We start from the raw sequence: 71,916 nt of genomic DNA, 5'->3' as shown, positions 1-71,916 counted from the left end.
CCGTGTAGCTGTGCCCTCAGTAGTTGTGCCCCCAATACTGTGCCACCCCGTGTAGCTGTGCCCTCAGTAGTTGTGCCCCCAGTACTGTGCCACCCGTGTAGCTGTGCCCTCAGTACAGGGCCGGACTGGCCATCTGGCCCTTCTGGCAAATGCCAGAAGGGCCGATGGCCACGTGGGCCGGTCCAGCGCTCACTGATGTCTCAGCTGTCAGCGGAGGAGAGCGCGCCAGCGCCGCTATGTCTGGCGGCGTATAGTGGACTTCAAACCAGCCGCCGGTTCGTGAGCCAATCAGGGCTCGCGGACCGGCATCCAATCAGAAGCCGCCGGTCCACGAGCTCTAATTGGCTCACAAACCGGCGGCTGGTTTGAACGAAGTCCGCTATACGCCGCCGCGCCAGACACAGCCGCGCTGGCGGGCGCTCTCCTCTCCTGACTCACCCGTCCCTCACAGCCGGAGCCCGGAGGAGGAGGAGCAGCAGCAGTGCAGCAGCGGTAAGTAGCTGCAGCACTGGCTGCTGTGGGGGCAATTGTATACCTGGCACTGTGGGGGCAATTGGCTGGCACTGTGGGGCATTTGTATACCTGGCACTATGGGGGCAATTGTTTACCTGGCACTGTGGGGCATTTGTATACCTGGCACTGTGGGGGCAATTGTTTACCTGGCACTGTGGGGGCATTTGTATACCTGTCAGGTATACAATTGCCCCCACAGTGTCAGATCCACAATTGCCCCCACAGTGTCAGGTATTACCTGACACTGTGGGGGCAATTGTGGATCTGGCACTGTGGGGGCATTTGTATACCTGGCACTGTGGGGGCATTTGTGGATCTGGCACTGTGGGGGCATTTGTATACCTGGCACTGTGGGGTATTTGTATACCTGGCACTGTGGGGCATTTGTATACCTGGCACTGTGGGGGCATTTGTGGATCTGGCACTGTGGGGGGCAATTGTGGATCTGGCACTGTGGGGGCATTTGTGGATCTGGCACTGTGGGGGCATTTGTATACCTGGCACTGTGGGGCATTTGTATACCTGGCACTGTGGGGCATTTGTATACCTGGCGCTGTGGGGCATTTGTGGATCTGGCACTGTGGGGGCATTTGTGGATCTGGCACTGTGGGGGCATTTGTGGATCTGGCACTGTGGGGGCATTTGTATACCTGGCACTGTGGGGGCATTTGTATACCTGGCACTGTGGGGGCAATTGTGGATCTGGCACTGCCCTATTGGGGGCATATAATGTAAATTTCGGCTCATACTGGGTGCTATAATGTGAATTTCGGCTCATACTGTGTGGTATAATGTGAAAGAGGCACCAGTACTAGATAGTATAAGGGGTCCTACTATTGTGGTGCATAATGCGTATAAGGGGTGTATGGTGTGGTAAACTACACTGAAGGTCACGCTCCTTTTGAGTAGCCACGCCCCCTTTTCCGGAGCGCGGAAACTTCACATTTACATACCCCCACTTAAACATTTCCACTTCAACCACTGGTTGTGTGTATTTTAATAGAGAATGATGTACGCTTGTACTGTATGTTGATAGAATATTAATTATATTTGTAAGAGCATAGACTAATAAGTGGGAGGAGTCAGGAATACTAAGGGGAGGAGTCAGAGGTGGGCCTGTGTGCTTCAAAAATGCCAGAGCCTATTTTTAGTCCCAGTCCGGCCCTGCCTCAGTAGTTGTGCCCCCTGTGTAGTTGTGCCCCCATTACTGTGCCCCCTGTAGCTGCGCCCTCAGTAGTTGTGCCCCCATTACTGTGCCCCTGTAGCTGTGCCCTCAGTAGTTGTGCCCTCAGTACTGTGCCACCCGTGTAGCTGTGCCCTCAGTAGTTGTGCCCCCAGTACTGTGCCCCTGTAGCTGTGCCCTCAGTAGTTGTGCCCCCAGTACTGTGCCCCTGTAGCTGTGCCCTCAGTAGCTGTGCCCCCAATACTGTGCCCCCTGTAGCTGTGCCTGCTGTAGCTGTCCCCTCAGTAGTTGTGCCCCCAGTACTGTGCCATCGGTGTAGCTGCCCCCTCAGTAGTTGTGCCCCCAGTACTGTGCCACCCCTGTAGCTGTGCCCTCAGTAGTTGTGCCCTCAGTACTGTGCCACCCGTGTAGCTGTGCCCTCAGTAGTTGTGCCGTCAGTACTGTGCCACCCGTGTAGCTGTGCCCTCAGTTGTGCCCCCTGTAGCTGTGCCCCCTGTAGCTGTCCCCTCAGTAGTTGTGCCCCCAGTACTGAGCCACCCGTGTAGCTGTGCCCTCAGTAGTTGTGCCCCCAGTAGCTGTGCCCCAGTACTGTGCCCCCTGTAGCTGTGCCCTCAGTACTGTGCCCCCTGTAGCTGTCCGCTCAGTAGTTGTGCCCCCAGTACTGTGCCCCAGTACTGTGCCCCCTGTAGCTGTGCCCTCAGTACTGTGCCACCCCTGTAGCTGTGCCCTCAGTACTGTGCCCCCTGTAGCTGTGCCCCCTGTAGCTGTGCCCTCAGTACTGTGCCACCCCTGTAGCTGTGCCCTCAGTACTGTGCCCCCTGTAGCTGTGCCCCCAGTACTGTGCCCCCTGTAGCTGTGCCCTCAGTACTGTGCCCCCTGTAGCTGTCCCCTCAGTAGTTGTGCCCCCAGTACTGTGCCACCCGTGTAGCCGTGCCCTAAGTAGTTTTGCCCCCATTACTGTGCCCCCTGTAGCTGTGCCCTCAGTAGTTGTGCCCTCACTACTGTGCCCCCTGTAGCTGTGCCCTCAGTAGTTGTGCCCTCAGTACTGTGCCACCTGTGTAGCTGTCCCCTCAGTAGTTGTGCCCTCACTACTGTGCCCCCTGTAGCTGTGCCCTCAGTAGTTGTGCCCTCAGTACTGTGCCCCCTGTAGCTGTGCCCTCAGTAGTTGTGCCCCCAGTACTGTGCCATCGGTGTAGCTGTCCCCTCAGTAGTTGTGCCCCCAGTACTGTGCCACCCCTGTAGCTGTGCCCTCAGTACTGTGCCACCCGTGTAGCTGTGCCCTCAGTAGTTGTGCCCCCTGTAGCTGTGCCCCCTGTAGCTGTCCCCTCAGTAGTTGTGCCCCCAGTACTGTGCCACCCGTGTAGCTGTGCCCTCAGTAGTTGTGCCCCCAGTACTGTGCCCCCTGTAGCTGTGCCCCAGTACTGTGCCCCCTGTAACTGTGCCCTCAGTACTGTGCCCCCTGTAGCTGTCCCCTCAGTAGTTGTGTCCCCAGTACTGTGCCCCCTGTAGCTGTGCCCTCAGTACTGTGCCCCCTGTAGCTGTCCCCTCAGTAGTTGTGCCCCCAGTACTGTGCCACCCGTGTAGCCGTGCCCTCAGTAGTTTTGCCCCCATTACTGTGCCCCCCTGTAGTTGTGCCCTCAGTAGTTGTGCCCTCAGTACTGTGCCCTCTGTAGCTGTGCCCTCAGTAGTTGTGCCCTCAGTACTGTGCCACCCGTGTAGCTGTGCCCTCAGTAGTTGTGCCCCCAGTACTGTGCCCCCTGTAGCTGTGCCCTCAGTTGTGCCCTCAGTACTGTGCCCCCTGTAGCTGTCCCCTCAGTAGTTGTGCCCCCAGTACTGTGCCACCCGTGTAGCCGTGCCCTCAGTAGTTTTGCCCCCATTACTGTGCCCCCTGTAGCTGTGCCGCTTACAAAAATAAATAAATAAATACTCACCATCTCCGCTCCTGCTTCCCAACCACTGCTGCCCTCTGTCTCCGGCCGCCGGCGCCGCTCCTCGGGTCTATGGGAGAGACGTCATGACATTTCTCCCATAGCACCTCATAGACACTAGAGGTCAATTATGGCCTCTAGCGTCTATGGCCACTCCCACAATGCCGTGCAGTGCGCGATGATGTCATCACGCACCGCACGGCACCAGTAGCTGATCTTGCGGTGGCACCCTCGGGGCAACGGCACCCTGGGCAAAAGTCCTGCTTGCCCGTGGCAAGATCCGCTACTGGACAGTATCTCACTATAGGAACATGAAGCAAAATAAACTTCTACTGTATTTATGTCCTCATTTCCCTATAGAGTGTTCTCTGCGAGCAGGGCCCTCCTACCTCTGGCTGTTATTACCCAGTTCTGTTTAACCATTGTTGTTCCAATTGTAAAGTGCAATGGAATTTGCTGCGCTGTATAAGAAAATAATAACTGATACAGATAATTGGTGACAATAATGAGCATTTATTACGTGTAACTCTGTGACATAAGAACAATGGCTGCGCCTGTCAGGGATGATGGACGTACAGACGGTGTACCGCCGCGCTGTGTATTGTATGGAATCATAGCGCTACAGAACATTATATCAGGGCTACGTATCACAGTACCTGTACAAGGTGTGGAGATTACTATAGTTACCTGCGGATATTACTGTGACGCTGCAATGTACCAACAAGAGACCACTCTGGCCGGACAATGATCTCACACAATACAAGGGACAACAAATGTGATAACCGGAGTCATTACCTTATAGCCAGTTATTACAGGGGATCCGGTCTATAGGGTTATTACAGGGGATCCGGTCTATAGGGTTATTACAGGGGATCCGGTCTATAGGGTTATTACAGGGGGATCCGGTCTATAGGGTTATTACAGGGGATCCGGTCTATAGGGTTATTACAGGGGGATCCGGTTTATAGGGCTATTACAGGGGATCCGGTTTATAGGGTAATTACAGGGGATCCGGTTTATAGGGCTATTACAGGGGATCCGGTCTATAGGGTTATTACAGGGGATCCGGTCTATAGGGTTATTACAGGGGGATCCGGTTTATAGGGCTATTACAGGGGATCCGGTTTATAGGGTAATTACAGGGGATCCGGTTTATAGGGCTATTACAGGGGATCCGGTTTATAGGGTAATTACAGGGGATCCGGTCTATAGGGCTATTACAGGGGGATCCGGTTTATAGGGCTATTACAGGGGATCCGGTTTATAGGGTAATTACAGGGGATCCGGTCTATAGGGCTATTACAGGGGGATCCGGTCTATAGGGCTATTACAGGGGGATCCGGTCTATAGGGCTATTACAGGGGATCAAGTCTATAGGGTTATTACAGGGGGGGATCCGTTCTATAGGGCTATTACAGGGGGATCCGGTCTATAGGGCTATTACAGGGGATCCGGTCTATAGGGCTATTACAGGGGGATCCGGTCTATAGGGCTATTACAGGGGATCCGGTCTATAGGGCTATTACAGGGGGATCCGGTCTATAGGGCTATTACAGGGGGATCCGGTCTATAGGGCTATTACAGGGGGATCCGGTCTATAGGGCTATTACAGGGGGATCCGGTCTATAGGGCTATTACAGGGGGATCCGGTCTATAGGGCTATTACAGGGGATCCGGGTCTATAGGGCTATTACAGGGGATCCGGTCTATAGGGCTATTACAGGGGGATCCGGTCTATAGGGCTATTACAGGGGATCCGGTCTATAGGGCTATTGCAGGGGGATCCGGTCTATAGGGCTATTACAGGGGATCCGGTCTATAGGGCTATTACAGGGGATCCGGTCTATAGGGCTATTGCAGGAGATCCGGTCTATAGGGCTATTGCAGGGGGATCCGGTCTATAGGGTTATTACAGGGGGATCCGGTCTATAGGGCTATTACAGGGGATCCGGTCTATAGGGCTAGTACAGGGGGATCCGGTCTATAGGGCTATTACAGGGGGATCCGGTCTATAGGGCTATTACAGGGGATCCGGTCTATAGGGCTATTACAGGGGGATCCGGTCAATAGGGCTATTACAGGGGATCCGGGTCTATAGGGCTATTGCAGGGGATCCGGTCTATAGGGCTATTACAGGGGGATCCGGTCTATAGGGCTATTACAGGGGATCCGGTCTATAGGGTTATTACAGGGGGATCCGGTCTATAAGGCTATTACAGGGGGATCCGGTCTATAGGGCTATTACAGGGGGATCCGGTCTATAGGGCTATTACAGGGGGATCCAGGCTATAAGGCTATTACAGGGGGATCCGGTCTATAAGGCTATTACAGGGGGATCCGATCTATAGGGCTATTACAGGGGGATCCGGTCTATAGGGTTATTACAGGGGGATCCGGTCTATAGGGCTATTACAGGGGATCCGGTCTATAGGGCGACACAAGGAAAGGCCGACATGAGTTTTGTTTTTTTAAATAATTTTTTGAACGTTTTCATACTTTACGATCCGCGTGGTCTATGCTTGGGAATAGTAACCTGTGCCGAGCGCCACGGTAGCGGAGCGTGGCACTTTACCCAATGTGAGGGGACACGGTGCACTTACTGGGGTTCCCGGTCACTTTAAGAAGAAATCGACACTGAAATAATAAAAGAAAACTAATTTCGACCTTTTCCCATGTCGACCTAATGACCGCGTTGGCCTATTTCGGGTGTCGACCTAATGACTGCCGAACCCAGCAATCCACCCCCATTACAGGTTAGGTCTGCAGACATGGGACAGAGGGGGACAGCGCCTGATGAGAGGGAGAGACGGAGGGGAGCAGAGAGAGAGAGGTAGCGGAGGAGGGGGGGAGGGCAGAGAGAGAGGTAGCGGAGGAGGGGGGGAGGGGCTAGGGCAGAGAGAGGTAGGGGAGGAGGGGGGAGGGCAGAGAGAGAGAGGTAGCGGAGGAGGGGGGAGGGGCTAGGGCAGAGAGAGAGGTAGTGGAGGAGGGGGGAGGGCAGAGAGAGAGGTAGCGGAGGAGGTGGGAGGAGCTAGGGCAGAGAGAGAGGTAGTGGAGGAGGGAGGGGAGGGCAGAGAGAGAGGTAGCGGAGGAGGTGGGAGGAGCCAGGGCAGAGAGAGAGAGGTAGTGGAGGAGGGGGGAGGGCAGAGAGAGAGGTAGGCGGAGGAGGTGGGAGGGGCTAGGGCAGAGAGAGAGAGGTAGCGGAGGAGGGGGAGGGGGCAGAGAGAGAGGTATCGGAGGAGGTGGGAGGGGCTAGGGCAGAGAGAGAGGTAGTGGAGGAGGTGGGAGGGGCAGAGAGAGAGGTAGCGGAGGAGGTGGGAGGAGCTAGGGCAGAGAGTGGAGGAGGGGGGAGGGCAGAAAGAGAGGTAGTGGAGGACGTGGGAGGGGCTAGGGCAGAGAGAGAGGTAGTGGAGGAGGGGGGAGGGCAGAGAGAGAGGTAGCGGAGGAGGGGGGAGGGGCTAGGGCAGAGAGAGAGAGAAGTAGTGGAGGGGGGGGGCAGAGAGAGAGGTAGCGGAGGAGGGGGGAGGGGCTAGGACAGAGAGAGAGGTAGTGGAGGAGGGGGGAGGGCAGAGAGAGAGGTAGCGGAGGAGGTGGGAGTAGCTAGGGCAGAGAGAGAGGTAGTGGGGGAGGGGGGAGGGCAGAGAGAGAGGTAGTGGAGGAGGTGGGAGGGGCTAGGGCAGAGAGAGAGGTAGCGGAGGAGGTGGGAGGGGCTAGGGCAGAGAGAGAGGTAGTGGAGGAGGGGGGACAGCAGAGAGAGAGGTAGCGGAGGAGGGGGGAGGGGCTAGGGCAGAGAGAGAGAGAGGTAGTGGAGGAGGAGGGAGGGCAGAGAGAATGGTAGCGGAGGAGGGGGGAGGGGCTAGGGCAGAGAGAGAGAGGTAGTGGAGGAGGGGGGGAGGGCAGAGAGAGAGGTAGCGGAGGAGGTGGGAGGGGCTAGGGCAGAGAGAGAGGTAGCGGAGGAGGTGGGAGGGGCTAGTAAGCAGGGGGGTGGGGGGACCAGATGAGGGCCCAGACATGGAAGTCAGAGTTGGTAAGATAGGATGGGGGTCAGGGATGCCATGTGTAAGGACTCTATGGCATGATACCTCCTAACTTCTGTAGGCACCTGAGCGGGACAAAACATGCAGAAGGCGTGGCCAAAAAGGGGATGGGGCCTCAGAGAAGGGGGCGGGATCTTGCGGCACGTTCCCCCATTTTCGTCATTTTGGTGGGAGTACCCAGCGCTCCCCAAGCAGCCGGGCAGCCCCCTACCCACCTCTCCTCCGCACTGTTTAGATGATGTACGCATGCACACGGCATCTATTCAGTGATCACAGGCTCCCCACCCCCACCCACGGGACACTGCGGCTCGCGGCTGGGACAGTGGGGGTGCCGCTGGAATCGGGACACTTGGGAGGTATATTATGGGGGTGTCTGGGAACATTAAACCTGATGGCAGAATAGTTGACATGAGTAAAGCATGAGATGTTGGTGGGGATATTGGAGAGTAAAGTGATATACACACATTATACAGCACGGGTATACACAGACTATTATGCTAAGGAGAAGCCCAGGCGCTAGTGTCTATATACCGCACTGCAGAGTATATTGAGGAGGGGACCCCTATGGATGAGGACACGGGCTCCCTGCAGACCCCAGTCATTGCTGAGTAATAAGTACCCCTGCCTCTTGTTGCCCCTGTGTGTGCTCTTATTAATTGTTAAAGGTGATAATTAATGTTGTTCTTTCTGAAAGGTCCCAGCTCGCCTTGTCCTGCCCCCTATAATGCCATCAGCCCTGCCTAGTAATGTCTGGCCTTGGCCTGCCCCTATAATGCCATCAGCCCTGCCTAGTAATGCCTGGCCTTGGCATGCCCCCTATAATGCCATCAGCCCTGCCTAGTAATGCCTGGCCTTGGCCTGCCCCCTATAATGCCATCAACCCTGCCTAGTAATGCCTGGCCTTGGCCTGCCCCCTATAATGCCATCAGCCCTGCCTAGTAATGCCTGGCCTTGGCCTGCCCCCTATAATGCCATCAGCCCTGCCTAGTAATGCCTGACCTTGGCCTGCCCCCTATAATGCTATCAGCCCTGCCTTGTAATGTCTGGCGATGGCCTGCCCCCTATAATGCCATCAGCCCTGCCTAGTAATGCCTGGCCTTGGCCTGCCCCCTATAATGCCATCAGCCCTGCCTAGTAATGTCTGGCCTTGGCCTGCCCCCTATAATGCCATCAGCCCTGCCTTGTAATGTCTGGCGATGGCCTGCCCCCTATAATGCCATCAGCCCTGCCTAGTAATGCCTGGCCTTGGCCTGCCCCCTATAATGCCATCAGCCCTGCCTAGTAATGTCTGGCCTTGGCCTGCCCCCTATAATGCCATCAGCCCTGCCTAGTAATGCCTGGCCTTGGCCTGCCCCCTATAATGCCATTGGCCCTGCCTAGTAATGCCTGCCGTTGGCCTGGCCCCTAAAATGCCATTGGCCCTGCCTAGTAATGCCTGGCCTTGGCCTGCCCCCTATAATGCCATCAGCCCTGCCTAGTAATGCCTGGCCTTGGCCTGCCCCCTATAATGCCACTGTCCCTGCCTAGTAATGCCTGGCGTTGGCCTGCCCCCTATAATGCCATTGGCCCTGCCTAGTAATGTCTGGCCTTGGCCTGCCCCTATAATGCCATCAGCCCTGCCTAGTAATGCCTGGCCTTGGCCTTCCCTCTATAATGCCATCAGCCCTGCCTAGTAATGTCTGGCCTTGGCCTGCCCCCTATAATGCCATCAGCCCTGCCTAGTAATGCCTGGCCTTGGCCTGCCCCCTATAATGCCATCAGCCCTGCCTAGTAATGTCTGGCCTTGGCCTGCCCTCTATAATACCATCAGCCCTGCCTAGTAATGTCTGGCCTTGGCCTGCCCCATATAATGCCATCAGCCCTGCCTAGTAATGCCTGGCCTTGGCCTGCCCCCTATAATGCCACTGGCCCTGCCTAGTAATGCCTGGCCTTGGCCTACCCTCTATAATGTCATCAGCCCTGCCTAGTAATGTCTGGCCTTGGCCTGCCCTCTATAATGCCATCAGCCCTGCCTAGTAATGTCTGGCCTTGGCCTGCCCTCTATAATGCCATCAGCCCTGCCTAGTAATGTCTGGCCTTGGCTTGCCCCCTATAATGCCATCAGCCCTGCCTAGTAATGCCTGGCGTTGGCCTGCCCCGTATAATGCCATCAGCCCTGCCTAGTAATGTCTGGCCTTGGCCTGCCCCCTATAATGCCATCAGCCCTGCCTAGTAATGTCTGGCCTTGGCCTGCCCCCTATAATGCCATCAGCCCTGCTTAGTAATGTCTGGCCTTGGCCTGCCCCCTATAATGCCATCAGCCCTGCCTAGTAATGCCTGCCGTTGGTTGATGGAGATTCAGAGACACCGCACTTTTTATCCCCCAACGTTTCCACTACCAGCCTATGGTTAAAGGCCTAGAGCTGACGCAGTTTGGCGTGGACCCAGCGCTGTTCTCTGTTCATTTGTCATTATGTAACAGAATGTCAGGGAAGTCTGCGCAGATCCTCTATATCCTTACAGTGGGTCTACAACGTCCGGGCGGTGAATGGCTGGGGGGTTGTCAATGGGAGACCGACGTTTGGGATCCAGGAGGTCACCAATACCGACCCTGAGATCCCGGTCTCCATATTGCTGGCGCGGGGAGGGGTGGGGGGGTCGAGCACAAGGAAGCCACTTGCGGGTCCGTTGCGCTCACCACAGGATCTATTCCCACTCTATGGGTGTCAGGAGTGGAAATAGTCCCTACTAGTCGCCATGCCGACTGTCAGGCTTTCCACCACACGGGATTCTGGTGTCGGTATAGTGACCATTGATTCACCCATCCGTCACAGAAGCCGTCCGTCTCTATACCGCTGCTTAGTAAATCATGCCCACAGATCTTGTCGGCAATTTTCTCTGTTATATTAATCTCATTATTTCTCAGTGACGGCCATATTAGAGGAAATGACGCCGCCGTATCTGTACAATTCTCATCAATGCCCCGCAGCCTCAGTAGGGGCAAATGGATTACAGTGTAAATGTGGGGGATCACCCTAAAACAGGCATTTTCCGGGCACCCCTAGAAACACTAAGGACCCTCAGGATGTAACACGTAGGGGCCACAGCAGATGTCTCTGATACTGTATCTGCCGCCGTCCCTCCATTTCCGGCCACGTAGTAGCCCCCATACAGTAGGTTTCTATCTGTCGGAGCTTGGCCCGGGCGCTAGCAGCGGCGGAAGAAGGTATTCACCTATAGTGACCCATGGGCTACAGCCTTGTATATTGTACCGGAGAGGGGTAACTCAGCTCCCGGCCGTGTCCCACTCACAGCTTCTTATTACATTGGGGGGAAATTTTCACTTACACTTTGCGAATGTAGAGACATTGATTAGCGCATCCGAACTTCTAATGCAGATTATGATAAATAGGCCCTGATACGGAGGATCTATGTGAAAGAGATGTTTCCCCAGATTCTACGGTCAGATATAACCGGTATTATTATTATTATTATGATCCTTTATTTGTATGGCGGCACAAGGGTTCCGCAGCGCCAATTACACAGTACATACACAAATAATCAAAACAGGAAAACAGCGACTTACAGTTGATGACAGTATAGGACAAGTACAGGGTAAATACACATAGCTACATCAGCACATGACACTGACATTACTGGGTGTAATATTGTATGCCGGCGTCCGGGCTCCCGGCGACCAGCATACCGGCGCCGTAATCCCGACCGTCGGCATACCAACAGCGTGGCGAGCGCAAATGAGCCCCCTGCGGCCACGGTGGTGCACTACGTGCGCCACGCTATTTATTCTCCCTCCAGGGGGGTTGTGGACCCCCAAGAGGGAGATAAAGTGTCGGTATGCCGGCTGTCCCGACAGCCGGCAAACTGAAGACCACCCTAAGTATCAGGTGGCAGAAGACTGCTGGATTTGGAGCATTTGTAGATTAATAAAGTAAGAGAAAGGATAAGCACATGAGGGAAGAGGGCCCTGCTCGTGAGAGCTTACATTCTAAAGAAAGGTATGATCTGCAATATATGATCTCGGCAATCTGCGCTATATGACTTATATAGGGCCGGCTTATTCTACAGCGCAATACAATGTTTCCGGCCCCAAAGCAGTCCTCTCTGATGTCTTAAGCTTCCCCCCTGTGATGGTGACGGGTACTGTATGTGGTATGTATCCGCGTGGGCAATATCGCATGTTATATGGTGCTGCCGCTGCAGGGAATTACATTTGGTGAAATGGACCCAGTGCATTATGGTGGATCACCTGCCGGACGCATTCCTCGTCCTCATTGCCATCACCTAGAGCCGCACACACCTCTGTCCTCTGTCCCATCCTCATAGCCAGCACTAGACACTGCTGCGAAGGGTTAAATCTGACTGACTGGAATTTATTTCAACAGAACAAACCAATTTCTAAAACATTCCTGAAATATATTTTCACCCTCCAGTCGTTCTGTAAATTCAGCGAATAAGAGACGGTGACGATCTGGCGCAGACAGGGAATGGATCAGAGAATGGTTCTCTCTCCTAGACTCTCTGCATGAAATGAGATCTGGAATTGCAGAGAATGGAGCCACGCGCGGGTGATCTGGCCCTTACATGGCCACACACTCACACTAAGTGCCCCATTTCTTGAGGAGAAAGTTTGGTGTTTGAGCAGAAGGGGGCGGACGGAGACCCTGATGTCACCCACCCTATTTATACATCTCCTGCTGCAAGAAATTCCACAGAACGCAGATTGTGATGTGAGGAGAGCGTCCACCATTCCCTGGGAAACCTCTGCACATAGGAAGCAGGATTCTGTGCTGACCCCAACTCTGCACCCATCTACAGACCCCCAGGAGACCCCCGCTACAATGGGCTGGGTATGGCGCACACAGAACAACTAACCTGGACTAAATCATGAACGACGTTAAGCTGGCCGTGCTGGGCAGTGAGGGGGCCGGGAAATCAGGTAACGGTCACATCTGTCAGGGTTCACGTATAGTATATGAAATGGGAAAATTGTATCTGTACAACTATCAGTAGCCGGGACACAGGCAGCTTCCCGTCTTCCATGGAAGGAATGTCTGGATGTTGGCTGTTCCCTTTATCCTCTCATGGCTCTCCGCTTTATCCTCTGCAGCTCTCATCGTTCGCTTCCTGACCAGCCGATACATCGGTGAATACGCCTCAAGCTCAGGTAAGACCCTGCAGGACAGGAATACCTTACAGGTGTCACATGAAAAGCCATGTAATAAGAGTCACATTGCTGATACTACATAACCCGTGGCCGACGCATAGATATATAGATACTGTGGCATTGTATACAGGTGAATATATCGCCCCGGTTACTGCAACCACTAATGAGACGCAACCTCAGCTAGAACACTGAGAGGATGCACATCTGTGAGGGAGAAGTCAGAGCTCTGCGTGCAGCGGCCCTGAGGTGAAGTGAGGGGGGATCTCTGCCAAGATAGTAGTTAGCGGGGGCCATTGTCTGCCCAGTCAGGAGAGCAGAGGGGGTGCAGGAGGAATGGCGGCACTGAGGTGAGGTGAGGGGGGGTCTCTGACAAGGTAGTAGTTAGCGGGGGCCATTGTCTGCCCAGTCAGGAGAGCAGAGGGGGGTGCAGGAGGAATGGCGGCACTGAGGTGAGGGGGGATCTCTGCCAAGGTAGTAGTTAGCGGGGGCCATTGTCTGCCCAGTCAGGAGAGCAGAGGGGGGTGCAGGAGGAATGGCGGCACTGAGGTGAGGTGAGGGGGGATCTCTGCCAAGGTAGTAGTTAGCGGGGGCCATTGTCTGCCCAGTCAGGAGAGCAGAGGGGGGTGCAGGAGGAATGGCGGCACTGAGGTGAGGGGAGGGGGGATCTCTGCCAAGGTAGTAGCTAGCGGGGGCCATTGTCTGCCCAGTCAGGAGAGCAGGGGGGTGCAGGAGGAATGGCGGCACTGAGGTGAGGTGAGGGTGGATCTCTGCCAAGGTAGCAGTTAGCGGGGGCCATTGTCTGCCCAGTCAGGAGAGCAGAGGGGGTGCAGGAGGAATGGCGGCACTGAGGTGAGGTGAGGGGGGGTCTCTGACAAGGTAGTAGTTAGCGGGGGCCATTGTCTGCCCAGTCAGGAGAGCAGGGGGGGTGCAGGAGGAATGGCGGCACTGAGGTGAGGTGAGGGGGGGTCTCTGACAAGGTAGTAGTTAGCGGGGGCCATTGTCTGCCCAGTCAGGAGAGCAGGGGGGGTGCAGGAGGAATGGCGGCACTGAGGTGAGGTGAGGGGGGGTCTCTGACAAGGTAGTAGTTAGCGGGGGCCATTGTCTGCCCAGTCAGTAGTGCAGAGGTGGTGCAGGAGGAATGGCGGCACTGAGGTGAGGTGAGGGGGGGTCTCTGACAAGGTAGTAGTTAGCGGGGGCCATTGTCTGCCCAGTCAGGAGAGCAGGGGGGGTGCAGGAGGATTGGCAGCACTGAGGTGAGGTGAGGGGGGGGTCTCTGACAAGGTGGTAGTTAGCGGGGGCCATTGTCTACCCAGTCAGGAGAGCAGGGGGGGTGCAGGAGGATTGGCAGCACTGAGGTGAGGTGAGGGGGGGGTCTCTGACAAGGTGGTAGTTAGCGGGGGCCATTGTCTGCCCAGTCAGGAGAGCAGGGGGGTGCAGGAGGAATGGCGGCACTGAGGTGAGGTGAGGGTGGATCTCTGCCAAGGTAGTAGTTAGCGGGGGCCATTGTCTGCCCAGTCAGGAGAGCAGAGGGGGGTGCAGGAGGAATGGCGGCACTGAGGTGAGGGGAGGGGGGATCTCTGCCAAGGTAGTAGCTAGCGGAGGCCATTGTCTGCCCAGTCAGGAGAGCAGGGGGGTGCAGGAGGAATGGCGGCACTGAGGTGAGGTGAGGGTGGATCTCTGCCAAGGTAGCAGTTAGCGGGGGCCATTGTCTGCCCAGTCAGGAGAGCAGAGGGGGTGCAGGAGGAATGGCGGCACTGAGGTGAGGTGAGGGGGGGTCTCTGACAAGGTAGTAGTTAGCGGGGGCCATTGTCTGCCCAGTCAGGAGAGCAGGGGGGGTGCAGGAGGAATGGCGGCACTGAGGTGAGGTGAGGGGGGGTCTCTGACAAGGTAGTAGTTAGCGGGGGCCATTGTCTGCCCAGTCAGTAGTGCAGAGGTGGTGCAGGAGGAATGGCGGCACTGAGGTGAGGTGAGGGGGGGTCTCTGACAAGGTAGTAGTTAGCGGGGGCCATTGTCTGCCCAGTCAGGAGAGCAGAGGGGGTGCAGGAGGAATGGCGGCACTGAGGTGAGGTGAGGTGAGGGGGGGTCTCTGCCAAGGTAGTAGTTAGCGGGGGCCATTGTCTGCCCAGTCAGTAGTGCAGAGGTGGTGCAGGAGGAATGGCGGCACTGAGGTGAGGTGAGGGGGGGTCTCTGACAAGGTAGTAGTTAGCGGGGGCCATTGTCTGCCCAGTCAGGAGAGCAGGGGGGGTGCAGGAGGATTGGCAGCACTGAGGTGAGGTGAGGGGGGGGGTCTCTGACAAGGTGGTAGTTAGCGGGGGCCATTGTCTACCCAGTCAGGAGAGCAGAGGGGGTGCAGGAGGAATGGCGGCACTGAGGTGAGGTGAGGGGGGGGTCTCTGACAAGGTAGTAGTTAGCGGGGGCCATTGTCTGCCCAGTCAGGAGAGCAGGGGGGTGCAGGAGGAATGGCGACACTGAGGTGAGGTGAGGGGGGGTCTCTGACAAGGTAGTAGTTAGCGGGGGCCATTGTCTGCCCAGTCAGGAGAGCAGGGGGGTGCAGGAGGAATGGCGGCACTGAGGTGAGGTGAGGGGGGGTCTCTGACAAGGTAGTAGTTAGCGGGGGCCATTGTCTGCCCAGTCAGGAGAGCAGAGGGGGTGCAGGAGGAATAGCGGCACTGAGGTGAGGTGAGGGGGGGTCTCTGACAAGGTAGTAGTTAGCGGGGGCTATTGTCTGCCCAGTCAGGAGAGCAGGGGGGTGCAGGAGGAATGGCGGCACTGAGGTGAGGTGAGGGGGGGTCTCTGACAAGGTGGTAGTTAGCGGGGGCCATTGTCTGCCCAGTCAGTAGTGCAGAGGGGGTGCAGGAGGAATGGCGGCACTGAGGTGAGGTGAGGGGGGATCTCTGCCAAGGTAGTAGCTAGCGGGGGCCATTGTCTGCCCAGTCAGGAGAGCAGAGGGGGTGCAGGAGGAATGGCGGCACTGAGGTGAGGTGAGGGGGGATCTCTGCCAAGGTAGCAGTTAGCGGGGGCCATTGTCTACCCAGTCAGGAGAGCAGAGGGGGTGCAGGAGGAATGGCGGCACTGAGGTGAGGTGAGGGGGGGTCTCTGACAAGGTAGTAGTTAGCCGGGGCCATTGTCTGCCCAGTCAGGAGAGCAGAGGGGATGCAGGAGGAATGGCGGCACTGAGGTGAGGTGAGGGGGGGGTCTCTGACAAGGTAGTAGCTAGCGGGGGCCATTGTCTGCCCAGTCAGGAGAGCAGAGGTGGTGCAGGAGGAACGGCGGCACTGAGGTGAGGTGAGGGGGGATCTCTGCCAAGGTAGCAGTTAGCGGGGGCCATTGTCTGCCCAGTCAGGAGAGCAGAGGTGGTGCAGGAGGAACGGCGGCACTGAGGTGAGGTGAGGGGGGATCTCTGCCAAGGTAGCAGTTAGCGGGGGCCATTGTCTGCCCAGTCAGGAGAGCAGAGGGGGTGCAGGAGGAATGGCGGCACTGAGGTGAGGTGAGTGGGGGTCTCTGACAAGGTAGCAGTTAGCGGGGGCCATTGTCTGCCCAGTCAGGAGAGCAGGGGGGTGCAGGAGGAATGGCGGCACTGAGGTGAGGTGAGGGGGGATCTCTGACAAGGTAGTAGTTAGCGGGGGCCATTGTCTGCCCAGTCAGGAGAGCAGAGGGGGTGCAGGAGGAATGGCGGCACTGAGGTGAGGTGAGGGGGGGTCTCTGACAAGGTAGCAGTTAGCGGGGGCCATTGTCTGCCCAGTCAGGAGAGCAGGGGGGTGCAGGAGGAATGGCGGCACTGAGGTGAGGTGAGGGGGGATCTCTGCCAAGGTAGCAGTTAGCGGGGGCCATTGTCTGCCCAGTCAGGAGAGCAGGGGGGGTGCAGGAGGAATGGCGGCACTGAGGTGAGGTGAGGGGGGATCTCTGCCAAGGTAGTAGCTAGCGGGGGCCATTGTCTGCCCAGTCAGGAGAGCAGAGGTGGTGCAGGAGGAACGGCGGCACTGAGGTGAGGTGAGGGGGGATCTCTGCCAAGGTAGTAGCTAGCGGGGGCCATTGTCTGCCCAGTCAGGAGAGCAGGGGGGGTGCAGGAGGAATGGCGGCACTGAGGTGAGGTGAGGGGGCATCTCTGCCAAGGTAGCAGTTAGCGGGGGCCATTGTCTGCCCAGTCAGGAGAGCAGAGGGGGTGCAGGAGAAATGGCGGCACTGAGGTGAGGTGAGGGGGGATCTCTGCCAAGGTAGTAGCTAGCGGGGGCCATTGTCTGCCTAGTCAGGAGAGCAGGGGGGGTGCAGGAGGAATGGCGGCACTGAGGTGAGGTGAGGGGGGGTCTCTGCCAAGGTAGCAGTTAGCGGAGGCCATTGTCTTCCCAGTCAGTAGTGCAGAGGGGGTGCAGGAGGAATGGCGGCACTGAGGTGAGGTGAGGGGGGGTCTCTGACAAGGTAGCAGTTAGCGGGGGCCATTGTCTGCACAGTCAGGAGAGCAGAGGGGGTGCAGGAGGAATGGCGGCACTGAGGTGAGGTGAGGGGGGGTCTCTGACAAGGTAGTAGCTAGCGGGGGCCATTGTCTGCCCAGTCAGGAGAGCAGGGGGGTGCAGGAGGAATGGCGGCACTGAGGTGAGGTGAGGGGGGGTCTCTGACAAGGTAGTAGTTAGCGGGGGCCATTTCTGCCCAGTCAGGAGAGCAGAGGGGGTGCAGGAGGAATGGCGGCACTGAGGTGAGGTGAGGGGGGGTCTCTGACAAGGTAGTAGTTAGCGGGGGCCATTTTCTGCCCAGTCAGGAGAGCAGAGGGGGTGCAGGAGGAATGGCGGCACTGAGGTGAGGTGAGGGGGGGATCTCTGCCAAGGTAGTAGCTAGCGGAGGCCATTGTCTGCCCAGTCAGGAGAGCAGGGGGGTGCAGGAGGAATGGCGACACTGAGGTGAGGTGAGGGGGGGTCTCTGACAAGGTAGTAGTTAGCGGGGGCCATTGTCTGCCCAGTCAGGAGAGCAGGGGGGTGCAGGAGGAATGGCGGCACTGAGGTGAGGTGAGGGGGGGTCTCTGACAAGGTAGTAGTTAGCGGGGGCCATTGTCTGCCCAGTCAGGAGAGCAGAGGGGGTGCAGGAGGAATAGCGGCACTGAGGTGAGGTGAGGGGGGGTCTCTGACAAGGTAGTAGTTAGCGGGGGCCATTGTCTGCCCAGTCAGGAGAGCAGGGGGGTGCAGGAGGAATGGCGGCACTGAGGTGAGGTGAGGGGGGGTCTCTGACAAGGTAGTAGTTAGCGGGGGCCATTTCTGCCCAGTCAGGAGAGCAGAGGGGGTGCAGGAGGAATGGCGGCACTGAGGTGAGGTGAGGGGGGGTCTCTGACAAGGTAGTAGTTAGCGGGGGCCATTTTCTGCCCAGTCAGGAGAGCAGAGGGGGTGCAGGAGGAATGGCGGCACTGAGGTGAGGTGAGGGGGGGATCTCTGCCAAGGTAGTAGCTAGCGGAGGCCATTGTCTGCCCAGTCAGGAGAGCAGGGGGGTGCAGGAGAAATGGCGGCACTGAGGTGAGGTGAGGGGGGATCTCTGCCAAGGTAGTAGCTAGCGGGGGCCATTGTCTGCCCAGTCAGGAGAGCAGGGGGGGTGCAGGAGGAATGGCGGCACTGAGGTGAGGTGAGGGGGGGTCTCTGACAAGGTAGTAGTTAGCGGAGGCCATTGTCTTCCCAGTCAGTAGTGCAGAGGGGGTGCAGGAGGAATGGCGGCACTGAGGTGAGGTGAGGGGGGGGTCTCTGACAAGGTAGTAGCTAGCGGGGGCCATTGTCTGCCCAGTCAGGAGAGCAGAGGGGGTGCAGGAGGAATGGCGGCACTGAGGTGAGGTGAGGGGGGGTCTCTGACAAGGTAGTAGTTAGCGGGGGCCATTGTCTGCCCAGTCAGGAGAGCAGAGGGGGTGCAGGAGGAATGGCGGCACTGAGGTGAGGGGGGATCTCTGCCAAGGTAGTAGCTAGCGGGGGCCATTGTCTGCCCAGTCAGGAGAGCAGAGGGGGTGCAGGAGGATTGGCGGCACTGACGTGAGGTGAGGGGGGGTCTCTGCCAAGGTAGCAGTTAGCGGGGGCCATTGTCTGCCCAGTCAGGAGAGCAGGGGGGTGCAGGAGGAATGGCGGCACTGAGGTGAGGTGAGGGGGGGTCTCTGACAAGGTAGTAGTTAGCGGGGGCCATTGTCTGCCCAGTCAGGAGAGCAGGGGGGTGCAGGAGGAATGGCGGCACTGAGGTGAGGTGAGGGGGGGTCTCTGACAAGGTAGTAGTTAGCGGGGGCCATTGTCTGCCCAGTCAGGAGAGCAGAGGGGGTGCAGGAGAAATGGCGGCACTGAGGTGAGGTGAGGGGGGGTCTCTGACAAGGTAGTAGTTAGCGGGGGCCATTGTCTGCCCAGTCAGGAGAGCAGAGGGGGTGCAGGAGGAATGGCGGCACTGAGGTGAGGTGAGGGGGGGTCTCTGACAAGGTAGTAGTTAGCGGGGGCCATTGTCTGCCCAGTCAGGAGAGCAGAGGGGGTGCAGGAGGAATGGCGGCACTGAGGTGAGGTGAGGGGGGTCTCTGACAAGGTAGTAGTTAGCGGGGGCCATTGTCTGCCCAGTCAGGAGAGCAGAGGGGGTGCAGGAGGAATGGCGGCACTGCTGGGGCTGCCAGTGGCTTTGTTAGGGGCCCAGAGATATAATGTGCTGCCCCTGTTATAGGAGGGTGAGTGACTGGAAGAAGGGACCCGGACCAGTGATCTATCTGGTGGCAAGGTGATAATTTACTTTACCTCAGGTGAATCAGGAGGAGCCCTAGCGCTGCCATACAGCGGCTGCTGAGACGCCGTGTCCCCATGTAATCCGGCAGCATACTGTACTTGACTAAGGGAGAGAGATAAAGTACCAGCCAATCAGCTGCCATTTTATTAAACCCAGTCTGTAACATGACAGGAGCTGATTGTTACTTTATCTCTCTCTCTCCAAAACTTAGTACATAGACCCCTAAGGGCGGGATGTACTAAAGGGAAAATGTGATAAAAACCCCGTTTTTGGGGGTTTTATTGCATTTCTTATGTACTAAAACCCAGCCGTCACATTTTCGCCCATGAGGGTATCGGTATCTCTGGATGGTGATACCCTATAGAAACCTATGGCCATCTTATCAACGGCCGCCGCTGACGCCGACCCCCCTTCCCCCGGCATACCTTCCTCCAGGAAGCCTGGACCCGGAAGGTAAACTCCTCCTCCCACTAGCAACGCAGCCGGACGTCCTTCCGGCTGCAGGGAGGAGGCGCCGGGGACAGTCCGCTGCTCCTTCCCGATGTGGGGGGAATGTGGAGAGCCCAGGGAGGTAACGGAGACCCCCCACACACCACCTCACAGGTACCGCGGGGGGCCTCCGTCACCGCATTGCAATGTTGGTCGCATATGTTAGTGCGATGTATGTTAATACATCCAGCCCTAAATGCAAAAGATCAGCTTGCTCATCACAGACAGACATCCGGCTATCTTGGTGACATGAGAATCGCTGTCGGCCACCGCACTGTGTGATCTGGGGTCAGTCACACCTAAGACAGCGAGACTGGCCGGCACCATTACTGTAAACGTGGTTACACGATTCTGGGCCAGTCACCCCTCTCCTCCTGCACCCCCCACCCACCTCTTACCTCATGTGAGGGTGGCATCCACTGGCATTACACACAGGGGGTGTGACATCATAACCCATTACCAATATGGAGGAGCCCCACCCCACAGGCCATGCCGGGGGCTGCAGCTGTATTAGGGGGCAGCCTCAGGGGACATAGGCACTCCCTAAGCCCTGGCACCCTGGGAAACCTCCTGATTCGCCTAGTGGTAGCACCGCGCTAAGAACTGCTGCAGGGTACAGTAATATTACCTCAGGCTGCGGCAGGGTACAGTAATATTACCTCAGGCTGCAGCAGGGTACAGTAATATTACCTCAGGCTGCAGCAGGGTACAGTAATATTACCTCAGGCTGCGGCAGGGTACAGTAATATTACCTCAGGCTGCAGCAGGGTACAGTAATATTACCTCAGGCTGCAGCAGGGTACAGTAATATTACCTCAGCCGGCGGCAGGGTACAGTAATATTACCTCAGCCGGCGGCAGGGTACAGTAATATTACCTCAGGCTGCAGCAGGGTACAGTAATATTACCTCAGGCTGCAGCAGGGTACAGTAATATTACCTCAGGCTGCAGCAGGGTACAGTAATATTACCTCAGGCTGCAGCAGGGTACAGTAATATTACCTCAGCCGGCGGCAGGGTACAGTAATATTACCTCAGGCTGCAGCAGGGTACAGTAATATTACCTCAGGCTGCGGCAGGGTACAGTAATATTACCTCAGGCTGCAGCAGGGTACAGTAATATTACCTCAGCCGGCGGCAGGGTACAGTAATTTCTCTGACGTCCTAAGTGGATGCTGGGGACTCCGTCAGGACCATGGGGATTAGCGGCTCCGCAGGAGACAGGGCACAAAACTAAAGCTTTAGGATCAGGTGGTGTGTACTGGCTCCTCCCCCTATGACCCTCCTCCAAGCCTCAGTTAGGTTTTTGTGCCCGTCCGAGCAGGGTGCAATCTAGGTGGCTCTCCTAAAGAGCTGCTTAGAGTAAAAGTTTTGTTAGGTTTTTTTATTTTCAGTGAGTCCTGCTGGCAACAGGCTCACTGCATCGAGGGACTTAGGGGAGAGAAGTTCAACTCGCCTGCGTGCAGGATGGATTGGATTCTTAGGCTACTGGACACCATTAGCTCCAGAGGGAGTCGGAACACAGGTCTCACCCTGGGGTTCGTCCCGGAGCCGCGCCGCCGACCCCCCTTACAGATGCTGAAGATTGAAGGTCCAGAAACCGGCGGCAGAAGGCTTTTCAGTCTTCATGAAGGTAGCGCACAGCACTGCAGCTGTGCGCCATTGTTGTCACACACTTCACACCAATGGTCACGGAGGGTGCAGGGCGTTGCTGGGGGCGCCCTGGGCAGCAATGTATAATACCTTATTCTGGCTAAAAATACATCACATATAGCCCCTGGAGGCTATATGGATGTATTTAACCCCTGCCAGGTCTCAGAAAAACGGGAGAAGAAGCCCGCCGAAAAGGGGGCGGGGCCTATTCTCCTCAGCACACAGCGCCATTTTCCCTCACAGAAAGGCTGGTGGGAAGGCTCCCAGGCTCTCCCCTGCACTGCACAGAGAGGGGGGGCACTTATTTGGCGATATGTATATATATATTAAAATGCTATAAGGGAAAAACACTTATATAAAGGTTGTCCCTGTATAATTATAGCGTTTTTGGTGTGTGCTGGCAAACTCTCCCTCTGTCTCCCCAAAGGGCTAGTGGGGTCCTGTCCTCTATCAGAGCATTCCCTGTGTGTGTGCTGTGTGTCGGTACTTGTGTGTCGACATGTATGAGGACGATGTTGGTGAGGAGGCGGAGCAATTGCCGGTAATGGTGATGTCACTCTCTAGGGAGTCGACACCGGAATGGATGGCTTATTTAAGGAATTACGTGATAATGTCAACACGCTGCAAGGTCGGTTGACGACATGAGACGGCCGGCAAACCAATTAGTACCTGTCCAGGCGTCTAAAACACCGTCAGGGGCGTTAAAACGTCCTTTTACCTCAGTCGGTCGACACAGACACGGACACTGACTCCAGTGTCGACGGTGAAGAAACAAACGTATTTTCCTTTAGGGCCACACGTTACATGTTAAGGGCAATGAAGGAGATGTTACATATTTCTGATACTACAAGTACCACAAAAAAGGGTATTATGTGGAGTGTGAAAAAACTACATGTGGTTTTTCCTGAATCAGATAAATTAAATGAAGTGTGTGATGATGCGTGGGTTCCCCCCGATAGAAAATTATTGGCGGTATACCTTTTCCCGCCAGAAGTTATGGCGCGTTGGGAAACACACCTTAGGGTGGATAAGGCGCTCACACGCTTATAAAAACAAGTGGCGTTACCGTCTCCAGATACGGACGCCCTCAAGGAGCCAACTGATAGGAGGTTGGAAAATATCCTAAAAAGTATATACACACATACTGGTGTTATACTGCGACCAGCGATCGCCTCAGCCTGGATGGGCAGCGCTGGGGTGGCTTGGTCGGATTCCCTGACTGGAAATATTGATACCCTTGACAGGGACAGTATTTTATTGACTATAGAGCATTTAAAAGATGCATTTCTATATATGCGAAACTCTGGCATCAAGAGTAAGTGCGATGTCCATATCTGCCAGACGATGTTTCTGGACACGACAGTGGTCAGGTGATGCAGATTCCAAACGGCACATGGAAGTATTGCCGTATAAAGGGGAGGAGTTATTTGGGGTCGGTCCATCGGACCTGGTGGCCACGGCAACAGCTAGAAAATCCACCTTTTTTACCCCAAGTCACATCTCAGCAGAAAAAGACATAGTCTTTTCAGCCTCAGTCCTTTCGTCCCCATAATATCTGCCCAGGGATAGAGGTAAGGGAAGAAGACTGCAGCAGGCAGCCCATTCCCAGGAACAGAAGCCTTCCACCGCTTCTGCCAAGTCCTCAGCATGACGCTGGGGCCGTACAAACAGGTGCGGTGGGGGGTCGTCTCAAGAGTTTCAGCACGCAGTGGGCTCACTCGCAAGTGGACCCCTGGATCCTACAAGTAGTATCCCAGGGGTACAGATTGGAAATTCGAGACGTCTCCCCCTCGCAGGTTCCTGAAGTTTGCTTTACCAACGTCTACCTCCGACAGGGAGGCAGTATTGGAAACAATTCACAAGCTGTATTCCCAGCAGGTGATAATCAAAGTACCCCTCCTACAACAAGTAAAGGGGTATTATTCCACACTATATTGTGGTACTGAAGCCAGACGGCTCGGTGAGACCTATTCTAAATGGAGTCACTCAGAGCAGTGATAGCGAACCAGGAAGAAGGGGACTATATGGTGTCCCTGGACATCAAGGATGCTTACCTCCATGTCCAAATTTGCCCTTCTCACAAAGGGTACCTCAGGTTCGTGGTATAAAACTGTCACTATCAGTTTCAGACGCTGCCGTTTGGATTGTCCACGGCACCCCGGGTCTTTACCAAGGTAATGGCCGAAATGATGATTCTTCTTCAAAGAAAAGGCGTCTTAATTATCCCTTACTTGGACGATCTCCTGATAAGGGCAAGGTCCAGAGAACAGTTGGAGGTCGGAGTAGCACTATCTCAAGTAGTTCTACGACAGCACGGGTGGATTCTAAATATTCCAAAATCGCAGCTGTCTCCGACGACACGTCTGCTGTCCCTAGGGATGATTCTGGACACAGTCCAGAAAAAGGTGTTTCTCCCGGAGGAGAAAGCCAGGGAGTTATCCGAGCTAGTCAGGAACCTCCAAAAACCAGGAAAAGTGTCAGTGCATCATTGCACAAGGGTCCTGGGAAAAATGGTGGCTTCTTACGAAGCGATTCCATTCGGCAGATTTCACGCAAGAACTTTTCAGTGGGATCTGCTGGACAAATGGTCCGGATCGCATCTTCAGATGCATCAGCGGATAACCCTGTCTCCAAGGACAAGGGTGTCTCTTCTGTGGTGGCTGCAGAGTGCTCATCTACTAAAGTGCCACAGTTATGCATTCAGGACTGGGTCCTGGTGACCACGGATTCCAGCTTGAAAGGCTGGGGAGCAGTCACACAAGGAAAAAATTTCCAGGGAGTGTTATCAAGTCTGGGGACTTCTCTCCGCATAAATATACTGGAGCTAAGAGCAATTTACAATGCTCTAAGCTTAGCAAGACCTCTGCTTCAAGGTCAGCCGGTATTGATCCAGTGGGACAACATCACGGCAGTCGCCCACGTAAACAGACAGGGCGGCACAAGAAGCAGGAGGACAATGGCAGAAACTGCAAGGATTCTTCGCTGGGCGGAAAATCATGTGATAGCACTGTCAGCAGTTTTCATTCCGGGAGTGGACAACTGGGAAGCAGACTTCCTCAGCACGACCTCCACCCGGGAGAGTGGGGACTTCATCGAGAAGTTGTTTCCACATGATTGTGCACCGTTGGGAAGACCAAAGGTGGACATGATGGCGTCCCGCCTGAACAAAAAACTGGACAGGTATTGCGCCAGGTCAAGAGACCCTCAGGAAATAGCTGTGGACGTTCTGGTAACACCATGGGTGTACCAGTCGGTGTATGTGTTCCCTCCTCTGCTTCTCATACCAAAGGTACTGAGAATTATAAGACGTAGAGGAGTAGGAACTATACTCGTGGCTCCGGATGGGCCAAGAAGGACTTGGTACCCGGAACTTCATGAGATGCTCACAGAGGACTCAGGGCCTCTGCCGATAAGAAGGGACTTTGCTTCAGCAAGTACCATGTCTGTTCCAAGACTTACCGCGGGTGCGTTTGACGGCATGGCGGTTGAACGCCGGATCCTAAGGGAAAAAAGGCATTCCGGAAGAGGTCATTCCTACCCTGGTCAAAGCCAGGAAGGAGGTGACCGCACAACATTATCACCACATGTGGCGAAAATATGTTGCGTGGTGTGAGGCCAGAAAGGCCCCACGAAGAAATTTCAACTCGGTCGATTCCTGCATTTCCTGCAAACAGGAGTGTCTATGGGCCTCAAATTGGGGTCCATTAAGGTTCAAATTTCGGCCCTGTCGATTTTCTTCCAGAAAGAATTGGCTTCAGTTCCTGAAGTCCAGAAATTTGACAAGGGAGTACTGCATATACAACCCCCTTTTGTGCCTCCAGTGGCACTGTGGGATCTTTCCTGGGATTCCTCAAATCACGTTGGTTTAAACCGCTCAAATCTGTGGATTTGAAATATCTCACATGGAAAGTGACCATGATGTTGGCCCTGGCCTCGGCCAGGCGACTGTCAGAATTGGCGGCTTTGTCTCATAAAAGCCCATATCTGATTGTCCATTCGGACAGGGCAGAGCTGCGGACTCGTCCCCAGTTTCTCCCTAAGGTGGTGTCAGCGTTTCATCTGAACCAGCTTATTGTGGTACCTGCGGCTACTAGAGACTTGGAGGACTCCAAGTTGCTAGATGTTGTCAGGGCCCTGAAAATATAGATTTCCAGGACGGCTGGAGTCAAGAAAACTGACTTGCTGTTATCCTGTATGCACCCAAAAAAAACTGGGTGCTCTTGCTTCTAAGCAGACGATTGCTAGTTGAATGTGTAGTACAATTCAGCTTGCACATTCTGTGGCAGGACTGCCACAGCCAAAATATATAAATGCCCATTCCACAAGGAAGGTGGGCTCATCTTGGGCGACTGCCCGAGGGGTCTCGGCTTTACAACTTTGCCGAGCTGCTACTTGGTCAGGGGCACACCCTGGCTGAGGAGGACCTGGAGTTCTCTCACTCGGTGCTGCAGAGTCATCCGCACTCTCCCGCCCGTTTGGGAGCTTTGGTATAATCCCCATGGTCCTGACGGAGTCCCCAGCATCCACTTAGGACGTCAGAGAAAATAAGATTTTACTTACCGATAAATCTATTTCTCGTAGTCCGTAGTGGATGCTGGGCGCCCATCCCAAGTGCGGATTGTCTGCAATACTTGTACATAGTTATTGTTACAAAAAAAATCGGGTTGTTATTGTTGTGAGCCGTCTGTTCAGAGGCTCCTACGTTTGTCATACTGTTAACTGGGTTTAGATCACAAGTTATACGGTGTGATTGGTGTGGCTGGTATGAGTCTTACCCGGGATTCAATATCCTTCCTTATTGTGTACGCTCGTCCGGGCACAGTATCCTAACTGAGGCTTGGAGGAGGGTCATAGGGGGAGGAGCCAGTACACACCACCTGATCCTAAAGCTTTAGTTTTGTGCCCTGTCTCCTGCGGAGCCGCTAATCCCCATGGTCCTGACGGAGTCCCCAGCATCCACTACGGACTACGAGAAATAGATTTATCGGTAAGTAAAATCTTATTATTACCTCAGCCGGCGGCAGGGTACAGTAACATTACCTCAGGCTGCGGCAGGGTACAGTAATATTACCTCAGGCTGCAGCAGGGTACAGTAATATTACCTCAGGCTGCAGCAGGGTACAGTAATATTACCTCAGGCTGCAGCAGGGTACAGTAACATTACCTCAGGCTGCAGCAGGGTACAGTAATATTACCTCAGGCTGCTGCAGGGTACAGTAATATTACCTCAGGCTGCGGCAGGGTACAGTAATATTACCTCAGGTTGCGGCAGGGTACAGTAATATTACCTCAGGTTGCGGCAGGGTACAGTAATATTACCTCAGCCGGCGGCAGGGTACAGTAATATTACCTCAGGCTGCGGCAGGGTACAGTAATATTACCTCAGGCTGCAGCAGGGTACAGTAATATTACCTCAGGCAGCAGCAGGGTACAGTAATATTACCTCAGGCTGCAGCAGGTTACAGTAATATTACCTCAGGCTGCAGCAGGTTACAGTAATATTACCTCAGGCTGCGGCAGGGTACAGTAATATTACCTCAGGTTGCGGCAGGGTACAGTAATATTACCTCAGGCTGCAGCAGGGTACAGTAATATATTACCTCAGGCTGCAGCAGGGTACAGTAATATTACCTCAGGCTGCGGCAGGGTACAGTAATATTACCTCAGGCTGCGGCAGGGTACAGTAATAATACCTCAGGCTGCTGCAGGGTACAGTAATATTACCTCAGGCTGCAGCAGGGTACAGTAATATTACCTCAGGCTGCGGCAGGGTACAGTAATATTACCTCAGGCTGCGGCAGGGTACAGTAATATTACCTCAGGCTGCTGCAGGGTACAGTAATATGACCTCAGGCTGCGGCAGGGTACAGTAATATTACCTCAGCCGGCGGCAGGGTACAGTAATATGACCTCAGGCTGCAGCAGGGTACAGTAATAATACCTCAGGCTGCTGCAGGGTACAGTAATATTACCTCAGGCTGCAGCAGGGTACAGTAATATTACCTCTGGCTGCAGCAGGGTACAGTAATATTACCTCAGGCTGCGGCAGGGTACAGTAATATTACCTCTGGCTGCAGCAGGGTACAGTAATATTACCTCAGCCGGCGGCAGGGTACAGTAATATTACCTCAGGCTGCAGCAGGGTACAGTAATATTACCTCAGCCGGCGGCAGGGTACAGTAATATGACCTCAGGCTGCAGCAGGGTACAGTAATATTACCTCAGGCTGCAGCAGGTTACAGTAATATTACCTCAGGCTGCAGCAGGGTACAGTAATATTACCTCTGGCTGCAGCAGGGTACAGTAATATTACCTCAGCCGGCGGCAGGGTACAGTAATATTACCTCAGGCTGCAGCAGGGTACAGTAATATTACCTCAGGCTGCAGCAGGGTACAGTAATATTACCTCAGGCTGCAGCAGGGTACAGTAATATTACCTCAGGCTGCAGCAGGGTACAGTAATAAATATTACCTCAGCCGGCGGCAGGGTACAGTAATATTACCTCAGCCGGCGGCAGGGTACAGTAATAATACCTCAGGCTACAGCAGGGTACAGTAATATTACCTCAGGCTGCTGCAGGGTACAGTAATATTACCTCAGGCTGCTGCAGGGTACAGTAATATTACCTCAGGCTGCTGCAGGGTACAGTAATATTACCTCTGGCTGCAGCAGGGTACAGTAATATTACCTCAGGCTGCGGCAGGGTACAGTAATATTACCTCAGGCTGCGGCAGGGTACAGTAATATGACCTCTGGCTGCAGCAGGGTACAGTAATATTACCTCAGCCGGCGGCAGGGTACAGTAATATTACCTCAGCCGGCGGCAGGGTACAGTAATATTACCTCAGGCTGCAGCAGGGTACAGTAATATTACCTCAGGCTGCAGCAGGTTACAGTAATATTACCTCAGGCTGCAGCAGGTTACAGTAATATTATCTCAGGCTGCAGCAGGGTACAGTAATATTACCTCAGGCTGCAGCAGGGTACTGTAATATTACCTCAGGCGGCAGCAGGGTACAGTAATATTACCTCAGGCTGGGGCAGGGTACAGTAATATGACCTCTGGCTGCAGCAGGGTACAGTAATATTACCTCAGCCGGCGGCAGGGTACAGTAATATTACCTCAGCCGGCGGCAGGGTACAGTAATATTACCTCAGCCGGCGGCAGGGTACAGTAATATGACCTCAGGCTGCAGCAGGGTACAGTAATAAATATTACCTCAGCCGGCGGCAGGGTACAGTAATATTACCTCAGCCGGCGGCAGGGTACAGTAATAATACCTCAGGCTACAGCAGGGTACAGTAATATTACCTCAGGCTGCTGCAGGGTACAGTAATATTACCTCAGGCTGCTGCAGGGTACAGTAATATTACCTCTGGCTGCAGCAGGGTACAGTAATATTACCTCAGGCTGCGGCAGGGTACAGTAATATTACCTCAGGCTGCGGCAGGGTACTGTAATATTACCTCAGGCTGCAGCAGGGTACAGTAATATTACCTCAGGCTGCGGCAGGGTACAGTAATATTACCTCAGCCGGCGGCAGGGTACAGTAATATTACCTCAGCCGGCGGCAGGGTACAGTAATATGACCTCAGGCTGCAGCAGGGTACAGTAATATTACCTCAGGCTGCAGCAGGGTACAGTAATATTACCTCAGCCGGCGGCAGGGTACAGTAATATTACCTCAGCCGGCGGCAGGGTACAGTAATATTACCTCAGCCGGCGGCAGGGTACAGTAATATTACCTCAGCCGGCGGCAGGGTACAGTAATATGACCTCAGGCTGCAGCAGGGTACAGTAATATGACCTCAGGCTGCAGCAGGGTACAGTAATATTACCTCAGGCTGCAGCAGGGTACAGTAATATTACCTCAGCCGGCGGCAGGGTACAGTAATATTACCTCAGCCGGCGGCAGGGTACAGTAATATGACCTCAGGCTGCAGCAGGGTACAGTAATATTACCTCAGGCTGCAGCAGGGTACAGTAATATTACCTCAGCCGGCGGCAGGGTACAGTAATATTACCTCAGCCGGCGGCAGGGTACAGTAATATTACCTCAGCCGGCGGCAGGGTACAGTAATATTACCTCAGCCGGCGGCAGGGTACAGTAATATGACCTCAGGCTGCAGCAGGGTACAGTAATATGACCTCAGGCTGCAGCAGGGTACAGTAATATTACCTCAGGCTGCAGCAGGGTACAGTAATATTACCTTAGCCGGCGGCAGGGTACAGTAATAATACCTCAGGCTACAGCAGGGTACAGTAATATTACCTCAGGCTGCTGCAGGGTACAGTAATATTACCTCAGGCTGCTGCAGGGTACTGTAATATTACCTCAGGCTGCAGCAGGTTCTCTCACATAATGATGTGTGGCTGCAATGTTCTCTCTTCCTTCCTGCTGATATAATGCACATGGAAAGACGTAATGGGAAATAACCGGAACACACTGTAACTCCCCCAGGACTAGCGCCGGGACACATGGGGGTAAATTTACTAAGATGGGAGTTCTATTTAAGATGGGATGTTGCCCATAGCAACCAATCAGATTGTACTTCTCATTTATCTAGCACTTTCTAGATGATAATACCTGGAATCTGATTGGTTGCTATGGGCAACATCCCATCTTAAATAGAACTCCCATCTTAGTAAATTTACCCCATGGTGGTATAGTCACGTAGAGAAATGTTTCTTATATTCTATGACGTCACATTCCACTGAGACAGAGGTGACGGGGACGTATCACCTCTCCCTCCATTGTGCCAACCAGTGTTTCCCATCTAGTCCCCAATAACCTCTAACGCTGCAGGCAATGCTGACCACTGTGTCACACATTATAATTCTATTCACTACTATCATATATATATATATATATATATATATATATATATATATAAAATCTCTTTATACAACATATACTGCAGATACGAAAGTGGGCACACCTTATAACTAGCAGACCACATGTCCAGCCAGACTTCTGGGTCTGAGCAGAAGCGCCCACTGATGACATCATCATCAGGCACCCGGCGTTACCATGACTGCATACAGGGCCGGTGCTAGGGTGTTCGGCGCCCCCCTGCAAACTATAAATTTGCGCCCTACAAATTCCTTTGGTGCACGCAGGGAAAAGGGGTGTGGTCTCACAAGTAAGGGGCATGGCCACACAATAGTACCCCCATTTAAAATGATGCCACAATGTAGCACAATCTTATTCATCTTATAAGTAATGCCCCACCCGTAGTAGCAGCGTCCTTATACATAATGCACCCCCAGTAGTAGACGCGTTCTTATACGTAATGCCCCCCCAGTAGTAGACGCGTCCTTATACGTAATGCCCACCCAGTAGTAGATGCGTCCTTATACGTAATGCCCCCCAGTAGTAGACACGTCCTTATATGTAGTGCACCCCCAGTAGTAGAAGCGTCCTTATACGTAATGCCCCAAGTAGTAGTAGCGTGCTTATACGTAATGACTCGCAGTAGTAGAAGCGTCCTTATACGTAATTCCCCCCCTAGTAGTAGCGTCCTCATACGTAATGCCCCCCCCCCCCCAGTAGTAGTAGCTTTGTTATGCATACTGCCCCCCCAGTAATAGTAGCGTCCTTGTACATAATTCCCCCAAATAGTAGTAGCTTCCTCTACAGGCAGCTGACACCTTTCAGACAGTAGGGAGGTGCAGCTGCTGCAGAACCTACTCCTCCTGGTCACATGACAACCAGATGAGGTGCGAGGCACTGACCTTCTGGCTGATACTGTGGCTCCATATGAGGGACCGCTAGTCAGGACCGGCTGAAAGGGAGGTCGGATCAGCCGGCAGTTGAGGAAGCCAGTGCAGCACTTCTTATTGCCTCCCCAGCCAGTGAAGATACCACCCACTGCCTCCTCCCCGGGCTCGTGCCTGCAACTCCTCGGGCAGCTTGTGGTCCTGGAATTGGGAGCGGATCCTTTCACCAGTGCGGGGACGCAAGCTACGCAGGAGGGGGAGGCGGGGGGAGGCTCCGGACACACTGCAACGCCTTGCTCCATCTCACAAGATCCGAACAGGGAGGGGGCGCGGAGAGCAGCTGCTGACGTCACATTTAGGCGCTCGTTAACCTACGGGACGGGGGGGGGGGAGCGATCGCCCTTCTCACCCACTGCTGGATTCCGCTACTGCGGGGAAGGGATGCAGAGCAGGGACAGCGCCTCTCTGTCCCAGCGCCTCCCTGCACTGCATCCCTTCGCTGAGCGGGTAGCGCCGGCCCTGACTGCATACCATAGTGCATAATAAAGCCTGCTTCATACTTGCCTACTTTTAATAAAGCATGTCAGGGAGATTGTGAAATTAACACCTATAAGCGCGGGCGTGTACTGCTGCATGAAAATGACTTACATCAAAATGTAAATGAGCCCCAAAGTTAGTAGACTGTATAATCAGGGCCGGACTGGCCATCTGGCACTTCTGGCAAATGCCAGAAGGGCCGATGGCCACATGGGCCGGTCCAGCGGTCACTGAGACGCGCTGCCGCTCAGTCCGGCGGCAGCGCGTCTCAGCCAGGGCCGGACTGGCCATCTGGCACTTCTGGCAAATGCCAGAAGGGCCGATGGCCACGTGGGCCGGTCCAGCGGTCACTGAGACGCGCTGCCGCTCAGTCCGGCGGCAGCGCGTCTCAGCTGTCAGGATTGGAGAGCTGTGAGGTTCGGGGGTGAAAGCGCCGGGCGCCCGCCAGCATGGCTGTGTCTGGCGCGGCGCGTATAGCGGACTTCAAAGCAGCCGCCGGTTCATGAGCCAATCAGAGCTCGCGGACCGGCAGCCAATCAGAAGCCGCCGGTCCGCGAGCTCTGATTGGCTCACAAACCGGCGGCTGGTTTGAACGATATACGCTGCCGCGCCAGACACAGCCGCGCTGGCGGGCGCCCGGCGCTCTCACCCCCGTCCCTCACAGCCCGGAGGAGGAGGAGCAGCAGCAGTGCAGCAGCGGTAAGTAGCTGCAGCACTGGCTGCTGTGGGGGCAATTGTATACCTGGCACTGTGGGGGCAATTGGCTGGCACTGTGGGGCATTTGTATACCTGGCACTGTGGGGGCAATTGTTTACCTGGCACTGTGGGGGCATCTGTATACATGGCACTGTGGGGGCATCTGTATACCTTGCACTGTGGGGGCATCTGTATACCTGGCACTGTGGGGGGCATTTGTATACCTGGCACTGTGGGGGCATTTGTATACCTGGCACTGTGGGGGCATTTGTGGATCTGGCACTGTGGGGGCATTTGTATACCTGGCACTGTGGGGGCATTTTTATACCTGGCACTGTGGGGGCATTTGTATACCTGGCACTGTGGGGGCAATTGTTTACCTGGCACTGTGGGGGCAATTGTTTACCTGGCACTGTGGGGGCAATTGTTTACCTGGCACTGTGGGGGCAATTGTTTACCTAGCACTGTGGGGGCAATTGTATACCTGGCACTGTGGGGGCATTTGTATACCTGGCACTGTGGGGGCATCTGTATACCTGGCACTGTGGGGGCATTTGTATACCTGGCACTGGGGGGGCATTTGTATACCTGGCACTGTGGGGGCATTTGTATACCTGGCACTGCACTATCGGTGGCATATAATGTAAATTTCGGCTCATACCGGGTGCTGTAATGTGAATTTTGGCTCATACTGTGTGGTATAATGTGAAAGGGGCAGCAGTACTAGATAGTATAAGGGGTCCTACTATTGTGGTGCATAATGCGTATAAGGGGTGTATGGTGTGGTAAACTACACTGAAGACCACGCCCCCTTTTGAGTGACCACGCCCCTTTGAGTGGCCACACCCCCTTTCCGGAGCGCCGCACTTAATTACAAACCTCACATTTCCATACCCCCACTTCGAAATTCCCACTTCAACCACTGGTTGAGTATATTTTAATAGAGAATGATGTACGCCTGTATGTTGTTAGAATATTGGCCCTCATTCCGAGTTGATCGGTCGCAAGGCGATTTTAGCAGAGTTGCTCACGCTAAGCCTACGCCTACTGGGAGTGTATCTTAGCTTCTTAAAATTGCGACCGATGTATTCGCAATATTGCGATTACAAACTACTTAGCAGTTTCAGAGTAGCTTCAGACTTACTCGGCATCTGCGATCAGTTCAGTGCTTGTCGTTCCTGGTTTGACGTCACAAACACACCCAGCGTTCGCCCAGACACTCCCCCGTTTCCCCGGCCACTCCTGCGTTTTTTCCGGAAACGGTAGCGTTTTTTCCCGCACGCCCATAAAACGGCCTGTTTCCGCCCAGTAACACCCATTTCCTGTCAATCACATTACGATCGCCGGAGCGATGAAAAAGCCGTGAGTAAAAATACTATCTCCATTGTAAAATTACTTGGCGCAGTCGCAGTGCGAATATTGCGCATGCGTACTAAGCGGAATTTCACTGCGATGCGATGAAAAATACCGAGCGAACGACTCGGAATGAGGGCCATTAATTATATTTGTAAGAACATAGACTAATAAGTGGGAGGAGTCAGGAACAGTAAGGGGAGGAGTCACAGAGGTGGGCCTGTGTGCTTAAAAAATGCCAGGGCCTATTTTTAGTCCCAGTCCGGCCCTGTGTATATAATATACTGTAAGTGGCCATGAGAAACCTTATTTAAAATGATTGTAGCCATAGGGATCATTTTGCCTTATAACCAATACAGGGAAATGGCGCTGATGATCCCATTTGAATGTATATAGCTCCTCTTTATCTTTTCCCCAAGAATGTAACAGCTATATAATGGGGGTAAGGTAAAATCAGGGAGATTGCTGGTCTATTCAGGGAGTGAGGGAGATTGCTGCTATTTCAGGGAGTCTCCTGCAGAATGAGGGAGGGTAGGTAACTCTTGCCTGCTTGCATGCAGTAACTAGTAGCATAACAATACCTCACACACGTATTATCCAATGCTTTATTACACAAATATACTGTAGATACAGCAAGATACCCAATATAACTGATTGCACGAATATATAGATATAACAGTACATGGAGCAGCCACGGTGCAGTCAGGACGCATACACAGACCCTAAGCTCCCAGCACATGGAACTGCTGCGCTCTCATAATTATACACATAAAGGGTAAAACCCGAGCGTGAAGTACAGTATGCAGGAGATATTCCCTATTTGCTGTGGGATAGGGGAAAGTCATCCCATTGTAACGGGAAGCGGTTACCATAGCGCTAGTCGGGATCCCGGACGTTACAATGCCGACGCACAATGGTGGTCATTCCGTGTTGTTCGCTAGCTACTTTTGGTCGCAGCGCGGGGATTAGGTAAAAAAGCGGCATTTCTGCGCATGCGTATGGTGCGCAGTGCGCACGCGCGATGTACTTTCACAAAAGCCGATGTAGTTTCACACAAGGTCTAGCGACGCTTTTCAGTCGCACTGCTGGCCGCAGAGTGATTGACAGGAAGTGGGTGTTTCTGGGTGGTAACTGAGCGTTTTCGGGGAGTGAGTGAAAAAACGCAGGCGTGCCTGGGGAAACGGGGGAGTGGCTGGCCGAACGCAGGGCGTGTTTGTGACGTCAAAACAGGAACTAAATAGTCTGAAGTGATCGCAAGGTAGGAGTAGGTCTGGAGTTACTCAGAAACTGCTTGATAAAATTTGGACGCCGTTCTGCGATCCTTTCGGTCGCACTTCTGCTAAGCTAAGATACACTCCCAGAGGGCGGCGGCCTAGCGTGTGCAATGCTGCTAAAAGCAGCTAGCGAGCGATCAACTCGGAATGAGAGACAATATCACATCACCTACAGTAGGGAAGCGGTTACCATAGCGCTAGTCAGGATCCCGGACATCACATTGCCGACGCACAATATCGCATCTCCTACAATAGGGAAGCGGTTACCATAGCGCTATTCAGGATCCCGGACATCACAATGCCGACGCACAATATCGCATCTCCTACAATAGGGAAGCAGTTACCATAGCGCTAGTCAGGATCGCAGATGCCACAATGCCGACACACAATATCACATCTCCTACAGAATACCGCAGCTTCCAGACACTGATATATTTCCCGCCATGTTTGGTTTCAGGCCTAGGATCTGATGGTCTCATCTCTTTTACAGAGTGTATATATACAAAGCAGATGACTATGGATGGAAGAGTAACCAATCTGGAGATCTATGACCCCTGTTCTCAGGTAATGTGAGGTGTCACCTGCACTCAGGTAATGTCCCCTGCACTCAGGTAATGTGAGGTGTCCCCTGCACTCAGGTAATGAGAGGTGTCACCTGCACTCAGGTAATGTGAGGTGTCACCTGCACTCAGGTAATGTCCCCTGCACTCAGGTAATGTGAGGTGTCCCCTGCACTCAGGTAATGTGAGGTGTCACCTGCACTCAGGTAATGTCCCCTGCACTCAGGTAATGTGAGGTGTCCCCTGCACTCAGGTAATGTGAGGTGTCCCCTGCACACAGGTAATGTGAGGTGTCCCCTGCACACAGGTAATGTGAGGTGTCCCCTGCACTCAGGTAATGTGAGGTGTCCCCTGCACTCAGGTAATGTGAGGTGTCCCCTGCACTCAGGTAATGTGAGGTGACCCCTGCACACAGGTAATGTGAGGTGTCCCCTGCACTCAGGTAATGTGAGGTGTCACCTGCACACAGGTAATGTCCCCTGCACTCAGGTAATGTGAGGTGTCCCCTGCACTCAGGTAATGTGAGGTGACCACTGCACTCAGGTAATGTGAGGTGTCCCCTGCACTCAGGTAATGTGAGGTGACCCCTGCACACAGGTAATGTGAGGTGTCCCCAGCACTTAGGTAATGTGAGGTGACCCCTGCACACAGGTAATGTGAGGTGTCCCCTGCACTCAGGTAATGTGAGGTGTCCCCTGCACTCAGGTAATGTGAGGTGTCCCCTGCACTTAGGTAATGTGAGGTGTCCCCTGCACTCAGGTAATGTGAGGTGTCCCCTGCACTCAGGTAATGTGAGGTGTCCCCTGCACTCAGGTAATGTGAGGTGTCCCCTGCACTCAGGTAATGTCCCCTGCACTCAGGTAATGTGAGGTGTCCCCTGCACTCAGGTAATGTGAGGTGTCCCTGCACTCAGGTAATGTGAGGTGACCCCTGCACTCAGGTAATGTGAGGTGTCCCCTGCACACAGGTAATGTGAGGTGTCCCCTGCACTCAGGTAATGTGAGGTGTCCCCTGCACTTAGGTAATGTGAGGTGTCCCCTGCACTCAGGTAATGTGAGGTGTCCCCTGCACTCAGGTAATGGGAGGTGTCCCCTGCACTCAGGTAATGGGAGGTGTCCCCTGCACTCAGGTAATGTCCCCTGCACTCAGGTAATGTGAGGTGTCCCCTGCACTCAGGTAATGTGAGGTGTCCCCAGCACTCAGGTAATGTCCCCTGCACTCAGGTAATGTGAGGTGTCCCCTGCACTTAGGTAATGTCCCCTGCACTCAGGTAATGGGGGTCATTCCGAGTTGTTCGCTCGTTGCTGATTTTTGCAACGGAGCGATTAAGGCAAAAATGCGCATGCACATGGTACGCAGTGCGCATGCGCTAAGTATTATGGCACAAAACTTAGTAGATTTACTCACATCCGAACAAAGAATTTTCATCGTTGAAGTGATCGGAGTGTGATTGACAGGAAGTGGGTGTTCCTGGGTGGAAACTGACCGTTTTCTGGGAGTGTGTGGAAAAACGCAGGCGTGCCAGGATAAAACGCGGGAGTATCTGGAGAAACGGGGGAGAGGCTGGCCGAACGCAGGGCGTGTTTGTGACGTCAAACCAGGAACGAAACGTGCTGAGCTGATCGCAGTGTAGGAGTAAGTCTCGAGCTACTCAGAAACTGCTAAGAATTTTCTATTCGCAATTCTGCTAATCTTTCGTTCGCAATTCTGCTAAGCTAAGATACACTCCCAGAGGGCGGCGGCCTAGCGTTTGCAATGCTGCTAAAATCTGCTAGCGAGCGAACAACTCGGAATGACCCCCAATGTGAGGTGTCCCCAGAACTCAGGTAATGTGAGGTGTCCCTGCACTCAGGTAATGTGAGGTGTCCCCTGCACTCAGGTAATGTGAGGTGACCCCTGCACTCAGGTAATGTGAGGTGTCCCCTGCACACAGGTAATGTGAGGTGTCCCCTGCACTCAGGTAATGTGAGGTGTCCCTGCACTCAGGTAATGTGAGGTGTCCCTGCACTCAGGTAATGTGAGGTGTCCCTGCACTCAGGTAATGTGAGGTGTCCCCTGCACTCAGGTAATGTGAGGTGTCCCCTGCACTCAGGTAATGTGAGGTGTCCCCTGCACTCAGGTAATGTGAGGTGTCCCTGCACACAGGTAATGTGAGGTGGAGGTGTCCCCTGCACTCAGGTAATGTGAGGTGATACCTGCACACAGGTGCCTTTCAAGCAATTTAGCTCTGTTTCTAAGGGCGGTCCCCCGCATCGATGCTAATCGTACACGTACTAACATATGTGATTAACATCGGAATGCGGTGACAGATGCCCCCCGCGATACCTGTTAGAAGGTGTGCGGGGGGTTCTGTGGGGTCTGTCACCTCCCAGCCCCGGGAGGTGACGTTTGCTGGGAGTCCCCGGTCCCCTCCTCCTCCCCCCTGCAGCTGGAAGCAGAAATGGCTGTGCAGCGGGGGAGGAGGAAGTGGGGGGATCGTAGAGCGCTGCCTGGGCACAGGTGAGGGAGAGGAAGGTCGGCGGGTGCGACGTTCGACGGCGGGTGTGGTAGAAGCACATAGGCTTTTGATGGAGATACCCTTGGCATATGAAAACGGGGGTTTTACAGCATTTCCCCTTTAGTACATCCGCCATATGTGTACATAAAAAGTTCTGCTATTCATGTGTAACAAGGTCCCAATTCCCGCGTGGCAGTCCCACTAAGCGAACACTGTCCCGCTGTCCCACCCGAGGGTCGCAGTGTCCTGCGTCGCAGGTGGCCTTGCGAGTTCAAGGAGACCGCGTCCACAACCCAGTCCTTGGCCTCGCCACTCCAGAAAATGGGGATTACATGCCCTCATTTTCCCAATCGTCGGCAGCCCCCCGCCCCCGTTTTCTCCCCCCGAACACCTGTGCGCTGAGATCCCAAGACCCGATCATTGGGGAAATGTAGTATGGATCGCAAACAGATCCTTCCTGAATCCCCCCCAGTGCTCGCAGAGAGCTTACACCAGTTCTAGCCATCACCAACAGGGGGCACTGATACATTCATTTTGCAGCAATATGTGTATTAATATATTGCATGTGTATGTTTCAGCCACATAAGAAAGTGCCCCTGAGCGAGGAGCTGAGCCGAGCAGATGGGTTCCTGGTCGTGTATGACATCAGTCACAGGCCGTCCTTCATATTTGCCAAGACATTGATCTACAGCCTGCGGGGAGGCGCATTTCCGGGCTGCTAAACGGTACTGACAGCCATGGCGCAAAGCGCCCGTACACATTCACTATGAAGATCCAGCCTCCACATGTACAATGTCCCCACAAGGGTCTCTTCATTTCATTGGGACTGATTCTGAATTGCATGCAATGCGGATTTGAGGGTGATGCGATATTTACTAACGTATGCTAATGCATACTTACCTACCTTCTGTCTCCTCTCTGGGAGACGCTGCAGACACTTTGGATGGTGGGGCCAAGCTCTCACGTTTTGAGGCTCTAAATGATGCCATTTGTAGGTCCGCATCCATCCTGTCCACTTCACTCCCTCATTTCTCCCTCCCTCTTTCCCTCTCTTCCCCTCTCCATCTCCCTTTCTCTCCTTTCCCTCTCTCTTCCTCCCTTTTTCCCTCTCTCCCCCTCTCCATCTCCCTCTCTCTCTCTCTGTCATCCACCTCTCTCTGCACCCTATGTTCTCCAACTCTCCTTTAAAAAAAAATCCTATTCCCTATTTTGCTGTCCCAAAAATACATTTCTTTATAGACTTAAATGAAAATCCCCCCCCCCCCCCTTACCCAGAACTTCTATAGCAAGGGCACCAGTGACCACCACTGCTACTCTAATCCCCCCCTTACCCAGAACTTCCATAGCAGGGGCACCAGCGACTACCACTGCTAGTCTAATCCCCCCCCCCCTTACCCAGAACTTCCATAGCAGGGGCACCAGTGACCGCCACAGCTAGTCTAATCCCCCCCTTACCCAGAACTTCCATAGCAGGAGCACCAGTGACCACCACTGCTAGTCTGATCCCCCCCTTACCCACAACTTCCATAGCAGGGGCACCAGTGACCACCACTGCTAGTCTAATCCCCCCCCCCCCTTACCCACAACTTCCATAGCAGGGGCACCAGTGACCACCACTGCTAGACTAATACCCCCCCCCCCCTTACCCAGAACTTCCATAGCAGGGGCACCAGTGACCACCACTGCTAGTCTAATCCCCCCCCCCCCCCTTACTCATAACTTCCATAGCAGGGGCACCAGTGACCACCACTGCTAGTCTAATCCCCCTCCTTAACCAGAACTTCCATAGCAGGGGCACCAGTGACCACCACTGCTAGTCTAATCCCCCTCCTTAACCAGAACTTCCATAGCAGGGGCACCAATGACCACCACTGCTAGTCTAATCCCCCCCCCCCATACCCAGAACTTCCATAGCAGGGGCACCAATGACCACCACTGCTAGTCTAATCCCCCCCCCCCCCCCATACCCAGAACTTCCATAGCAGGGGCACCAGTGACCACCACTGCTAGTCTAATCCCCCCCCCCCCCCCCCTTACCCACAACTTCCATAGCAGGGGCACCAGTGACCACCACTGCTAGTCTAATACCCCCCCCCCCCCCTTACCCACAACTTCCATAGCAGGGGCACCAGTGACCACCACTGCTAGTCTAATCCCCCCCCCCCCCCTTACCCACAACTTCCATAGCAGGGGCACCAGTGACCACCACTGCTAGTCTAATACCCCCCCCCCCTTACCCACAACTTCCATAGCAGGGGCACCAGTGACCACCACTGCTAGTCTAATCCCCCCCCCCCCTTACTCATAACTTCCATAGCAGGGGCACCAGTGACCACCACTGCTAGTCTAATCCCCCTCCTTACCCAGAACTTCCATAGCAGGGGCACCAGTGACCGCCACTGCTAGTCTAATCCCCCCCCCCCCTTACCCAGAACTTCCATAGCATGGGCACCAGTGACCGCCACTGCTAGTCTAATCCCCCCCTGTAGACGGGCTGGGGATGTCGCCACCACCAGGTGCTGCTGACATTTTACCACCAGTAACATGATTACAAGATAGAGAGAAGAATAAGACCATTAATACCAGATATCCCCTATGTTCCGCGGCTCTGTAGTAATACCAGATATCCCCCATGTTCCGCGGCTCTGTAGTAATACCAGATATCTCCCATGTTCCGCAGCTCTGTAGTAATAGCAGGATATTCCCCATGTTCCGCGGCTCTGTAGTAATACCAGATATCCCCCATGTTCCGCGGCTCTGTAGTAATAGCAGGATATTCCCCATGTTCCCCGGCTCTGTAGTAATAGCAGGATATCCCCCATGTTCCCCGGCTCTGTAGTAATAGGAGGATATCCCCCATGTTCCCCGGCTCTGTAGTAATAGCAGGATATCCCCGATGTTCCCCGGCTCTGTAGTAATAGCAGGATGTTCCCCGGCTCTGTAGTACTAGCAGGATATTCCCCATGTACCCCGGCTCTGTAGTAATACCAGATATCCCCCCATGTTCCCCGGCTCTGTAGTAATAGCAGGATATTCCCCATGTTCCGCGGCTCTGTAGTAATAGCAGGATATTCCCCATGTTCCGCGGCTCTGTAGTAATAGCAGGATATTCCCCATGTTCCGCAGCTCTGTAGTAATAGCAGGATATCCCCCATGTTCCCCGGCTCTGTAGTAATAGCAGGATATCCCCCATGTTCCCCGGCTCTGTAGTAATAGCAGGATATTCCCCATGTTCCGCGGCTCTGTAGTAATAGCAGGATATTCCCCATGTTCCGCGGCTCTGTAGTAATAGCAGGATATCCCCCATGTTCCCCGGCTCTGTAGTAATAGCAGGATATCCCCCATGTTCCCCGGCTCTGTAGTAATAGCAGGATATTCCCCATGTTCCGCGGCTCTGTAGTAATAGCAGGATATCCCCCATGTTCCCCGGCTCTGTAGTAATAGCAGGATATCCCCCATGTTCCGCGGCTCTGTAGTAATAGCAGGATATTCCCCATGTTCCGCGGCTCTGTAGTAATAGCAGGATATCCCCCATGTTCCCCGGCTCTGTAGTAATAGCAGGATATCCCCCATGTTCCCCGGCTCTGTAGTAATAGCAGGATATCCCCCATGTTCCGCGGCTCTGTAGTAATAGCAGGATATCCCCCATGTTCCCCGGCTCTGTAGTAATAGCAGGATATCCCCCATGTTCCGCGGCTCTGTAGTAATAGCAAGATATCCCCCGTGTTCCCCGGCTCTGTAGTAATAGCAGGATATCCCCCATGTTCCGCGGCTCTGTAGTAATAGCAGGATATCCCCCATGTTCCCCGGCTCTGTAGTAATAGCAGGATATCCCCCATGTTCCCCGGCTGTGTAGTAATAGCAGGATATTCCCCATGTTCCCCAGCTCTGTAGTAATAGCAGGATATCCCCCATGTTCCCCGGCTCTGTAGTAATAGCAGGATATCCCCCATGTTCCGCGGCTCTGTAGTAATAGCAGGATATCCCCCATGTTCCCCGGCTCTGTAGTAATAGCAGGATATCCCCCATGTTCCGCGGCTCTGTAGTAATAGCAGGATATTCCCCATGTTCCCCCCGGCTCTTCAGTAATAGCAGGATATTCCCCCATGTTCCGCGGCTCTGTAGTAATAGCAGGATATTCCCCATGTTCCGCGGCTCTGTAGTAATAGCAGGATATTCCCCATGTTCCGCGGCTCTGTAGTAATAGCAGGATATTCCCCATGTTCCCCGGCTCTGTAGTAATAGCAGGATATCCCCCATGTTCCCCGGCTCTGTAGTAATAGCAGGATATCCCCCATGTTCCCCGGCTCTGTAGTAATAGCAGGATATCCCCCATGTTCCCCGGCTCTGTAGTAATAGCAGGATATCCCCATGTTCCCCGGCTCTGTAGTAATAGCAGGATATCCCCCATGTTCCCCGGCTCTGTATTAATAGCAGGATATTCCCCATGTTCCGCGGCTCTGTAGTAATAGCAGGATATCCCCCATGTTCCCCGGCTCTGTAGTAATAGCAGGATATCCCCCATGTTCCGCGGCTCTGTAGTAATAGCAGGATATTCCCCATGTTCCGCGGCTCTGTAGTAATAGCAGGATATTCCCCATGTTCCCCGGCTCTGTAGTAATAGCAGGATATCCCCCATGTTCCACGGCTCTGTAGTAATAGCAGGATATTCCCATGTTCCGCGGCTCTGTAGTAATAGCCAGATATCCCCCATGTTCCGCGGCTCTGTAGTAATAGCAGGATATTCCCCATGTTCCGCGGCTCTGTAGTAATAGCAGGATATCCCCCATGTTCCCCGGCTCTGTAGTAATAGCAGGATATCCCCCATGTTCCCCGGCTTTGTAGTAATAGCAGGATATTCCCCATGTTCCGCGGCTCTGTAGTAATACCAGATATCCCCCATGTTCCGCTGCTCTGCAGTAATAGCAGGATATCCCCCATGTTCCGCGGCTCTGTAGTAATAGCAGGATATCCCCCATGTTCCCCGGCTCTTTAGTAATAGCATGATATCCCCCTTGTTCCCCGGCTCTGTAGTAATAGCAGGATATTCCCCATGTTCCGCGGCTCTGTAGTAATACCAGATATCCCCCATGTTCCGCGGCTCTGTAGTAATAGCAGGATATTCCCCATGTTCCCCGGCTCTGTAGTAATAGCAGGATATCCCCCATGTTCCCCGGCTCTGTAGTAATAGCAGGATATCCCCCATGTTCCCCGGCTCTGTAGTAATAGCAGGATATCCCCCATGTTCCCCGGCTCTGTAGTAATAGCAGGATATCCCCCATGTTCCCCGGCTCTGTAGTAATAGCAGGATATCCCCCATGTTCCCCGGCTCTGTAGTAATAGCAGGATATCCCCCATGTTCCCCAGCTCTGTAGTAATAGCAGGATATTCCCCATGTTCCGCGGCTCTGTAGTAATACCAGATATCCCCCATGTTCCGCGGCTCTGTAGTAATACCAGATATCCCCCATGTTCCGCGGCTCTGTAGTAATAGCAGGATATTCCCCATGTTCCCCGGCTCTGTAGTAATAGCAGGATATCCCCCATGTTCCCCGGCTTTGTAGTAATAGCAGGATATCCCCCATGTTCCCCGGCTCTGTAGTAATAGCAGGATATCCCCCATGTTCCCCGGCTCTGTAGTAATAGCAGGATATCCCCCATGTTCCCCGGCTCTGTAGTAATAGCAGGATATTCCCCATGTTCCCCGGCTCTGTAGTAATAGCAGGATATTCCCCATGTTCCGCAGCTCTGTAGTAATAGCAGGATATCCCCCATGTTCCGCGGCTCTGTAGTAATAGCAGGATATTCCCCATGTTCCGCGGCTCTGTAGTAATAGCAGGATATCCCCCATGCTCCGCGGCTCTGTAGTAATAGCAGGATATCCCCCATGTTCCCCGGCTCTGTAGTAATAGCAGGATATCCCCCATGTTCCCCGGCTCTGTAGTAATAGCAGGATATCCCCCATGTTCCACGGCTCTGTAGTAATAGCAGGATATCCCCCTTGTTCCCCGGCTCTGTAGTAATAGCAGGATATTCCCCATGTTCCGCGGCTCTGTAGTAATAGCAGGATATCCCCCATGTTCCGCGGCTCTGTAGTAATAGCAGGATATTCCCCATGTTCCGCGGCTCTGTAGTAATAGCAGGATATCCCCCATGCTCCGCGGCTCTGTAGTAATAGCAGGATATCCCCCATGTTCCCCGGCTCTGTAGTAATAGCAGGATATCCCCCATGTTCCCCGGCTCTGTAGTAATAGCAGGATATCCCCCATGTTCCACGGCTCTGTAGTAATAGCAGGATATCCCCCTTGTTCCCCGGCTCTGTAGTAATAGCAGGATATCCCCCATGTTCCCCGGCTCTGTAGTAATAGCAGGATATCCCCCATGTTCCCCGGCTCTGTAGTAATAGCAGGATATCCCCCTTGTTCCCCGGCTCTGTAGTAATAGCAGGATATCCCCCATGTTCCCCGGCTCTGTAGTAATAGCAGGATATCCCCCATGTTCCGCGGCTCTGTAGTAATAGCAGGATATTCCCCATGTTCCCCGGCTCTGTAGTAATAGTAGCATATCCCCCATGTTCCGCGGCTCTGTAGTAATAGCAGGATATCCCCCATGTTCCCCGGCTCTGTAGTAATAGCAGATATCCCCCATGTTCCCCGGCTCTGTAGTAATACCAGATATCCCCCTTGTTCTGCGGCTCTGTAGTAATAGCAGGATATTCCCCATGTTCCGCGGCTCTGTAGTAATAGCAGGATATTCCCCATGTTCCGCGGCTCTGTAGTAATAGCAGGATTTTCCCCATGTTCCCCGGCTCTGTAGTAATACCAGATATCCCCCATGTTCCGCGGCTCTGTAGTAATAGCAGGATATTCCCCATGTTCCCCGGCTCTGTAGTAATAGCAGGATATCCCCCACGTTCCGCGGCTCTGTAGTAATAGCAGGATATCCCCCATGTTCCGCGGCTCTGTAGTAATAGCAGGATATTCCCCATGTTCCCCGGCTCTGTAGTAATAGCAGGATATTCCCCATGTTCCGCGGCTCTGTAGTAATAGCAGGATATCCCCCATGTTCCGCGGCTCTGTAGTAATAGCAGGATATCCCCCATGTTCCCCGGCTCTGTAGTAATAGCAGGATATTCCCCATGTTCCGCGGCTCTGTTGTAATACCAGATATCCCCCATGTTCCCCGGCTCTGTAGTAATAGCAGGATATTCCCCATGTTCCCCGGCTCTGTAGTAATACCAGATATCCCCCATGTTCCGCGGCTCTGTAGTAATAGCAGGATATTCCCCATGTTCCCCGGCTCTGTAGTAATAGCAGGATATCCCCCATGTTCCCCGGCTCTGTAGTAATAGCAGGATATCCCCCATGTTCCCCGGCTCTGTAGTAATAGCAGGATATCCCCCATGTTCCCCGGCTCTGTAGTAATAGCAGGATATCCCCCATGTTCCCCGGCTCTGTAGTAATAGCAGGATATCCCCCATGTTCCCCGGCTCTGTAGTAATAGCAGGATATCCCCCATGTTCCGCGGCTCTGTAGTAATAGCAGGATATTCCCCATGTTCCCCGGCTCTGTAGTAATAGTAGGATATCCCCCATGTTCCGCGGCTCTGTAGTAATAGCAGGATATCCCCCATGTTCCCCGGCTCTGTAGTAATAGCAGATATCCCCCATGTTCCCCGGCTCTGTAGTAATACCAGATATCCCCCTTGTTCTGCGGCTCTGTAGTAATAGCAGGATATTCCCCATGTTCCGCGGCTCTGTAGTAATAGCAGGATATTCCCCATGTTCCGCGGCTCTGTAGTAATAGCAGGATTTTCCCCATGTTCCCCGGCTCTGTAGTAATACCAGATATCCCCCATGTTCCGCGGCTCTGTAGTAATAGCAGGATATTCCCCATGTTCCCCGGCTCTGTAGTAATAGCAGGATATCCCCCACGTTCCGCGGCTCTGTAGTAATACCAGATATCCCCCACGTTCCGCGGCTCTGTAGTAATAGCAGGATATCCCCCATGTTCCGCGGCTCTGTAGTAATAGCAGGATATCCCCCATGTTCCCCGGCTCTGTAGTAATAGCAGGATATTCCCCATGTTCCGCGGCTCTGTAGTAATAGCAGGATATCCCCCATGTTCCGCGGCTCTGTAGTAATAGCAGGATATCCCCCATGTTCCCCGGCTCTGTAGTAATAGCAGGATATTCCCCATGTTCCGCGGCTCTGTTGTAATACCAGATATCCCCCATGTTCCCCGCTCTGTAGTAATAGCAGGATATTCCCCATGTTCCCCGGCTCTGTAGTAATACCAGATATCCCCCATGTTCCGCGGCTCTGTAGTAATAGCAGGATATTCCCCATGTTCCCCGGCTCTGTAGTAATAGCAGGATATCCCCCATGTTCCCCGGCTCTGTAGTAATAGCAGGATATCCCCCATGTTCCCCGGCTCTGTAGTAATAGCAGGATATCCCCCATGTTCCCCGGCTCTGTAGTAATAGCAGGATATCCCCCATGTTCCCCGGCTCTGTAGTAATAGCAGGATATCCCCCATGTTCCCCGGCTCTGTAGTAATAGCAGGATATCCCCCATGTTCCCCGGCTCTGTAGTAATAGCAGGATATCCCCCATGTTCCCCAGCTCTGTAGTAATAGCAGGATATTCCCCATGTTCCGCGGCTCTGTAGTAATACCAGATATCCCCCATGTTCCGCGGCTCTGTAGTAATAGCAGGATATTCCCCATGTTCCCCGGCTCTGTAGTAATAGCAGGATATCCCCCATGTTCCCCGGCTTTGTAGTAATAGCAGGATATCCCCCATGTTCCCCGGCTCTGTAGTAATAGCAGGATATCCCCCATGTTCCCCGGCTCTGTAGTAATAGCAGGATATCCCCCATGTTCCCAGGCTCTGTAGTAATAGCAGGATATTCCCCATGTTCCCCGGCTCTGTAGTAATAGCAGGATATCCCCCATGTTCCGCGGCTCTGTAGTAATAGCAGGATATTCCCCATGTTCCGCGGCTCTGTAGTAATAGCAGGATATCCCCCATGTTCCGCGGCTCTGTAGTAATAGCAGGATATTCCCCATGTTCCGCAGCTCTGTAGTAATAGCAGGATATCCCCCATGTTCCCCGGCTCTGTAGTAATAGCAGGATATCCCCCACGTTCCGCGGCTCTGTAGTAATACCAGATATCCCCCACGTTCCGCGGCTCTGTAGTAATAGCAGGATATCCCCCATGTTCCCCGGCTCTGTAGTAATAGCAGGATATCCCCCATGTTCCACGGCTCTGTAGTAATAGCAGGATATCCCCCATGTTCCGCGGCTCTGTAGTAATAGCAGGATATTCCCCATGTTCCGCGGCTCTGTAGTAATAGCAGGATATTCCCCATGTTCCGCGGCTCTGTAGTAATAGCAGGATATCCCCCATGTTCCGCGGCTCTGTAGTAATAGCAGGATATCCCCCATGTTCCGCGGCTCTGTAGTAATAGCAGGATATCCCCCATGTTCCGCGGCTCTGTAGTAATAGCAGGATATTCCCCATGTTCCGCGGCTCTGTAGTAATAGCAGGATATTCCCCATGTTCCGCGGCTCTGTAGTAATAGCAGGATATCCCCCACGTTCCGCGGCTCTGTAGTAATAGCAGGATATTCCCCATGTTCCGCGGCTCTGTAGTAATAGCAGGATATTCCCCATGTTCCGCGGCTCTGTAGTAATAGCAGGATATTCCCCATGTTCCGCGGCTCTGTAGTAATAGCAGGATATCCCCCACGTTCCGCGGCTCTGTAGTAATAGCAGGATATTCCCCATGTTCCGCGGCTCTGTAGTAATAGCAGGATATTCCCCATGTTCCGCGGCTCTGTAGTAATAGCAGGATATCCCCCACGTTCCGCGGCTCTGTAGTAATAGCAGGATATTCCCCACGTTCCGCGGCTCTGTAGTAATAGCAGGATATTCCCCATGTTCCCCGGCTCTGTAGTAATAGCAGATATCCCCATGTTCCCCGGCTCTGTAGTAATAGCAGGATATCCCCCATGTTCCCCGGCTCTGTAGTAATAGCAGGATATCCCCCATGTTCCCCGGCTCTGTAGTAATAGCAGGATATTCCCCATGTTCCCCGGCTCTGTAGTAATAGCAGGATATTCCCCATGTTCCGCGGCTCTGTAGTAATAGCAGGATATCCCCCACGTTCCGCGGCTCTGTAGTAATAGCAGGATATTCCCCATGTTCCGCGGCTCTGTAGTAATAGCAGGATATTCCCCATGTTCCCCGGCTCTGTAGTAATAGCAGGATATTCCCCATGTTCCGCGGCTCTGTAGTAATAGCAGGATATTCCCCATGTTCCGCGGCTCTGTAGTAATAGCAGGATATTCCCCATGTTCCGCGGCTCTGTAGTAATAGCAGGATATTCCCCATGTTCCGCGGCTCTGTAGTAATAGCAGGATATCCCCCACGTTCCGCGGCTCTGTAGTAATAGCAGGATATTCCCCATGTTCCGCGGCTCTGTAGTAATAGCAGGATATTCCCCATGTTCCGCGGCTCTGTAGTAATAGCAGATATCCCCATGTTCCCCGGCTCTGTAGTAATAGCAGGATATCCCCCATGTTCCCCGGCTCTGTAGTAATAGCAGGATATCCCCCATGTTCCGCGGCTCTGTAGTAATAGCAGGATATCCCCCATGTTCCCCGGCTCTGTAGTAATAGCAGGATATTCCCCATGTTCCGCGGCTCTGTAGTAATAGCAGGATATCCCCCACGTTCCGCGGCTCTGTAGTAATAGCAGGATATTCCCCATGTTCCGCGGCTCTGTAGTAATAGCAGGATATTCCCCATGTTCCGCGGCTCTGTAGTAATAGCAGGATATTCCCCATGTTCCCCGGCTCTGTAGTAATAGCAGGATATCCCCCATGTTCCCCGGCTCTGTAGTAATAGCAGGATATCCCCCATGTTCCCCGGCTCTGTAGTAATAGCAGGATATCCCCCATGTTCCCCGGCTCTGTAGTAATAGCAGGATATTCCCCATGTTCCGCGGCTCTGTAGTAATAGCAGGATATTCCCCATGTTCCGCGGCTCTGTAGTAATAGCAGGATATTCCCCATGTTCCGCGGCTCTGTAGTAATAGCAGGATATCCCCCATGTTCCGCGGCTCTGTAGTAATAGCAGGATATTCCCCATGTTCCGCGGCTCTGTAGTAATAGCAGGATATCCCCCATGTTCCGCGGCTCTGTAGTAATAGCAGGATATTCCCCATGTTCCGCGGCTCTGTAGTAATAGCAGGATATTCCCCATGTTCCCCGGCTCTGTAGTAATAGCAGGATATTCCCCATGTTCCGCTGCTCTGTAGTAATAGCAGGATATCCCCCATGTTCCCCGGCTCTGTAGTAATAGCAGGATATTCCCCATGTTCCGCGGCTCTGTAGTAATAGCAGGATATTCCCCATGTTCCCCGGCTCTGTAGTAATAGCAGGATATTCCCCATGTTCCGCTGCTCTGTAGTAATAGCAGGATATTCCCCATGTTCCGCTGCTCTGTAGTAATAGAGTAAGCCGTCTATGCCGGGCCTCAGGTATAATATACTGTAAGATAGAATATTCTGCAGCCACGGCATTGTACTTATGTTCATATGATAAAGAAACAATCAGCCGGACTAAGAGCCCGATTCAGACCTGATCGATGTTGTGCGAATTTGCACAGCGGCCAATTATTGAATGACTGCGCATGCATATGCACCGCAATGCGCAGGCTGGTTGCCAAACAGTGACAGAATGGGGTGAAAATTTTGATCTCAAGCGTTCGCAAAGTGAGAGACAGGAAGAGGACGTTTGTGGGTGGTAACTGGCCGTTTTCTGGGAGTGTCAGGGAAAACGCAGGCGTTCCCAAGCGTTTTCAGGGCGGGTGTCTGACATCTCCGGCCCCGATCAGCCTGTTTGTATCGCACTGGAGGAGTAAGTCCTGGGCTGCGCACACACTGCACACACTGGAAAATTCATTGGATGGCGAGTGTGGTGCGAACGGATTTGCAGCTGTCCGCTGTCTGGCGGAGTTTTCGCACTGCGTACACGTGCTTTCGCACAATTGCATGGGGCATGTTTTCACTCTCCCTGGGCGGTGACTATCTGATTGCAGACCGCTGCAAATTCTGTCTGAATTAGGCCCTAAGTGGCAAATCCGTGTGTTGAAAGTGAAAGCCTATCACGCGCACGGTTCTAGCGTTCGCAGACATCAGATATCACTCAATCCTGTCCCCTTTCCTGTTTCAGAGATATTGAGGCCGTTGTGTTCCTGATTGGTAACAAGCAGGACCTGTGTCACATCAGGGAGGTGCCCTGGGAAGAAGGACAGAAGGTGGCACTAGAGCACAGATGCCAGTTTTACGAGATGTCCGCAGCAGAACAATGCCAAGAAATTGTCGCCATGTTTACAACCATCATTAGAAACATTGTCTTAAACATCAACATCAAGATCAAAGAGAAGAGGAGGCCGAGCGGATCAATGGCGAAACTGATCAACAACGTGTTTGGGAAGAGACGCAAATCTGTGTGACTGACGCGTTTCTCCAGACAGTGTGGGCTGGATAAGAAGAGCACTTGTTTGCAATATAAGGAACGTAGACATTTCTATAGACTTATCCCATGACCATGTAATTAATATGTACAGTACATTTGTGTAAATATTATCAACGAATCCTATAAAGTCACCGGTACAACCGCGTGATGGAACTGCCAGAACTGTCACTTCATTGTCACTGGTTACAGAAAGCTCATCGCCCCTCTCAGGTCGCCCGTTTCTGAATATCATTTGCAGGAACTCTGTCACTCTCCTACACCCAATCTCAGCGTGTCATTGTGGGGAAGGTTTTACACTTTTATCAGATCTTTTTATAGTCTGTGGAAGTACTAACTTTACAATATTATCAGCTAAACTTGACCAATTCAAACACATTTCTCTGTGAGCACCAACAAACACTCTTCCAGCAAATACTCTTCCAGCAAATACTCTTCCTGCAAATACTCTTCCTGCAAATACTCTTCCTGCAAATACACTTCCTGCAAAAACTATTCCTGCACTCTTCCTGTTGCAAATACTCTTCCAGTAAATACTCTTCCAGTAAATACTCTTCCTGCTGCAAATACTCTTCCAGCAAATACTCTTCCTGCAAATACACTTCCTGCAAATACTATTCCTGCAAATACTCTTCCTGTTGCAAATGCTCTTCCAGTAATTACTCTTCCAGCAAATACACTTCCAGCAAATACTCTTCCTGCAAATACTCTACCAGCTAATACTCTTCCTGCAAATACTCTTCCTGCTGCAAATACTCTTCCAGCAAATACTCTTCCAGCAATACTCTACCAGCAAATACTCTTCCAGCTAATACTCTTCCTGCAAATGTACTTCCAGCTAATACACAAATACTCTTCCAGCTAATACTCTACCAGCTAATACTCTTCCTGCAAATGTACTTCCAGCTAATACACAAATACACTTCCAGCAAATACTCTACCAGCTAATACTCTTCCTGCGAACGTACTTCCAGCTAATACACAAATACACCTCCAGTAAATACTCTTCCAGTAAATACATTTCCAGTAAATACATTCCCAGCTAATACTCTCTCTGCTAATACTCTCTCAGCTAATACTCTCCCAGCTAATACTCTCTCTGCTAATACTCTGTCAGCTAATACTCTCTCAGCTAATACTCTCCCAGCTAATACTCTCTCAGCTAATACTCTCTCAGCTAATACTCTGGGGGAAATTTACTAAGCTCCCGATTTTGACCGAGATGCCGTTTTTTCATCAAAGTGTCATCTCGGTAATTTACTAAACACTAATCACGGCAGAGATGAGGGCATTCGTAATTTTTTGCAAGTCCAAGTAAAAAATTACGAATGAATACACCATCGGTCAAAACGCGGCTGTTTAAGTATGAATCTCGGTCATTTACTAAGAAGTGCAAAGCGAAAAACAAACAAACACTGCCGTGAAAAATTACAACTCGTAAAAAAGTGCTAAAAAAAAACAGACCTTTTTTTTTTATTCGTGATTGGATAGGCATGCACGGATCCATGAGATCCGTGCATGTATATCAGTGGGAAGGGGTGGGAAAGTGCTTATTTTTTCAAAAAAAATTGCGTGGGGTCCCCCCTCCTAAGCATAACCAGCCTCGGGCTCTTTGAGCCGATCCTGGTTGCAGAAATATGGGGGAAAAAATGACAGGGGTTCCCCCATATTTAAGCAACCAGCATCGGGCTCTGCGCCTGGTCCTGGTCCCAAAAATACGGGGGACAAGAAGAGTAGGGGTCCCCCGTATTTTTAAAACCAGCACCGGGCTCCACTAGCTGGACAGATAATGACACAGCCGGGGGTCACTTTTATATAGTGCCCTGCGGCCGTGGCATCAAAAATCCAACTAGTCACTCCTGGCCGGGGTACCCTGGGGGAGTGGGGACCCCTTCAATCAAGGGGTCCCCCCCCCCCAGCCACCCAAGGGCCAGGGGTGAAGCCCGAGGCTGTCCCCCCCCATCCAATGGGCTGCGGATGGGGAGGCTGATAGCCTTTGTTGTAAAAGAAAAGATATTGTTTTTAGTAGCAGTACTACAAGTCCCAGCAAGCCTCCCCCGCATGCTGGTACTTGGAGAACCACAAGTACCAGCATGCGACGGAAAAACGGGCCCGCTGGTACCTGTAGTACTACTACTAAAAAAATACCCAAAAAAAGACAAGACACACACACCGTGAAAGTATAATTTTATTACATACATACACACATACATACATACTTACCTTAAGTTCCCACGCAGGTCGGTCCTCTTCTCCAGTAGAATCCAAGGGGTACCTGTTGAAGAAATTATACTCACGAGATCCAGGGGTCCAGGCTCCTCGGGAAATCCAGGGGTAATCCACGTACTTGAAAAAAAAAAAAAAAACGGTGTCCCGACCACGAACTGAAAGGGGACCCATGTTTGCACATGGGTCACCTTTCCACGAATGCCAGAAACCCACTTTGACTTCTGTCTAAGTGGGTTTCTTCAGCCAATCAGGGAGCGCCACGTTGTAGCACTCTCCTGATCAGCTGTGTGGTCCTGTCCTCACTGACAGGCAGCACACGGCAGTGTTACAATGTAGCGCCTATGCGCTACATTGTAACCAATGATGGGAACTTTCTGCTCAGCGGTGACGTCACTTTAGGTCAACCGCAGGGCAGAAAGTTCCCATCATTGGTTACAATGTAGCGCATAGGCGCTACATTGTAACACTGCCGTGTACTGCCTGTCAGTGAGGACAGGACCACACAGCTGATCAGGAGAGTGCTACAACGTGGCGCTCCCTGATTGGCTGAAGAAACCCACTTAGACAGAAGTCAAAGTGGGTTTCTGGCATTCGTGGAAAGGTGACCCATGTGCAAACATGGGTCCCCTTTCAGTTCGTGGTCGGGACACCGTTTTTTGTTTTTTTTCAAGTACGTGGATTACCCCTGGATTTCCCGAGGAGCCTGGACCCCTGGATCTCGTGAGTATAATTTCTTCAACAGGTACCCCTTGGATTCTACTGGAGAAGAGGACCGACCTGCGTGGGAACTTAAGGTAAGTATGTATGTATGTGTGTATGTATGTAATAAAATTATACTTTCACGGTGTGTGTGTCTTGTCTTTTTTTGGGTATTTTTTTAGTAGTAGTACTACAGGTACCAGCGGGCCAGTTTTTCCGCCGCATGCTGGTACTTGTGGTTCTCCAAGTACCAGCATGCGGGGGAGGCTTGCTGGGACTTGTAGTACTGCTACTAAAAACAATATCTTTTCTATTACAACAAAGGCTATCAGCCCCCCCATCCGCAGCCCATTGGATGGGGGGGGGACAGCCTCGGGCTTCACCCCTGGCCCTTGGGTGGGGGGGGGGGGGACCCCTTGATTGAAGGGGTCCCCACTCCCCCAGGGTACCCCGGCCAGGGGTGACTAGTTGGATTTTTGATGCCACGGCCGCAGGGCACTATATAAAAGTGACCCCCGGCTGTGGCATTATCTGTCCAGCTAGTGGAGCCCGGTGCTGGTTTTAAAAATACGGGGGACCCCTACTCTTTTTGTCCCCCGTATTTTTGGGACCAGGACCAGGCGCAGAGCCCGATGCTGGTTGCTTAAATATGGGGGAACCCCTGTCATTTTTTTCCCCATATTTCTGCAACCAGGATCGGCTCAAAGAGCCCGAGGCTGGTTATGCTTAGGAGGGGGGACCCCACGCATTTTTTTTTTATATTTTACAGTGTTTAATTTAAAAAAAAAACAAAAAAAAACCCAGCACGGATCACACAGATCCGGCCGAGATTGATTGTAAAAAAAGTCGGCAGTGTTTTGCTAATCACTGCCGTAAAAATAGAAAAAAAACCACGAATGACATCGACATCGGAACAAAAGAAAAACCCGAATACGACAGCTTAGTAAATTAGTCGTAATCAATTCAAAAAGTTGCAGTTTTACACTTTCGATGTCATTCGTGATTGAACTTTGACCTGAAACGGGAAAATACGAATCTTAGTAAATTTACCCCTCTGAGTGCACACTGCACTGCTCGATGACAACCCTTATTTTTTGTTTGTTTTGGAAAAACCTCCTCTCCGATGATTATTCATTTATAAAGCCTAGAGACAGAAGATGTAAGAATTGCACTCACCGTGGACAATGCTAACGAGAATACCAGGGGAAAATCTTCATAACCTGAGAATGTTCCTGGAAATTAGAGATGATTGGGATCGGTTCCCTGAGAACCGAACCCGCCCGAACTTCACCACCCGAGCCCGGAAACCAGAATTAAGCAAAACATCATCATCCCGCTGTTGGATTCTCGCAAGGTTTAGATTCCATATAAGGACCCGCGCGTCGCCGCCATTTTCACTCCGGCATTAGAGAGTGTAGAGAGAGGACGTGTCTCCGTCCTCAGTGACCTGCATCAGTCCAGTCACAGTGGTGGTGTCCTCTGCTGCCATATGTCCAGTGCTGCTGTATAAGTCCAGTCCATTGCAGTGGTGCTGTGTTATCCTGCATCAGATCAGTGGTGGTGTCCTGTGCTGCTGTATATGTCTAGTGGTACTGCCTTATAATTCCAGTGGTGCTGCCGTATATGTCCAGTGGTACTGCCTTATAATTCCAGTGGTGCTGCCGTATATGTCCAGTGGTACTGGCGTATAAATCCAGTCCAGTGATACTGCCATATAATTCCAGTGGTACTGGCGTATAAATCCAGTCCAGTTTTAGTGCCGTATATGTCCAGCGGTACTGCCGTATAATTCCAGTGATACTGTCGTATAATTCCAGTGGTTCTGGCGTATAATTCCAGTGGTACTGGCGTATAAATCCTGCCGTATATGTCCAGTGATACTGCCGTATATGTCCAGTGATACTGTCGTATAATTCCAGTGATCCTGCCGTATAATTCCAATGGTACTGGCGTATAAGTCCAGTCCAGTGGTGCTGCTATATAAGTTCAGTGGTGCGGTTTTGTGCTGTATATTATTTACTCCAAATAAAGGGGCTATTAATATTTAGTGATGTGCACCGGAAATTTTTCGGGTTTTGTGTTTTGGTTTTGGGTTCGGTTCCGCGGCCGTGTTTTGGGTTCGGACGCGTATTGGCAAAACCTCACCGGAAATTTTTTGTCGGATTCGGGTGTGTTTTGGATTCGGGTGTTTTTTTCAAAAAACACTAAAAAAACAGCTTAAATCATAGAATTTGGGGGTCATTTTGATCCCATAGTATTAACCTCAATAACCATAATTTCCACTCATTTTCAGTCTATTCTGAACACCTCACACCTCACAATATTATTTTTAGTCCTAAAATTTGCACCGAGGTCGCTGGATGGCTAAGCTAAGCGACACAAGTGGCCGACACAAACACCTGGCCCATCTAGGAGTGGCACTGCAGTGTCAGACAGGATGTCACTTGAAAAAAATAGTCCCCAAACAGCACATGATGCAAAGAAAAAAAGAGGCGCAATGAGGTAGCTGTGTGACTAAGCTCAGCGACCCAAGTGGCCGACACAAACACCTGGCCCATCTAGGAGTGGCACTGCAGTGTCAGACAGGATGGCACTTGAAAAAAATAGTCCCCAAACAGCACATGATGCAAAGAAAAAAAGAGGCGCAATGAGGTAGCTGTGTGACTAAGCTAAGCGACCCTAGTGGCCGACACAAACACCTGGCCTATCTAGGAGTGGCACTGCAGTGTCAGACAGGATGGCACTTCAAAAAAATAGTCCCCAAACAGCACATGATGCAAAGAAAAAAAGAGGCGCAATGAGGTAGCTGTGTGACTAAGCTCAGCGACCCAAGTGGCCGACACAAACACCTGGCCCATCTAGGAGTGGCACTGCAGTGTCAGACAGGATGGCACTTGAAAAAAATAGTCCCCAAACAGCACATGATGCAAAGAAAAAAAGAGGCGCAATGAGGTAGCTGTGTGACTAAGCTAAGCGACCCTAGTGGCCGACACAAACACCTGGCCCATCTAGGAGTGGCACTGCAGTGTCAGACAGGATGGCACTTGAAAAAAATACTCCCCAAACAGCACATGATGCAAAGAAAAATGAAAGAAAAAAGAGGTGCAAGATGGAATTGTCCTTGGGCCCTCCCACCCACCCTTATGTTGTATAAACAGGACATGCACACTTTAACGAACCCATCATTTCAGTGACAGGGTCTGCAACACGACTGTGACTGAAATGACTGGTTGGTTTGGGCCCCCACCAAAAAAGAAGCAATCAATCTCTCCTTGCACAAACTGGCTCTACAGAGGCAAGATGTCTACCTCATCATCATCCTCCGATATATCACCGTGTACATCCCCCTCCTCACAGATTATCAATTCGTCCCCACTGGAATCCACCATCTCAGGTCCCCGTGTACTTTCTGGAGGCAATTGCTGCTGGTGAATGTCTCCACGGAGGAATTGATTATAATTCATTTTAATGAACATCATCTTCTCCACATTTTCTGGAAGTAACCTCGTACGCCGATTGCTGACAAGGTGAGCGGCTGCACTAAACACTCTTTTGGAGTACACACTGGAGGGAGGGCAACTTAGGTAGAATAAAGCCAGTTTCTTTCTGCAAGGGCCTCCAAATTGCCTCTTTTTCCTGCCAGTATACGTACGGACTGTCTGACGTGCCTACTTGGATGCGGTCACTCATATAATCCTCCACCATTCTTTCAATGGTGAGAGAATCATATGCAGTGACAGTAGACGACATTTCAGTAATCGTTGGCAGGTCCTTCAGTCCGGACCAGATGTCAGCACTCGCTCCAGACTGCCCTGCATCACCGCCAGAGGGTGGGTTTGGAATTCTTAGCCTTTTCCTCGCACCCCCAGTTGCGGGAGAATGTGAAGGAGGAGCTGTTGACGGGTCACGTTCCGCTTGACTTGACAATTTTCTCACCAGCAGGTCTTTGAACCCCTGCAGACTTGTGTCTGCCGGAAAGAGAGATACAACGTAGGTTTTAAATCTAGGATCGAGCACGGTGGCCAAAATGTAGTGCTCTGATTTCAACAGATTGACCACCCGTGAATCCTGGTTAAGCGAATGAAGGGCTCCATCCACAAGTCCCACATGCCTAGCGGAATCGCTCTGTTTTAGCTCCTCCTTCAATGTCTCCAGCTTCTACTGCAAAAGCCTGATGAGGGCAATGACCTGACTCAGTCTGGCAGTGTCTGAACTGACTTCACGTGTGGCAAGTTCAAAGGGTTGCAGAACCTTGCACAACGTTGAAATCATTCTCCACTGCGCTTGAGACAGGTGCATTCCACCTCCTTTGCCTATATCATGGCCAGATGTATAGGCTTGAATGGCCTTTTGCTGCTTCTCCATCCTCTGAAGCATATAGAGGGTTGAATTCCACCCCGTTACCACCTCTTGCTTCAGATGATGGCAGGGCAGGTTCAGGTATTTTTGGTGGTGCTCCAGTCTTCTGTACGCGGTGCCTGAACGCTGAAAGTGGCCCGCAAATCTTGGGGCCACCGACAGCATCTCTTGCACGCCCCTGTCGTTTTTTAAATAATTCTGCACCACCAAATTCAAGGTATGTGCAAAACATGGGACGTGCTGGAATTTGCCCAGATGTAATGCACGCACAATATTGCTGGCGTTGTCCGATGTCACAAATCCCCAGGAGAGTCCAATTGGGGTAAGCCACTCTGCGATGATCTTCCTCAGTTGCCGTAAGAGGTTTTCAGCTGTGTGCGTATTCTGGAAAGCGGTGATACAAAGCGTAGCCTGCCTAGGAACGATTTGGCGTTTGCGAGATGCTGCTACTGGTGCCGCCGCTGCTGTTCTTGCAGCGGGAGGCAATACATCTACCCAGTGGGCTGTCACAGTCATATAGTCCTGAGTCTGCCCTGCTCCACTTGTCCACATGTCCGTGGTTAAGTGGACATTGGGTACAACTGCATTTTTTAGGACACTGGTGAGTCTTTTTCTGAGGTCTGTGTACATTTTCGGTATCGCCTGCCTAGAGAAATGGAACCTAGATGGTATCTGGTACCGGGGACACAGTACCTCAATCAAGTCTATAGTTGGCTCTGAATTAACGATGGATACCGGAACCACGTTTCTCACCGCCCAGGCTGCCAAGGCCTCAGTTATCCGCTTTGCAGCAGGATGACTGCTGTGATATTTCATCTTCCTCGCAAAGGACTGTTGGACAGTCAATTGCTTACTGGAAGTAGTACAAGTGGTCTTCCGACTTCCCTCTGGGATGACGATCGACTCCCAGCAGCAACAACAGCAGCGCCAGCAGCAGTAGGCGTTACACTCAAGGATGCATCGGAGGAATCCCAGGCAGGAGAGGACTCGTCAGACTTGCCAGTGACATGGCCTGCAGGACTATTGGCTTTCCTGGGTAAGGAGGAAATTGACACTGAGGGAGTTGGTGGTGTGGTTTGCAGGAGCTTGGTTACAAGAGGAAGGGATTTAGTGGTCAGTGGACTGCTTCCGCTGTCACCCAAAGTTTTTGAACTCGTCACTGACTTATGATGAATGCGCTGCAGGTGACGTATAAGGGAGGATGTTCCGAGGTGGTTAACGTCCTTACCCCTACTTATTACAGCTTGACAAAGGCAACACACGGCTTGACACCTGTTGTCCGCATTTGTGTTGAAATAATTCCACACCGAAGAGCTGATTTTTTTTGTATTTTGACCAGGCATGTCAAGGGCCATATTCCTCCCACGGACAACAGGTGTCTCCCCGGGTGCCTGACTTAAACAAACCACCTCACCATCAGAATCCTCCTTGTCAATTTCCTCCCCAGCGCCAGCAACACCCATATCCTCATCCTGGTGTACTTCAACAGTGACATCTTCAATTTGACTATCAGGAACTGGACTGCGGGTGCTCCTTCTAGCACTTGCAGGGGGCGTGCAAATGGTGGAAGGCGCAAGCTCTTCCCGTCCAGTGTCGGGAAGGTCAGGCATCGTATGACATAATTGGACTCTCCTTGGGGATTTGTGATTTTGAAGAACGCACAGTTCTTTGCTGTGCTTTTGCCAGCTTAAGTCTTTTCATTTTTCTAGCGAGAGGATGAGTGCTTCCATCCTCATTTGAAGCTGAACCACTAGCCATGAACATAGGCCAGGGCCTCAGCCGTTCCTTGCCACTCCGTGTCGTAAATGGCATATTGGCAAGTTAACGCTTCTCCTCAGACGCTTTTAATTTTGATTTTTGGGTCATTTTACTGAACTTTTGTGTTTTGAATTTTACATGCTCTCTACTATGACATTGGGCATCGGCCTTGGCAGACGACGTTGATGGCATTTCATCGTCTCGGCCATGACTAGTGGCAGCAGCTTCAGCACGAGGTGGAAGTGGATCTTGATCTTTCCCTTTAACCACCACATTTTTGTTCTCCATTTTTTAATGTGTGGAATTATATGCCAGTATCAATAGCAATGGCCTACTACTATATTTACTGTGCACAACTAAAAGGCACCACAGGTATACAATGTAGATGGATGGATATTAGTATACTTAATGGATGACGAGTGACGACACAGAGGTAGGTACAGCAGTGGCCTACCGTACTGCTATATACAGTATAATGGACCTGGTGGACACTGTCAGCAGACTGCTAAACTACTAGTATAAAAAAAAAGCCACCACAGGTATACAATGTAGATGGATGGATAGTATACTTAATGGATGACGAGTGACGACACAGAGGTAGGTACAGCAGTGGCCTACCGTACTGCTATATACAGTATAATGGACCTGGTGGACACTGTCAGCAGACTGCTAAACTACTAGTATAAAAAAAAGCCACCACCGGTATACAATGTAGATGGATGGATAGTATACTTAATGGATGACGAGTGACGACACAGAGGTAGGTACAGCAGTGGCCTACCGTACTGCTATATACAGTATAATGGACCTGGTGGACACTGTCAGCAGACTGCTAAACTACTAGTATAAAAAAAAGCCACCACAGGTATACAATGTAGATGGATGGATAGTATACTTAATGGATGACGAGTGACGACACAGAGGTAGGTACAGCAGTAGCCTACCGTACTGCTATATACAGTATAATGGACCTGGTGGACACTGTCAGCAGACTGCTAAACTACTAGTATTAAAAAAAGCCACCACAGGTATACAATGTAGATGGATGGATAGTATACTTAATGGATGACGAGTGACGACACAGAGGTAGGTACAGCAGTGGCCTACCGTACTGCTATATACAGTATAATGGACCTGGTGGACACTGTCAGCAGACTGCTAAACTACTAGTATAAAAAAAAGCCACCACAGGTATACAATGTAGATGGATGGATAGTATACTTAATGGATGACGAGTGACGACACAGAGGTAGGTACAGCAGTGGCCTACCGTACTGCTATATACAGTATAATGGACCTGGTGGACACTGTCAGCAGACTGCTAAACTACTAGTATAAAAAAAGCCACCACAGGTATACAATGTAGATGGATGGATAGTATACTTAATGGATGACGAGTGACGACACAGAGGTAGGTACAGCAGTGGCCTACCGTACTGCTATATACAGTATAATGGACCTGGTGGACACTGTCAGCAGACTGCTAAACTACTAGTATAAAAAAAAAAGCCACCACAGGTATACAATGTAGATGGATGGATAGTATACTTTATGGATGACGAGTGACGACACAGAGGTAGGTACAGCAGTGGCCTACCGTACTGCTATATACAGTATAATGGACCTGGTAGACCCTGTCAGCAGACTGCTAAACTACTAGTATAAAAAAAAGCCACCACATGTATACAATGTAGATGGATGGATAGTATACTTAATGGATGACGAGTGACGACACAGAGGTAGGTACAGCAGTGGCCTACCGTATTGCTATATACAGTATAATGGACCTGGTGGACACTGTCAGCAGACTGCTAAACTACTAGTATAAAAAAAAAGCCACCACAGGTATACAATGTAGATGGATGGATAGTATACTTAATGGATGATGAGTGACGACACAGAGGTAGGTACAGCAGTGGCCTACCGTACTGCTATATACAGTATAATGGACCTGGTGGACACTGTCAGCAGACTGCTAAACTACTAGTATAAAAAAAAGCCACCACAGGTATACAATGTAGATGGATGGATAGTATACTTAATGGATGACGAGTGATGACACAGAGGTAGGTACAGCAGTGGCCTACCGTACTGCTATATACAGTATAATGGACCTGGTGGACACTGTCAGCAGACTGCTAAACTACTAGTATAAAAAAAGCCACCACAGGTATACAATGTAGATGGATGGATAGTATACTTAATGGATGACGAGTGACGACAGAGGTAGGTACAGCAGTGGCCTACCGTACTGCTATATACAGTATAATGGACCTGGTGGACACTGTCAGCAGACTGCTAAACTAGTATAAAAAAAAAAGCCACCACAGGTATACAATGTAGATGGATGGATAGTATACTTAATGGATGACGAGTGACGACACAGAGGTAGGTACAGCAGTGGCCTACCGTATTGCTATATACAGTATAATGGACCTGGTGGACACTGTCAGCAGACTGCTAAACTACTAGTATAAAAAAAAAGCCTCCACAGGTATACAATGTAGATGGATGGATAGTATACTTAATGGATGACGAGTGACGACACAGAGGTAGGTACAGCAGTGGCCTACCGTACTGCTATATACAGTATAATGGACCTGGTGGACACTGTCAGCAGACTGCTAAACTACTAGTATAAAAAAAAGCCACCACAGGTATACAATGTAGATGGATGGATAGTATACTTAATGGATGACGAGTGACGACACAGAGGTAGGTACAGCAGTGGCCTACCGTACTGCTATATACAGTATAATGGACCTGGTGGACACTGTCAGCAGACTGCTAAACTACTAGTATAAAAAAAAAATCCACCACAGGTATACAATGTAGATGGATGGATAGTATACTTAATGGATGATGAGTGACGACACAGAGGTAGGTACAGCAGTGGCCTACCGTACTGCTATATACAGTATAATGGACCTGGTGGACACTGTCAGCAGACTGCTAAACTACTAGTATAAAAAAAAAAGCCGCCACAGGTATACAATGTAGATGGATGGATAGTATACTGAACGTTTGTGTTTTGGATTTTACATGCTCTCTACTATGACATTGGGCATCGGCCTTGGCAGACGACGTTGATGGCATTTCATCGTCTCGGCCATGACTAGTGGCAGCAGCTTCAGCACGAGGTGGAAGTGGATCTTGATCTTTCCCCAAAGAGAGTCCAAGTGTGTCGGCGGTTGCGATGCCTGACCTTCCCAACACTGGACTGGAAGAGGTGGCTCCTTCCACCATTTGCACGCCCCCTGCAAGTGCTGGAAGGAGCACCCACAGTCCAGTTCCTGATATTCAAATTGAAGATATCACTGTTGAAGTACACCAGGATGAGGATATGGGTGTTGCTGGCGCTGAGGAGGAAGTTGACAAGGAGGATTCTAATGGTGATGTGGTTTGTTTAAGTCAGGCACCGGGGAAGACACCTGTTGTCCGTGGGATGAAGAAGCCCATTGTGATGCCTGGGCAAAATACCAAAAAAGCCACCTTTTCGGTGTGGAATTATTTCACCACAAATCCGGACAACAGGTGTCAAGCCATGTGTTGCCTCTGTCAATCTGTAATTAGTAGCGGTAAGGACGTTAACCATCTAGGAACATCCTCCCTTATACGTCACCTGCAGCGCATTCATCAGAAGTCAGTGTCAGGTTGTGAAACTTTGGGTAAGAGCGTAAGCAGTCCACTGGCACCTAAATCCCTTCTTCCTCCTGTACCCAAGCTCCTGCAAGCCACACCACCAACTCCCTCAACGTCAACTTCATCCTCAGTCAGGAACGTCCGTAGTCCTGCAGGCCATGTCACTGGCATGACTGACGAGTCCTCTCCTAACTGGGATTCCTCCGGAGGATCCTTGAGTGGTACGCCTGCTGCTGTTGCTGCCGCTGCTGTTGTTGCTGCTGGGAGTCGATCGTCATCCCAGAGGGGAATTCGGAAGACCACTTGTACTACTTCAACTAAGCAATTGACTGTCCAACAGTCCTTTGTGAGGTAGATGAAATATGAGAGCAGTCATCCTTTTGCAAAGCGGATAACTGAGGCCTTGACAGCTATGTTGGTGTTAGACGTGTGTCCGGTGTCCACCATTAGTTCTGTGGGACTTAGAGAATTGATGGAGGTAGTGTATACCCGGTACCAAATTCCATCTAGGTTCCACTTCTCTAGGCAGGCGATACCGAGAATGTACAGAGACGTCAGAAAAAGTGTCACTAGTGTCCTAAAAAATGCAGTTGTACCCAATGTCCACTTAACCACGGACATGTGGACAAGTGGAGCAGGGCAGACTCAGGACTATATGACTGTGACAGCCCACTGGGCAGATGTATTGCCTCCCGCAGCAACAACAGCAGCAGCGGCATCAGAAGCAGCATCTCGCAAACGCCAACTCGTTCCTAGGCAGGCTTCGCAGATTGGCTTACCCCAATTGGACTCTCCTGGGGATTTGTGACATCGGACAACGCCACCAATATTGTGCATGCATTACATGTGGGCAAATTCCAGCATGTCCCAAGTTTTGTACATGCAATTAATTTGGTGGTGCAGAATTATTTTAAAAATGACAGCGGCGTGCAAGAGATACTGCCGGTGGCCCGAAGAATTGCGGGCCACTTTAGGCATTCAGCCACCGCGTGCCGAAGACTGGAGCACCAGCAAACACTCCTGAACTTGCCCCGCCATCAGCTGAAGCAAGAGGTGGTAATGAGGTGGAATTCAACCTTCTATATGCTTCAGAAGATGGAGGAGCAGCAAAAGGCCATTCAAGCTATACATCTGCCTACGATATAGGCAAAGGAGGGGGAATGCACCTGAGTCAAGCGCAGTGGAGAATGATTTTAACGTTGTGCAAGGTTCTGCAACCCTTTGAACTTGCCACACGTGAAGTCAGTTCAGACACTGCCAGCCTGAGTCAGGTCATTCCCCTCATCAGGCTTTTGCAGAAGCAGCTGGAGAAATTGAAGGAGGAGCTAAAACAGAGCGATTCCGCTAGGCATGTGGGACTTGTGGATGGAGCCCTTAATTCGCTTAACCAGGATTCACGGGTGGTCAATCTGTTGAAATCAGAGCACTACGGGGGCGTGGCCTGGCTGTGGATGCAGGAGGTTGTGCAGCACTCAAGCTCCTGCCACAATAGCAGTTTTAACTGCTCATTTGCCGCACAGCTTCACTAACTACCCTTCACATACCCCACTCGGGCCTCCCCGGCGCCGACCAGGGCGGTCGCGGAGCCGGCGGGTGCTCCCTGTACCCGTGCGGGTTGCGGCCTACCCTGCCAGCCGGAGCCGGGACCTCGCACTCGAAGCTGACCCGGACCGGAAGTGCGGCGGAGAGACGGGCCGGAGCTGTTCCCATCGTCCCTGGGGCCCCCGCACCATTCACCGCTGACCACCTCGTACTGGTGAGTTTACACTCGGACGATCTGCTCTGTGCGGCGGTTCCCCGAGTGCCCGGCGGCTAGCTCAGTGACGAGAGGGAGTGCGGCGCCGGTCACGTGGTGCCGCTCCCGGGGCCGGACGCGGCCACTGCTCTAACGCACGTCGAGTGCCCCATGAGACCCCACTAGGGCTCTGGAGACACCAACCACTGCCACCACTGACAATCTCCCGCAGACAGGGGACACAGGAGGCACTCCACGGGCACCTGAGGAGAACAGCCTGGCGGCGCCATCTTGGTTCCTGGCAGACACCACTGGCAATTGGGAATAGGAGCCTGCAGTAGCCCATACTAACAGAAGCTGCTCTGGGACGCTTTATAACCCGGCTGCCAACCAGGGTGAAGGTGACAGGGGCTGTTGACACAGGACCCCAACCACCCCACTAGTTATAGGGGTCGAGCTACACCTTACTGCACATTCTTAGCCTGACATAGGGAATTGAAGCTCCCCCTTGTGGACCCCTGCTACATCTCACCTTCCCTACTGTTACACTTGCTTGTATTATAACAAAACAACTTGCCCACAACTAGTCACCGCTGTGTGACCATCATGTCCCCACCCAAAAGGAAATAGACGCCTCCTCCTGCAGCCATGTAGGGCCGTTTCGAGGGATGATGGCTGACGCCTTCTGACACGTTCTACTACCAAAATGACCACAGATCTGTTTTGCTGAACTTGCAACGTCTTGCTAGACCCGACACGATAACGCACCCACCCAGACATGCATGTTGCCGATCACACCCACCGTTGCACCTGACACTCTCTTCTGTATGGTGGCGACTTAGAGATCAGTGAATATCAGCCCCAAGCTCTGGGATATGGGATCGAGGGAGTGCTCAGAGTGTGACCTGAGGTTCTGATTTGCCCATTACACCTGCCCCAACGCTTGTCGCACATCCCCTTCTTATTACCCATGAGTCGCAAGAATCGTAGGGGAGTGAAAACCTCTATTTGTCAGTCTGCAGTCACCCCCCGCTCAGACCTAAGGCGGTTTCTCAATCTCCGGAAAGATACAGCTATGTCGACTCCACCGACGCCTTCCTCTCCGGCGCACTCCGAGAGGGCGGAGAAGCAAGGCGAAACCAGGGTGACTACACCAGATAGGAACTCCGCTGGACAGCAAGACATGCAGAAGGTCCTCGCCCTCCTACAGACCTTGCCGACTAAGGCGGACTTCACATCTTTGGAGAGTAAACTTCGAGATGTGGTCCACTCTGAGGTGTCCTCACTTCGGTCAGAACTGACCCAGCTGGGTTCTAGAATCGAAACATTGGAGACCAGGGGAGATGAATCCAACGCTTTCCAACACGCACTGGTGGACACTATCAGGCTTCAAGCAGAAGAGATTCAAAACCTGCACGACCATCTTGATGATATAGACAACAGGGGACGTCGGAACAACCTGCGAGTGAGGGGCATCCCTGAAGACATACCACAACAGAGCATCCCAGATGTCCTCAACAAGATCTTTGGTGCAGTCCTGGAAACAGACCCGAACGACTCCATTGTTTTCGACAGAGCACTGCGTCCCAGAGGCTTGCAGTCCGACCGACCAAGAGACATTATTTGCCGCCTCCACTACTACAGCCAGAAAGAAGAGATAATCAGGAAGCTCCGGAACGCCGGAGACCTATACTTCAACGGCTCACCTATCCAGGTCTTCCAGGACCTTTCTCGCCACACCCTACAGTCAAGACGTCAAGTAAAACCCCTTACAGATGCCCTCCGCAAAAACAACATCAAATACAGGTGGGGTTTTCCTTTCAGTATCACGGCGACCAACGACGGCAGGTCTGCAACGATTCGGACCCCCGAGGATGTCGCCCCCTTCTGCTCCACCCTGTCTATTGACCCAGTACAGGTCCCTGAGTGGCAATCCGTAGGCTGGAGATTACGCCCCCCTCAACCTCCCCGGGCTGACATACCTTTCCAAACGGTGGGATCTCCTTCAGCAGCACAGAAAAGGAATCGCTCCCTTCCGTCCCATTCATCTTCATCGTCTCCCTCGGCTGTGAAGACCTGATCACCCCACCTTTAAAATGGCAACCTTTCCTCGCTACGCAAGATTGACGGACACGGAAAGGACGGCTTCACTATATCAAGTTACCATAGGAGGGGCCATGGCTCCAATACGAAGACTGCCTCCCTTGAGGCACCATGCAGTTGGGGGGCGCGTTGCCTCCCGGAACCTCGCCTCTATATTTGATAATTCCCCCATACCCGAGGGACCTAGACATTCCAATTTCCTGAACAGAGTGAGATTTAAGCATCTCTGCCATGATATCTACTGAATTATCGCAGCTCGGGTAATGTACTGTTTATATTGAGGTGACATGCAATGTTCACATTACTGTGGTTATCAAGTATGCTCCATTGATTTAGTTCGTGTGGGAGGGCGGATCCGTCCACCCCCTCGTTACCCCATTTGCACCGCAATGTTTGGTCCTGGAGCGATCGATGGGGACACTGTCCCCGTTGTTTGTTTCACCAGGAGCGGTGCTATGTTTTCACATGTTCGATTGTTCTATATTGCTATGATTTTCTGTTCTGTTGTTCTTCCTATATCCCTTTCTTTCCACCCTCCTCTTCTTCAGGTTCTCTCTTCCCCTCCAAAAGTACCTAGACTTACCAATGCCCAAACACTACTCTATGCTGCTGGGATCTCGGTGAGACCAGATTTACTATTTCTTTTTGGAACGAGTAAATGGCGCTACTAAAAGTGGTTTCTATAAATGCCCGGGGACTCAACATTCCTGAGAAGCGGTCAAGGGCCTTACGAGAATTGAAAGCCGAAAAAGCAGATGTTGCCTTTGTGCAAGAAACCCACTTTAAAGAGGGAGCGGCCCCCTCTCTCAGGAATCGTGACTTCCCTACAGGGTATTTCTCTAATAATGTTGACGGTAAGACATTGGGGGTAGCGATCTTGATCGCTAAGCATGTGACCCTGGCTGATGTTGTTTGTCATCAACTTGTCCCCGGCAGGGCTCTGCTTATAAACTGCACTATCGCTAATAGAGCTCTTACATTTCTCAATGTCTATGCCCCCAATAAGGCACAGCCAGGCTTTTTGGAAAGAGTCCTCACGCTAGCCCAACCTCATATTAATGGGATTTTGCTCTTTGGCGGGGATTTAAACTGGTCCTTGGAGCCCCGATTAGATTCCTCCAACCCCTCCCCAAGGTATTCGGATAAATTACACCGTAGGGTCCGGAAGATCCTACATAACTTCCAACTTATTGATGTCTGGAGGATACAACACCCCTCCACTCGAGATTTTAGCTTTTATTCACACCCTCACAACACTTACACTAGGATTGACTACTTATTTATCCCACATAGATTTTTGCACCTGGCTGAGGTATCTGCTGTGGGCAACATGTCCTGGACAGACCATGCTCCCCTCTCTCTGGGGGTTCGCCTGTCCCCTGTTCGGCCGAACTCTTACACGTGGAGACTAAACGAGATGATCATCCAGGATCTCGGTTGCCAGCAGCAGATCAGAGAGGCGATAGCTGATTATATGGAGGTCAACGACACAGAGGAGATCTCTAAAGTGGTAGTCTGGGAGGCACACAAATGTGTAATTAGAGGAAAGCTTATTCAAATGGGCGCCCATAGGAAAAGACAACATATGGCGACACGGGAGGCCTTGTTACAAAGAATCCAAGCCTTAGAACTTCTCCACAAATCCACCATGTGAGACGAAAACCTTCAATCATTACTAACGGCTCGGAAGGAATTAGACTCGCTTATGTCCCACAGACTGAAGTTAGAGGCTAGAAAATGTCGTAGTCGATATTTCCTATGGGGAAACAAGCCTGGGAAGCTGCTAGCGCGGGCTCTCCAGGCTCAACGAGCGGCATCTTTTATATCTAAAGTGAAATCTCATACGGGAACAACACAACACACCACGACAGAGATAGCAGCAGCCTTCCGACACTATTACACCCAATTATACAACCTAAGAGGCCCCACGGAGGCAGATCCTGATCTCTCCCGAAAGGCCTCCATTGCAGAGTTTTTACGGGAAATTAATTTCCCCACTCTTACATCTGAAGAAGTCGAGTCACTGGAGAACCCCTACACTCTGGCAGAGCTCGAAGAAGCTGTAAAAACCACCCCAAATGGTAGGAGTCCGGGCCCTGACGGCTTCTCTTTAGCTTACTATAAGACATTTGGGGATGTTTTGCTACCTATGATGCTTAGAGCTTTTAACCAGGTTTCAGACCAGTCCTCCTTTTCCCCCCAGTCTATGCTCGCACATATCACAGTGATCCATAAGGAGGGCAAAGACCCGTCACACTGTTCCAGCTATAGACCCATTTCCCTACTAAATGTGGACTTGAAGCTCTTCGCCAAATTAATGGCGAACCGCTTAAAATTTTACCTTCCAAAACTGATACACTCGGACCAGGTGGGTTTCGTCCCGGGCCGCGAGGCCAGAGACAACACCACGAAGGTTCTCGATTTGATCCATTACGCATCAACTTGTAAATCCCCCTCCATTCTCCTCTCAACAGACGCAGAAAAAGCGTTCGACAGAGTGGACTGGGATTTCCTATTGGGGGTGTTGGAACACATGGGCTTGGGCATGGTGGGCCTCCAGAGAATCAGGGCCCTGTATTCTGACCCTGCGGCTCGCGTACGTATCAATGGTGAACTATCAGACCCGTTCCAGATACGTAATGGGACTCGTCAGGGGTGTCCTTTGTCACCACTTATTTTTGTGCTATGCATGGAGACCCTGGCGAGGGCCATTCGCCAGAATATTAACATCACAGGGCTACAGGTGGGGAGGACGGAGTACAAGCTTGCCCTATTTGCAGATGACCTCCTCGCAGTGATTTCTAATCCTTTGACCTCTATACCCAACCTACTTAAAGAGTTCAAGCGTTTTGGTACTCTCTCCAACTTTAAAATTAATTTATCGAAATCTACAGCAATGAATTTAACACTAGATCAGACCAGCCTCCAAGTACTACAATCTATCTCGCCCTTTGCATGGCATCCATCACAATTAAAATATTTAGGAGTAATCCTTCACAGGGATCTCTCCCATATCTACCAATTGAATTTTCCCCCACTCCTATCAAAACTCCAATCTGATCTCTCCAAATGGGGCGGGAAAAAAAATTTCATGGATAGGGAGAATAGCAGTAATCAAAATGAATATTTTACCCAGAGTCCTCTACCTATTACAAACTCTGCCTGTTACTATTCCTCGACAATGGTTCCTCTCACTACAACGTAAAATCAGAGACTACATTTGGGCGGGGCGAAAACCCCGATTTAAGCATGAGATCCTCTTTAGACGGAAACATCAAGGGGGTCTCCAACTTCCCCACTTTTTATCCTATTACCATGCAGTACTCCTTACGAGAGTCATGGAATGGAGTAGTGAATTCCACAGGAAACAATGGGTAGACATTGAACTGGCCTCCCTTCCCTCTCTTAGCTTGAACTCCCCCTGGCTTTCTAAAGTCCCCCAGGTATTGCACCCACTAGCTGGTCCCATCTTTTCGTGTTGGCGTCTCCTACGCTCCCTCCCACATATTTCAGCTCACCCTTCCCCACTCTCACCGCTGTTTGGGAATCCTGAGTTTCCCCCTGGATGCCACTCCATGTCGTTCTATGCATGGCAGGAAAAGGGCATCCTGAGGGTTAATCAAATGCTGGACTCATCTGGTATAATACCTTTTCCCGAACTGCAAACTAAATGGAATCTACCCAATAAAGAAATCTGGAGATATCTCCAAATTAAACATTACCTACAGACTTCTTGCTCTTCTGGAAAAGGTATACGAGCACTGACTCTGTTTGAACAGATGTGCCTCTCCCATACATACCCTAGACACACCCTTTCCACGTTTTACAAGTGGATCTTGAATCATAGATTTTCTTCTCAACCGAAATTTGTCAGGGATTGGGAAATAGACCTGGGGTGGTCGGTAACCACAGACGATTGGGAGGGTATCTATAAAAATACCTTCTCATTAACTACCAATGTGCTAGTTTTGGAGACTCACTACAAAGTCCTTACAAGGTGGTATAGATGCCCAAATATCCTAGCGAAAATCTACCCTGGTGTACCCAACACATGCTGGAGATGTGGGATGGCAGTAGGCACCCCGCTACATATATGGTGGGAATGCTCTCTCCTGCAACCGTTTTGGCGCAAGGTGGTAGAGACAGCTAGCATTATCCTCGGTGAGGACTTACCCTTTTGCCCTAGTTTTTGGTTATTAAACCTCACACGTACACCTAGATATCATCTCAAGAAATCACTACTTCGCCATATCTTGAGTGCCTCTAAGGCAGTGATCCCAGTTCACTGGAAATCAGCAGTTTCCCCCACTATGAAAGAATGGGCCCTCAGATTGGACCACTATATGACAATGGAAGATCTCATTTTGTCTTTAGAAATGAAAAACACCACCTTCGTTGCTACTTGGAGCCCATGGCTGGAATACAAAGCAACAATCCATTACAAATCTTCTCTTTAAGAGAACCCCCCCCCCCCTTCCTAAACTTTATTTCTTTACGCTACCTTTCCTTCCCCCCCCTCTACACTGAGAGTAA

At 51.9% G+C, this 71,916-nt stretch overlaps 1 protein-coding gene across 1 annotated transcript; it reads left to right on the top strand.

Annotated features, from left to right (window-relative positions):
• Positions 1 to 12,542: 12,542 nt before the first annotated feature.
• On the top strand, positions 12,543 to 50,970 carry RERGL (RERG like). Its single transcript, XM_063930093.1, has 5 exons — positions 12,543 to 12,594; positions 12,766 to 12,822; positions 35,719 to 35,825; positions 38,897 to 39,030; positions 50,544 to 50,970. Exons 1-5 carry the CDS (start codon positions 12,543 to 12,545, stop codon positions 50,836 to 50,838), a joined length of 645 nt encoding a protein of 214 aa, XP_063786163.1. The 3' UTR covers positions 50,839 to 50,970.
• Positions 50,971 to 71,916: the final 20,946 nt, after the last annotated feature.

This window comes from Pseudophryne corroboree, chromosome 6, assembly GCF_028390025.1.
Source record: "Pseudophryne corroboree isolate aPseCor3 chromosome 6, aPseCor3.hap2, whole genome shotgun sequence".
In the NCBI taxonomy this organism is placed as follows: Eukaryota; Metazoa; Chordata; class Amphibia; order Anura; family Myobatrachidae; genus Pseudophryne; species Pseudophryne corroboree.
Note: the sequence above shows the minus strand (reverse complement) of the source record. Positions and strands in the feature narration are given on the sequence as shown.

Bases quoted from the DNA above. Each gene is read 5' to 3' on its own strand.
- RERGL (XM_063930093.1), top strand. From the start codon at position 12,543: ATGAACGACGTTAAGCTGGCCGTGCTGGGCAGTGAGGGGGCCGGGAAA. The intron at 12,595-12,765 runs GTAACGGTCACA...TATCCTCTGCAG, and splicing joins TGAGGGGGCCGGGAAATCAG to CTCTCATCGTTCGCTTCCTG. The intron at 35,826-38,896 runs GTAATGTGAGGT...TGTATGTTTCAG, and splicing joins TCTATGACCCCTGTTCTCAG to CCACATAAGAAAGTGCCCCT.